General features: G+C 43.1%; 2 protein-coding genes across 5 annotated transcripts in view; one reads left to right on the top strand and one right to left on the bottom strand.

Annotated features, from left to right (window-relative positions):
* slc9a1a (solute carrier family 9 member A1a) overlaps nt 1–28633 on the bottom strand; it is a 30464-nt gene extending 1831 nt beyond the window's left edge. The window contains exons 1-13 of one of the 3 annotated variants that reach the window (XM_068735058.1): nt 27558–28633; nt 16862–17334; nt 15774–16024; nt 14160–14377; nt 12818–13020; nt 10219–10308; nt 8262–8332; nt 7788–7964; nt 6068–6194; nt 5600–5701; nt 4842–4923; nt 4501–4557; nt 1–4019 (exon numbers count right to left, since the gene is read on the bottom strand). The exon at nt 1–4019 is cut by the window's left edge and continues 1831 nt beyond it. In XM_068735058.1, the coding sequence (XP_068591159.1) occupies nt 3733–4019; nt 4501–4557; nt 4842–4923; nt 5600–5701; nt 6068–6194; nt 7788–7964; nt 8262–8332; nt 10219–10308; nt 12818–13020; nt 14160–14377; nt 15774–16024; nt 16862–17334; nt 27558–27828 (2409 nt within the window). In that variant the 5' untranslated portion in view covers nt 27829–28633 and the 3' untranslated portion in view covers nt 1–3732. Of the gene's footprint in view, nt 4558–4841; nt 4924–5599; nt 5702–6067; nt 6195–7787; nt 7965–8261; nt 8333–10218; nt 10309–12817; nt 13021–14159; nt 14378–15773; nt 16025–16861; nt 17335–27557 lie in introns of all 3 variants that reach the window. The other 2 variants (XM_068735059.1, XM_068735060.1) reach the window with 2 other exon arrangements.
* Nucleotides 28634–54203: 25570 nt separating this feature from the next.
* Nucleotides 54204–71327, top strand: fam110d (family with sequence similarity 110 member D). Of its 2 annotated transcripts, none has more exons than XM_068736292.1 (2): nt 54204–54301; nt 67326–71327. In XM_068736292.1, the coding sequence occupies exon 2, from the start codon at nt 68035–68037 to the stop codon at nt 69376–69378; it is 1344 nt and encodes a 447-aa protein (XP_068592393.1). In that variant the 5' UTR covers nt 54204–54301; nt 67326–68034; the 3' UTR covers nt 69379–71327. The 2 variants fall into 2 exon arrangements, with proteins under 2 accessions (XP_068592393.1, XP_068592394.1); XM_068736293.1 differs by lacking the exon at nt 54204–54301 and adding an exon at nt 62383–62465.
* Nucleotides 71328–72089: the final 762 nt, after the last annotated feature.

Raw genomic sequence — 72089 nt, 5'->3', positions numbered from 1 at the left:
GTGATGTAATGCACATGAATCCAAATAAAGCACTTGACTATGAACATAAAGGGACTTTTTGTGACAGAAATCCCCGTAAAGCTCCCAAAGAACATAATTGTACAACAACGCAGTTGCAGAAAATAAAGCACATAAATAAAGCAAACATGGAAATAAAAAGTCGTAAAGCTGAAGCGAATGCTGGTGAGGCAACAGTGTTTTTGTAGTTCAGTCCAACACATTCAATAAAAACATCTGCCATGACTTTAAAGCAACCCAACACCCAGCGTGGAAATCAAGAACAGCGAGCGTTCATTTGAAGATGGGAGCGATTTGAATCTGAAGATTTTCATTTGTTTTAAGCGTCGAGCGAGACAAAGGCAAACATGACGTGTAACAATTAAATCGGTTCTTCTGTAGGCTGTATGGCTTAAGATTAAGGTTTCCTGCACCAAACATTTCCCCCACAGTGGGAGAATGTTTGCCCAAAAAAATATGCATTTGGTTTGAAATGGAAAAGTATGAAAATAGTCGGGGTTTCTTCTTCTTCTTCTTAAGAATGTAGAAGTGTCTGGGATAATGTGACGCTATCGGGGGTTTCATTCCTCTTGATTTGAGGTTTGTCTTAATCTGAATTGGAGGTTTTTTGGTTTCTTACATTTGATCACATCTCCCCAAGCTAACCGAGGACTTTGATATGAAAAACACAACTCGCATATTCTCTATGAGAGACACCCTACTTTGCATTCACACGTTCACAAGTGGGAGTACGTTTAGAAATTCATTACTTGCCGCAACCTTCCTGAAACCCACTTATCAGTCTCTGCAGAGCAGTTACGGGTTAAATGAGCAACAAAACCGCCTTTAAATGGAATCAAAGAGCATCTGGGAGGAGGATTTAGAAATACTCCCAAGAGCAGCGCATTAAGAGGACCTCCACGAGAGAGAGAGAAACACTTCTCAGGCCTCTTGTTGCTGCAGAAGTATAAATAAATGCAGGAATTCAACGCTGCGTGTAAATACCACTGTCCTCTAAGCAGCAGTAAAAGGAGGATTGGAAGGCGGTGTGTGTGTGTGTGTGGGGGGGGGGGGTGTACCGCATGTCATTTGGCTCGTCACTTCAGGGTTTTAAACAACCCTTCTGTCTTCGACCCCGTCCCTGTTGACATTTCCAGCACAGTCCTCCGCTGCGACACTCACGTCACGCGCTGACATTTCCGACAGCAAATTGAATTTGGTCCAGACGGGGAAATGAGATGCTTTAAGGTTCGACCCTCCCATCTCTCAGCTACAATTACCCTTTCAGAAATTGGGAAGCAGGAAAAGTACAAGGGGCAAAGAAAAAAAAAAATGGCTCCGAATGCGCGCTCGACAGCGGCGCACGCACGCTCGCGTTTGCACGTTTAATACACTCAAGATTTACATGAGCGCATTTGTGCGCGGACAAAATATCCTCTTATCCTCGCTGTGGCAAGCCATTCACCGACGCTTAAGAGGAGAGGAGTTAAAGGAAATGAGCAAGGCTGTCAGGTGGTTGTGCTCGTTCCCCTCAGCCTTCTGGATGTAAGAGGATCAGGGAGGATTCAACGGCCACTAACAGCGAGAAAACAGCCAGAACACTGGAGCAGTGACTCAGTCGGCCTACTGCAGAGACGGAAGTGTTTCAGTGTGAAAGGTTGTTTTCCCAGAGTAAAACCTGCAACTTATAATAGACTCGGGTGAAAGAATACTTGTGGGTTTACAATCTAACTGTTGTTTGATGTGGCCCACGAGATTTGTCTAATTCAAATTCACTGAGCGGCTGAGTAAGAAACGACGTGCAATGTATTTCACACACTGTACGACCGGATACGGTACAGTAGAGAAACGAACCTACGTCAGCAACAACCACGCACCACTGTGTTCTTCATGCAGATCACTTCTTAACCGTTTCCTTTAATGCCCGTGTTTGTCTTTAGCAGTGGTTCGCCTCAATGGGTTACATGTTTACAAGATGACATGATTTGAGTTTTAAAGGGTATTCATAAATATAGGATATTATAATCAATTTACATATTTTACACATCTATACTGCATAGAATTACTTTTTTTTTTTTTTTTTTGTGCCATGAGATGCCTACAGTCTTTGGCCGTGGCTACACTCTGTTCAATGACACTGCTGTGTTCGGATGCGCCAGATCACAACTCGTGTGTGTTGTATTATTAGTTTTGTGGTCAAAAGGAGCAGCTATAAAACGGTGGATAAACATATTGAATTTATGTTGTTGAATAACTTCTTCATAATAAAAGTCCCCTCGTTATTTTGTTCTCTAAAAAGCTTTTGTTTTGAAGCAGCGACATCAGGTCGGGTCTTCACCAGCGGTGACGTAACACGACTCCCTTCCCTTTGCTCTCGATCGGGAGAGGAACTCCCGTGCGGAGAGGAAGATGACGGCGATCGGATGACGATAGTGTAACCACGGCCGTGAATCTTTTAAGACGTGAGGATGGATTTGTACTAACTAACCTTCACTCTCTGTGTAATGAGCTGAGTAGTGATGTAGAGAACAAATGCTTCTAGTGGCATGTGAGAGAGAGAGAGAGAGAGAGAGAGAGAGAGAGAGAGAGAGAGAGAGAGAGAGAGAGAGAGAGCTATTCTGTCCTGATATAATAAAATCAGCTCTGAAAGTTAAAAACATGGTGTGAAGGTGACTGTTAGATGGGCACTTATTCGTTACATAAAGAGCATCAACTACTGCTGAAAACTCGACCACTACATGAGTTTAGCTTTAAAGGGTGGTGGTGGTCTAACATTGAGGTAAAACATAAAGCGTCTACACTGAACTGTGACACAACATGTGATTTAACTTCAGAGGACGTGGATGGGGGAATCAGGCATGATCACCGACATCAGAACATCTGTGCTACATCACTGGCCGTCGCAGCTTCCCAAAACGCTGGGCTTCGCTCCATGTTTGTAGGTCCAAACGGCTTCATACGACAGCAAGGGGGTTCTGAGAGTCCGCGTAACTCTCTCTGCAGCAACAGAACCCGGCCGAAGGTCTGTAAGCACGACTACGAACACTGGATCAAACTCAAAACAGATGTTAGTACCCCTGAAAGTAAAAAATACGTTTAAAAAAAAAAAACAGATAGAAATGCACCAGGTGAAAAGGTGTGACGTAAAGTAAGGCCAAATATAAGAACACGAAATGTTTGAATATCCAGCGAACAGTGTCAGTGAGATATTGGATTAAAACAAGCACCTTAAGCACAAGTGCTATGTTCCAAAGAGAAAACTAGATTGCTTTGTCGATTAAATTTAGGACTAGAGGCCCAGCACGTCTCAAAGGTATCTTTAAAAGACAGAAAACAACAACTATGCAGTCATTAAAAAAAAAAGGAAAACAGTCTGACAAGTAACAATGATATTGTCTGACACTGAAACAGTCCAGACCTTTGGTAATGCATAGTTCTTTCCTGAATGTCTGAATGACTATCAACCATAAACTCCACCATCTCTCAGATTGCAGCTGTTTCGATCCCGTCTAAAAAAATACAGAGCGATGATAATTAAAAACTAATGGCTCTTATATTTCTGCTCAGACGATCTCCGTTTGCATTTTTTCGTTTGTGGTTACAGCAATAGCAGTTTTGGCTTGTTTGGCGTTCTGAACCAAAGAGATAAGTTGGAGTGGAGCAGTGGAGCAGCGCTCCCTCTACTAGGCGAGGGCGGGCACGCAGCCCGACCCCTCCCGATCCGGTCTAGCTGTGTCAAGGCAGGAAGGGTTCGTCCTCCTCCTCCTCGTCTGCGCTGGGCCCGGGGTCGCTCAGGCACCTCGTCAGCTTCTGCTGATCTCGACCTCCGTCCGCCTCGCCTGGCTTGTTGGCGCCACTCGGCTTCATCATCAGGCCCCGGTCCTCCTCCTCCTGCTGCTGCTTGCTGGCCGCTTTGAACTCATCCATCAGGTTGACGGAGTCCGGAGACTGAGGAGAGGCCAGGTCTACCTGGATGGTCGGCACGCTGTCCGACTCCGGCTTCACGCTGTAGGCTTGTGGGTCTGCAATATCAGGGAATTAGCTTTACCGAGGCTTTAAAAAAAAAAAAAAAAAAAGGGATTGCATTTCATTCCATCAGCGTGCATGAACGTACGATGTACAAGGGGAGGAGAATTATGGCCAACAAAGCTACAATCACTGCACAAACTCGAGGCTGCAAGACCTTTCCAGATGTTTCACGACACGACAAAAAACAACGAGCCACAATGATTTATGATGCAACACATGCGGGAAATAATTCCACTTTTAGCTAAAACTCATGAAGCTGAAATTCCAACACACATCATGCTCGACTCTAATCAGGTCTTTGTTTCTTGGCTAAAGTAAATCATCGGCGTTTTTGGCCTCATGTCATGAGATCCCCTCGTTAGTGATGAGCGATTAATGAGTGTTAACAAGCAACACAACCGACACATGCATGTTAGGATCGCTACGGGGTTATCACAACTCAGAAAAGGAGTCTCCTCTACACTCACTACATACCTGGACTGCTTTTGTTTCCTTTCTGCTGCTGAGCAGGTTTGAAATCAGTACCTCTGCCTAAAATGAAACCACACACTGGTTTACATGCCGGCTGCCACATGCAAACATATTTCCCTGAGCGGGGAAATATCTGCGGCTGCAGGCTTGAACAGTAGCAGTGCTTTCTTACAGTGTTTATTGTTTCGTGAAAGCTGCCATGAGAGACCTAACAAAAATGTAACGTCTCGTCATCGTGGGTGCCGTCGGTGGCGTAGTGAACCTCCTCCGTTTGTTTTTACGCGGTACCGTTCAGTACGATGGTGCGTTTTGCGCTCGGCTGTGGATGAAACGGAAGAGTTTACCTGAGGCCAGTCTGGCTCGACACATGGTCGGGGAGTCAGGCAGAGCAGCGGGCACCGTCAGGTAGTTCTTCATGTCTTTTATCTGGGAACACACAGGGACGGTGGTTGTTCATGGGATGATTTAGGCTTTCATGTAAACAGGAAGTACACACTCTGCTTCATTGAATTGTTTGTAGTGCAGCAGTTCGGTAAGTCTCTTTTCGTCAATACCTTAGAGAAACTTCATTAAAGTGACGCGTCTGTAGAAATGGTCTACGTTGGCTTCTAGCACATTCAATTTACCCAGAAACAGTCTATTTTCATTATGTAATTAAAGGCTGATGAAACGGAAGTTAGTGGTCGGGCCACTCAACCGTACCAATAAATCAGACACAAATTTGTGTCGAGAGAATGTTTTCAGAAGACTTTAATTAGAACACAAATCATAAACTTGGCAAATCATTTAACTGCTGGTGGTCCGGTATGAGATGAGAAAAGCTGTTGTTCATCTGTTGCTTGTTTTTCGGACTCTTCAGTGTTTTCTGCTTTTTGTTTTCGTGCTTCATAACGTCTACTTTGTTATACACCAGATTACGTAACAGGCACACTGCTACGGTATCACAAAATGTCTTCTTCAGCGTTGACTTATCAGCAGAATGTTGTTTTGTTTAAACGATGCCGTGACGAGGTGTCAATCAAATTCGATAATGCAGACACAGCTGGCTCAGACTGATTCTTGATTTAAGAGGCGTTGCCCCGGCGCAGAGTGATAATCATACCTTCTTCTCCAGCTCAATCATCTTTTGCTGCTTGATAAGGAAGTCACTGAAGCCGTCCTCGTACGGATCCGCCACCAGAGTGTGTCTGTTGTAGGAGCGCAGCTGAGAGACGACACACAAAAAACAACTCTGTTTAAGAGGACAACCTGATGACTGACAAATACGAGTTGTACAGTTTTGTTTATCTCTAAGACCTGCAGACCTTTACTCAGATCATGATGACCACAAGAGAAAATCAATGGGAAGTGCTTTTCTGTGTTCCAAAAAAAAAATGAAAGTATTATGATCGATGTATGAGCGGAGCTACTGATTGAATCCTAACTCTGTCACAATCAATACGCTACACTGTAGTCTAATACCACTTTGTTTATCAGTGCAAATCAATATGAACAGTGATACGCTCCGAACTCCCGGTAATACAATCAACGCATCTCTAGCGGATCTCGCCGTTCACGCAGCGGCGTTTACCCTCTGCCGTGTCCTCTGCAGGTTACTCCTCAGGATCTTCCTGATCTCCTCCTCTCGGCCTTTAGGCAGCTGGGACAGAGCTCTCTCTGCGGGCTTGGCGGGAAGAGGCTTCTTGGGCTGGATGTTCCTGAGAAATACGCAGAAAAAAAAAAAAAAAAGAGAGTCAGGACTATCACAGTCTGTGTGACAGAGACGCGTGTCTGCCGTGAGCGCTTCTGTCGGGGCACACCACAAACTGTCGTGATAAGAATGACATTATTTCCTCCCGGTATCCGATGACTAAGAGAACGTTTGGGTTGTCACTGACAGCTTGTGGAATTAAACAGCCAACGTTAGAGCTGACATTAGCTCTTTCTGTAATGGATACTTCGTATCAATAATGTAAGTGTGCTTGTTAACTGTGAAGTGATGTTACAACTGAATTCTTTTAGCTGACACTCCTGTCCTTGGTTTGGTTGCGGTAGAGTGAAAGTCATTTCTACGGCGATCACACTCATTCTGAACACTGTGCTTCTCTTCCTGTGTATCCGACTTCCTCCAGCATTTACTTACCTTTAGTGAAGTACGACTAATGCACTCACACTGGGTAATAAAACTGCCCAATGCTTAATTTAGCATTTAATCACCGACTACTTGCTACTGCAGATGTGAAATTAATGAGACCTGATGATAACCAAAGACTCCTCGCCCACTTGGGGCATTACAAGATGACAGAGAAGGTGATGATAACAGTGCTGCTTATGTAATACTGGCTACAAAACAACTGGAGCACATCAGTGCTCGTCAAAGAACCAGCAACCTTCCAATCATCAGGCAGCCTCTCCACCCTGAAACCCACCATGACGTCTCTGGATGAAATCAGTAAGGTTGTGCAATCTTCCTTAAAAAGACTTTTTTTAATCGAACTATGAAAAAAAGAATAAAAACTCATGAAGTCATTAAAGCCATCCACTTATTAAACATGAAACGACTGTGATTTTAAAGTAGGTTGTTTCATTTACAGCTTTGACAGAAACTACTGTGGTTCAAGGGCCTGAATATATCACAATGCATCAAAGTATCTTTTGATCTAATCGGTATATGGAAGGTATTTTATTTTTTGTAAAACATTTAAATCTTCTGCAATCAATAACTTTTATAATTACAATGTATTAAATGGCATATTGAAAGGTGACACTCACAGAATTACAACACTAATCTGCAGCTTCCATTGACTTTATGAAGATGTAGCAAGTTTCAGCTCATTGTTTAGCTGTCCGGCCTGCAGTTTTAAGGTTTTGTTCAACTCTTATAGCGTTGTTTAGGTCAAAAATGCTATAATAATAATAATAATAATAATAATAATTCACTGTACACTAGCTGCTCAGCCCCAAACAGTAGACAGACAGTTAGTGACAAGCTGATGAACGTAGTAGAGCATTTAGCAGCTAAAGAGACAGATATTTCCCTCAGGACCAAAATCAAAGCTAAAAGAGGGATTATTGGTGTAATATTCATCAGGTGGACACAAACATGACTGCTGCATGTGTAATTAAGTAACTACTTGTTTACAATTTTGCCAAGTCAATTTAAAAAAGGTGATGACTTGTGAATATTGTGTTGTTTCTGCTCCCCCCAAGTGGCCAAAATAATATTTCAAGTTTAAGGACTTAAATTTGGGACCGGTTGGGTTTTCCGAGTGTGGCAACTGAAGACAGAAGGAGTGTGTACTCATACTTACTGCATGGAAATGGTTGAAGGCATAGAAGCTGGCAGCTTGACTCCCCCTCCGCTCTCCACCAGCTCGATGGCCTGTTTCATCTCCATCTTGTGGTAGAAGGCGATGAGCTGAGGCTCCCTGGAGCGTTCGCCGGCAATCAGGAACTTCTTCACGTACTTCTTGTTGAAGCGGTTCAGTCTGGAAGGAGGAAATGAGTTACGGGTGAAGACGGAGACACGGGACAAAGACAGCCGTGGGAGTAAGAACAGGAGAGGGAGAGATGCGAGAGGTTTGACACATGGTGCACATTACAGGAAAAGGAAATGTTAAATCTATTAGCTGATTATGACAGATAACTAACCAATGACCATTTCAACGATGGATATATAAAAAGGAAAAATACAAAACTCTTCATAGTTACAATTTCTCTCAGTTAAACATTATTTTTAAATGATTCTCAGATGACCACAAAAGCTATGACTGTTAAGTTCATACTTGTCCTTCCAGTGATGGTGTCCATAGTGTCCACAAATGTCCTCGATTCCAGTTAGTAGGTGGTCAAGGAACTGGGGATAAAAAGAAAGAAAACAAAAAAAGACTGAATCGGGCTTTCAATACGACCCTCTGCCTTCTCTGAGGAGTGTTTCAATATGTTGTAAAAGACACTTTATTCACAGGCATATGTACTACATATGTCATTTAGAGCAATTTAATTGGTCAAGGACAGATAGTTTGCCATTTTTTTCCAATGTCTTAAGTACTTGGAGGCAAAATGCAAAATGTTTTTTTTGCTGTATAAACTATAATTTAAGATCAACAGTGTTATTAACTGTGATTACGCAAAAGTCCACCGCAGACGTTACTCAGCTGCATCTCACACCTTTTCGCTTCACCTGCAGTTACCGCTCCTCACAGTGAAAACACGCTGCCAGACAACATCATTATCAACAGCAGCAGGAGAGGACGAGCTTTAAAGTGACGGTGCCGGGAGAAAACCAGCAGCAGCTGGGTGGCTGATTGGACCGTGTCTCTGTCTGTCTGTCTGTCTGTCTGTCTGTCTGTCTGTCTGCCTGTCTGTCTGCCTGTCTGTCTGCCTGCCTGCCTGTCTGCCTGTCTGTCTGTATCTATGTATCTATGTATCTATGTATCTAGTGGCAGCACGCCTGCTCAGAGAACCACAGACATGAACCGGTGCATTTGTCGGCCGCAGGTCGCCCCTGGTGCTCAGGCTCAGCCTGCAGATGACAGGCAGCGTAGCTATGGGAACAAGTCATTAAGCAGAGCCACAGAATGTACTTCTGCTTTGTCAGAACACACTGATTTATGTACAGACTGGCCAGCACTGCGTGGGTGGCGGAGAAAAATGAATTTTTTAAAAAGTGGCAACAGTATGAAAGGTTTCTCTAGATTACCGAGGGTGAGATAACACAGCGATATATTATCATAAATCTCTTCTACTTACACTAATACTGGCTCATAGATGTGTTATTACAAACATCTCAACACTGGGGCTTCTCCTTTTTCACCAGTTCACTGTGTGTCCATTTGTGTACGATTAATGCCGATCTATGAACAATATCTTACAGTTTAAGGGCTATATTGAATAGTTCATCACCTTTATCGTGACACCGTCGCCATTGTGAGCATCAAGTCTTAATAGCACTGTTTAGTTATGTTATTCACAAACCCAATTAGAACTACAGCTAGTGAAAAACACTAAAAGCTGCTGGAAAGGATCTGCTGCACCTGTTTTTCCACAGTGGGGACAGGTGCGTCACCTGGCTGCTTGAGTAACACTTCACTGGTGTTTTACAGCGGAGGAGAAGCCATTTAGACAGCCTCTCTTCTAGCCTCCAGCACTGGTGACTTGCCGCAAAGCCCCAGAGAGGAAGTGTGAGTGTGTGTGTGTGTGTGTGTGTGCATATCTGAGCTGTATTAATAGCTTTAAAAACACTCTTGTGGAGCATGGTGGTCACTCACGGGTGTGTCTGAGTACCAGAAAGTGGATACAAGACTCTGTGTGTGAGAGAGTTATATTTAACTAGACGGTCATTTTTCTAATCTTTTGGATTGAGAGTCACTGCGCTGTACAAGTACACTGAACACTACAATATATGAGATGAAGTACCACCACACAGCCAGTAGGTGGAAGCAGCGATCCAGAAATGGCCTCAGAGCGTCATTAACAGTACAGTAACAGAACATCGATGTGACGACTTTGACAGTCGTGTAGTGTGATTTTTTACTGGAAAAAAGACGTCACATTTTACATAAATACAACTGACAGTAATGTATAATAGTACCACATTCATTTAATGTTGTGAGGTACGAACCTTTCAAACCATTTTACCATTTAATTTATCAACTGCATACCTAAAGGGTTATTAATATGTATGAACCATCAAGGAGTCCTCAGCTTCTGATCATGAGGGCTGAAGGTGAAAGGTCTTACCTGCGTGTGGATTTCCTCATTAATCGTCCGCTTGGCCTCCTGTTTCTTCTTCACTGCCAGAAGCTCCACAAGGGGCTTGATGGTCATGCCCTGCAAGAGGGATGAGAGGAACAAAGCGTTATTCATTATTCACCTCCTGACCTCAGCTAAAGATAGAAGCAGCCGTCTTATCGACAACTCTACGCTGTGCAAGGATGAAATGAGAAGGTTCAAAAACTGGTATCTGTAATGTTTTATCATCTTTCAGTGTGTCAGGCTACTTTGAGCACATACACCTTCATACTCTGATAACTGATATCGGTCACACTTCCCAAACGGATGATTAACAAACACACACACACACACACACACACACACACACACACACACACACACACACACACACACACACACACACAGGTCGTCACACAACCTTTCACAAAACCCTGCTGTTGTTTCCGTATGTCACCACTTCAGAGAGTGACGACGTGTGGAAAGCTACAGATTTCAGCTTTAAAGATCTGAATCTCTAACAGATCTGCTAAATCCACTTCTTATATAGATAAACACAGTGAAATCCTTCTCATTATGACAGTTCAAAACAATATCATTCTGTGTTTCCATTGTTCCCCGGACATTCTTTTAAATACACAAGTGGTTAAAAGTAAGGCAGAGAGTGATGCAATTTCAATCGCAGTAAAACAAAGTGCTTTCTTCATATCAGTGAGTTGTTAGCACAAGGCTGTCACTGTGATTATAATCTCAGGAGAAATTATATCACAAAATATGGACCTAGTTGAATCATTTTTGCTGCCACTGTGTCAAGTGGCCATTTGAGGAACTGCAGGTTTCCTGTTGGCTTCATTTCTCAGCACTGCTGGTCGCCTCTGGGGGGGGGATGTGACTGTAAACACACTCAACTGATAAGTGCATACATCATCAACAACTACTATAACGGAGTGTGTACACAGTGTGTGTTTGTTCCTGTGTGAAATGGTTGGGAAGCAGCAAATGGTGTGTTTCCAACCATGCATCTTGGGTTGATAAGCAAACAACTCAGACAAAAAGATCTCTTTTCCTCTTACGTTCCGGCACCAAAACTTTGTTTTACTTTTACTTTGATTTTAGAAAGCTGACAAACCAAACTCCATTGTCGTTTTACTAGAAAGGGTTCATTTCTGCTCAGTTGTCGGCAGGATTCAGTAAAATGCACTGGCACAACAGAATGGCTCGAGAAATGAAAAATCAAACATCAGTCTAATGTTTGGCTACTACTTGATGATAACCAGTAGTGAGTGTGTGTGTGTGTGTGTGTGTGTGTGTGTGTGTGTGTGTGTGTGTTCGTGCCTGTCTGCACCTAAAAGCTCCAGCGTCTCGTTCTGCTTCTTAAAGAGATTAAGCCGACCATCTGGTTAACTGTAATGACCTAAAGTGAATGACTGAAGCTCTTTAACAATATCCAGTCATGCTATCAGGCATGCATGCAAAGGAACCAACACTTTTCTTAACTGGTTATACCGGAATAAAGTATTCCGCAAAGTAAAGTATTCCAACAAAAGAAAAGGAAATACCATCCATCAGGGTATTCAACGTTTATTATATGACTTGTAAACTGTCATAGAGATGATTATTATGATAAAGATCTTCACTTCAGACCATCGAGGCTTACTCTCCTCCGAATAAAAAGACAACCCCACTCTCACAGAGTCATACTTTTAAAGAACTCCACATGGAAAGGTGAACGGGGCGTCTCTCCTCTCTCCTCTCTCCTCTCACGCTGCCAGTGCCGAATCCAGCAGCATGAATAAAACATGTTTCTGATCTCGCCTCTGAGGAGAGACTCCATGTCTTCAGGGTTCTATTTTAGCTGCCTCCAGAATGTTCCTACAGTTCCACCAGGGGACAGGTTTATCTGACGGGGCAGGGCAGATGCATTCAATGCATGGAGTCACTGCCTGTCTGTCTTCCCCTTGCCTTTGTGTAATGTGTTTGTATGCTATGTGTATGTGGACAGCAGGAATGTGTGTCTACATAAATCACATTTTGTGTTCCTTCTGCATGTGTTTTAGATCTGATGCACTAATGAGCCCACCTCCACCTGGCTGCCTGACGGCGTACTTTAGAGGAGAAGCTGAAATCACATTTTCCCCAAACCAGCTGGAGCTGTTTACTTCAAGACCAAAAAGATCAAGAACGTCTGACCACTTGATGCAAGAACGAATGGATCTTTTTTTTTCTAGGAATGCAAATCCACGAGCCTTTGATGTTCAAACCTCACTATTACCAGTAAAATTGATGAGATTCTTAACGTCTAATTGAATGGTTGCAAATAAAACGCTTGTTCTGCGATGGATTGGTTTTGTCAGTGGAGCCATCAGTGTGAATTCAAAACAGTGATGTCATCTGAAACTGAAAAACTAGACTTACTGGGAAAATATAATACACAAAAAAGGAATTTTGGTGCACCTGAGAGGACCAACAGTACTGTAATGTTTTCAAGTTAAGAGCCACAGCATAGGAATCTCTTTGCATTGTGCATTGACTGTGGTCATGATAACATCCCATTACGAGGCTAACGCATGAGGAAAGTCTGTTTAAAACCTAAACCGAGTGCTCTTACCTGAACAAAGACCGTGAAGAAGATGACGGTGATGATGGCGGTAAGGAACATCTCTCTCATGGGAAATTGCTCCTTCTTAAGCAGGAAGCCAAGAGAGAAGGCGATGGCGCCTCGCAGGCCACCGTAGGCCACGATGAACTGGTCCTTGGTCGTCAGCTTGATGATGCGGAACTTGTTGATCACGTAGGTCAGACCCACCACACCTGAGGAGGACAACGTCATGAGAACGGGAGGTTTGCGACTTTGTGTGCGTGTGATAGACGTTAAGTTAATACAATAAGAAGAAAGTATTTTCATGTCAGATTAAAATACTTTCAGGAACAAGATTTTTCAATGTGCTTTTCATTGATTTCATTATTACAATTATGAAAGCCAGCTTACTAAGACTTGATGTGACCATCGCAGTTATAATCCCATCTGCTTTTGCCCCAAATATCATGCGTGGTAATGCCACCATTTCAAATCTATCTCGAACAAAGTCTGCTATTTTAATTTAATATCAAGATCAAAACTCTAAAGGCATACTTTGGAAAGTAGTACTGCAAAAGATACCACTTTAACTGTTCTCCATCACAAGATCTTGTCTCATGTGATGCATGTAACACGTGCAGGATTACTGATTGCAACAGCCACAGACAGCATATTTGTGTTTGGAATGTTTGGTCAATGCCTCATCAGCTCTTCAGGCTGTAATAATAATAATGTCACACAGAGAACTCAGTACTGCTCGCCTCATCGTTCTTTCACTTTCCATATCTCTCTCTCCAACGACACTAATAACTCTAGTATGACAAACCAGCAACAGAAGGACTTGTGACAGCCTGAAGTCCACCCGGAAATCCTCGGCGGTGCTCCTTCTCACACACTGACAGCTGTGTGATGAAACATGATGGCGACAGTTCCTTGTTCCCTTTTTTTTTTTTTTTTTTTTTTTTTGAGTAAAAGGACTTTTTTGCAGACAAAGACTTCCTTTGTGTAAACTACATCTCACTTCAAAGTGCACTATAATACGCGTCTTTGGAAGATGTATAAATACAAAGCAACTTATTTTTGTTGTGCTTTTTGATTTGCATTTAAGCCCAGTTGATGACAAACCGGTTAAATTTAAAAGCACTTCAAGATGAAATATGAAGTGATTGTTTCATTAAAGATTCATCAATAAAAGCCAACCGCATCATCAAAGAGATCTTGCATGAATTAAACCCAAAAAACTGACAATAGAACAAACAAACAACACTTCCTCTGTTGCAGGTTAACGGTTTCCTCTTCACGCAGTATTGCTACACACACCAGCATGGCACCACTACATTTACTTCAAGTTGTGAGAATCACTGCAGCTGACCTATGACCCGTGACACCAGACACAGAATGACGGTGACGGTGACGAAGGTCCAGTTCCAGAAGTGAGGTCCGTCCACCGTGGCCACACCCAGAAAGATGAAGATCAGTGTCTCGCTGACGCTGCTCCACATTTTCAGGAAGTACTTGATGGTGGTGTGGGACTTGTGGGATATGTTGGCCTCCACATAGGGCCGCATCACCGCTCCGCAAGCTATTAACCTGGAAGGAGAAGAGGCAGATGTTTGTCAAATGAGATATATATATATATATATATATATATATATATATACACACACAGTATATGCACTGTTACGGAACAAATTTTCATAGATTCCATGTCTCCAAATGTGTTGTAAATGCTGGATGTCATCGAAAATGAAACACACATTGAAGCAAAGTACAAATAATAAAAAGGAAACCCTAACTTTAGAAGAAGGGGGGTCAGAGGCTTCCTCTAAAGGAGTGCTGTAGATACCCAGAGTTCCAAACTGATTTTAGAAACACGTGACACCAACAAAGATGTCTCCCTCCCCGTCTGGTCGTCACTTCTCTATTTATTCCATTCTGGTGTGAAGCAATGTTTGTAGGTCAAAGGCCAGAGGCACAGAAATAAACGGCAACCATGTCCCATAAGCCTCAGCGGCTACTCAACATTCACCCTCATTCCACACAGTGAGCCGATTCGCCTTTTCTTCATGAACCGAGGAGCAAGGAGACAGCCACAGGCTTTGGAAGAGACCGTCCTTGAAGCTACATCCCCGAGTCTCAGTACATCATCCCCTCCTGTCTGCAACATCAATAACACCCAGCACCTCAAACAGGAAATAGATTGAAAAAAAAACCTGAGGAGCAGATGAGAAACGGCACCTCAGAGAATGTTGGGGATGCCAATAAATTAAGGCTTGGTTTTGGTGACGTTGGATCGGATGAATTCCTTATACTGCTGGTTATACGGAGTGCAATCTGCCAAGATGTACAGTTGAGATGCTGTCAGGGCAATGACTGAAATAGGTTTACCCCGCAGTGGCAAGGTTGTACATCGACCATGACATCTCGTCACCGAGGGAAGATCCACATAATAAAAACATGTGATGCAAGAGGGACGTCCCTGAGACAGCTGGAGTACACAGATACCAGAGAGCGCACATGACACACGAGATGCTGAATTTGTAAATGCGGAACCTGTATGAAGTAGCTCACACACGCTGGACGAAGGCACAAAGAACTGTCAGTCTTAAGGATTCTGGTCTCACTGTTCTAACAGGCTTTAAAAGACATCTACTGAAAGCATGCGCTACATATGTAAAAGAAAGTAATTAAGATGTGTCCAATTTTATTTTAATCCTTCCAATGGTTGCAGACATACACACCAATAGTGTTGCTAAAAATCAGTAAACTTAAACTTAAAGATGCACAAGGTCAAGGTTATGAGTAAACTCTGTTCCTCATAAAACCAATTTAGGTTGTTTTTGAAGAAAATTGGTAAATTAACTTTAAAATATGAATATGGAATAGATACAGTAAAGTTGGGTTAAAATGACGCTCGGGTTGTACAGAAACAAAACAATTAATTTATACAGTACATTCTGAAAATGTGTAAATACACCCAACTTACGCCATGATGCCAGAGAGGTGGAACATCTCAGCTGACAGGTAGGCCATGTAGCTGTACACAAAGACAAAGAGTGGCTCTATGACACGCGTGTGGGAGGTGAAGCGGGAGGTGAAGGCGGTCAGGAACCCATAGATAACTCCCACTAGAACGCCACCCAGCGCAACCACCAGGAAGGAGACGACTCCCAGGAAACAGTCCAATAGCGTCACTGTGCCGGCACCCGAGTACTCCTCAAACAGGTGGTATAACACCTAGGAGAAGAGGAGCATGAATACATAGTATTAGAAATAAAGTAACGGGATGTTGATAGGATGATAGAAAAAGTTAAGTGTATCTCATACAGCTGTAGTGATTCTAAAATCCCAAAAACAAAAAGGTAAAAGATAATAGATTGGTTATTTATTTTTGTTACATCTTCAGGTTCTGACTCACTGAATATGTAGAAACTGAGCACATCCTAGAACTGTTATGCAAAGGAAAACACAACTGAATTTTTTTCTTATGCCAAATGGATTAAAAAATACTTTATATTGTATATCTCACTATGTAACACAGCATTCACTTACACAAGTGTTGCGATAGCTGATGTCAAAAACACCGGTCGTTGAAGCTAAAGGTGGTGCCTTGGATAGCTATGATACTGAAGTAACTTTATACTGAGGATGGTGCTGTTGCGCTGATAGCTGGGGATTGTTGTGTAGTGACAGGGTAGTCGACAGACCACTATCTGTGTGTTGACAGGTTAAGTCTAACTGTGTGGTTACACAACCTGATCCGGTGAGAACACCCAGGGAATTTTTAGCTGCTTCCCAGACTGCTGAGCTAAACAACACTTCAGTTTTAATTTACAAAAGACTTGATGCTCTTCATAAGGAGACAACGTTAATGTTTCTCTGGTCACCAGAGTTACAACTACCACCCAAGTATGGCTGTGAGGATATATGAGCTTCTGAAGGCTACAGCAAGCGGGTTACATCTTGGCACATGTATTCCTACTCTACAGGTCTACTTCATTGGAGAAACAATAAAGCAAATAGAAGCATGAAAGCCTCCTAGCAGCCACACGTTTCCTTTTTTTGGTCACTCACCACAGTGACGGCGTCGTTGAGCAATGATTCGCCGAACACCAGGATGTGCAACAGTTCATTGATGTGGATCTCCTCGAACACGGCTAGCACAGCGACGGGATCCACAGCGGAGATGATGGAGGCGAACAGCAGACAGGGCAGGAGCTCTAGCTGGTTGAGGATGGACGGACTGCCAGGCTGGATCTGGCACACGGCGTACAGCAGACCTCCGACGAAGAAGGCGTTCCACAAGGTCCCCACGACGGCGAACATCAGGATGGTGCCCAGGTTCTCCATGAAGGGACGGATGGGCAGGAAGTAGCCGGCATCCAGGATGATGGGCGGCAGCAGGCAGAGGAAGAACGAGTTGGAGTCCAGCACTGGGGGGACCTTTTCTCCGGCTAGTTTGATGAGCCCCCCCACGAGCAGACCGACCACGATCAACAGGCAGCTCTCTGGCACAATACCGGACAGACGAGGAATCAGGTGGAACCCTGGGGACATGGATGGACAAAAAAAAAAAAGATAAGATGCAGCGGCATGGAGGAAGACAAAGAACGAGGGAGTGATTTACCTGGAAATAGGAATGGTTCCCAAGAGGTTCCCAAGAACTGAATACTTGCTACACAACTTTACTAGAGCAATCAGTTGTGACATATCACACTTCTTTGAGTACTAGCACCATGCTGGCAACAGATTCTACCTTCCATAGAACTCTCAGATAAGAAAAAGTTCTTCTTAGGAACTAAGTGGGAACACACTTCGGCTTCTAGTGTAGGCTGTGTTGAACCGTCAAGGCTTTCCTGCACACCGTTGCTTATTTAGACTATTACCTTGTCTGTAACAGAAAACCTTTAAAGAACTTATGTTCTCACCATGTGATTAACATAATAATACATGTCTCCAGTCTTGAAGGTGTATAGTTTATGAAAAGAACATGAGAAGTGTACTGTATGCTGTGGAGGTACTGGTGCCAACACAAAGGCCTTGGGGAATTCTTAAGGAAAACATGGAAATAATATGCAAAACATTAATTGCCAAAAGATATCACATGACAAGTCAGCAAGTCATTGGCTGCCAAGTGACCACATTCAGGGGATGAGGAGACTAGTGAAAACGTGCTGCCAGTGAAACGAAATGAGAATCTTTCAACTTCTATTTGTCTTCTTGTTTACGTACTAATCCAGTTTTGGAGGAGTCCCACGTAAATGAAATAACCTTTTGCAATTATGTGCTGTTGCTCGAGGCCGCGTGGCTCACATGTCACAGCACAGCACAAGCAGCTCTGTGGGGAAACCCGAGAGATTGTTAATGTCTTTACAAACAGTAAGACTTCCGGGAACACATACACCGTCACCCCTGAGCTGCTGTGACGTCTCACTTGAAACTATAAAACACAGACATGGCTACATACACAGTGAGGTGACGGGACAACTGCAGCCTGCGCATCAATAGTAAACAAACGAAGATGAAGACTTCAAAGAGACACCAGCCTGCATCGCATAGTGAGAAGTTATTCTCCGGCTATATTTACTACACACTACAGCAGGACACGGACATGTGATTTTCCAGCTGGCACTGTATCAGTGAACTGCATGCTGCAATAACACAGACACACAAACAGAGAAATATGAACCAGGTATGGCTATATGCTCACACACAGGCTGAACAATCTTATGCAAAGAAATAAATAGATATGAAACATATGCCCGAAGCTACAGCTGTTCGTCCACCCTGCCCCTAAAATTTTACATTCAAATGGATGAACAGAATTTGAACCCATTGTGTGTTGGGATCAAAGCACACACGTTAAAACTATCAATAAGCACCACAGCTACAGAGTTGAAGCTCTTTAGTACAACAGTGGAGGGGGCAGTGACAGCAGCACCATCTGGCACAGCAGCCACAGACGGAAAAAAAAAAAAAGATAAGATGCAGCGGCATGGAGGAAGACAAAGAACAAGAACGAGGGAGTGATTTACCTGGAAATTGGAATGGTTCCCAAAAGGTTCCCAAGAACTGAATACTTGCTACACAACTTTACTAGAGCAATCAGTTGTGACATATCACACTTCTTTGAGTACTAGCACCATGCTGGCATGCAGATTCTACCTTGCATAGAACTCTCAGATAAGAAAAAGTTCTTCTTAGGAACTAAGTGGGAACACACTTCGGCTTCTAGTGTAGGCTGTGTTGAACCGTCAAGGCTTTCCTGCACACCGTTGCTTATTTAGACTATTACCTTGTCTGTAACAGAAAACCTTTAAAGAACTTATGTTCTCACCATGTGATTAACATAATAATACATGTCTCCAGTCTTGAAGGTGTATAGTTTATGAAAAGAACATGAGAAGTGTACTGTATGCTGTGGAGGTACTGGTGCCAACACAAAGTCCTTGGGGAATTCTTAAGGAAAACATGGAAATAATATGCAAAACATTAATTGTCAAAATATGATATCACATGACAAGTCAGCAAGTCATTGGCTGCCAAGTGACCACATTCAGGGGATGAGGAGACTACAGAGTTGAAGCTCTTTGGTACAACAGTGGAGGGAGCAGTGACAGCAGCACCATCTGGCACAGCAGCCACAGGGCGTGTTCCCTCCCGTTTGCTTACATATGTAAAATGAGGACGGTGGAGCAGCTAATGCACGTACTATCATATTGCATTGTTATGTAATAGGCAGGCGGCAACCTCCGTGTCTGAGAAGTGAAGCGGACGTGCCTTGAACTTGCATTCTTTCTAATAGCCAGCAGGGGGCGACTCCTCTGGTTACAAAAAGATGTCCAGTCTTGATTTGTTACCTCAGTAAACATTGTGAGCATGAGTTTATGGTCTCAATCGCTAGTATCAAATCCTCTTCAATACAGCATGATGCTCATTTAGCAAATTATGGTCCCGTTAGTAAAATAGATAGAGCAGGGTATGCTTTAGGGGGCGGCTACCTTGTGATTGACAGGTCGCTACGACGGCGTTGTTCAATCTGGGAGATTTCCGTGTTTTTCGTCTTACAACTTTAGCCCTTTCACATGTGTTTTCAGTTCATGAAAGTAACTTTTTTTCGGTTGCTTAAAAAGGTCTTATTCAGCGTTCGGTTGTACTTAGCTCCACCCTCTCGTGTCACTCCTGGTAGCATCAGAAATTCTCTGTAATAATTCAAGACATCTGAGGTAAGGGGAGGGGCGTTCATACTTGAAGACAGCACTATTACTATTTCGGCACGCAAGCTCAACAAGTGCATGCCTGTGGATTGTGCAGCTGCATGCAGCTGTAACTCTGGAGCTTTGAGGAACGATAGTGAGGGAGTCTTTGTCTTAAATGGTCTAAGGAGACCTCATTTCCCCCACAGCGAAAGAGTGTTCATCTCTTTTCGATGCACTCAAATAGAAAACAGAAAACCACCCACAAGTCCACAGAGGCTTCGCAGCCAGGTGGGTTAACAAAGATGTTCTGTGATAACTGAAGCACAGTAAACAGAACCCTTACGTGAATCCCCCCTGAAGGCTTGTGTAGCGAGCAGGATGTAAATTCCACAGCTAGCTCAGAGACCATCCATCCACGGCACAATGTCTCTTCAGAAGAAAGCATCAATCTGCTTCAAAACAAAAGCTAAACTGACGCCATTAAATTAGCACAATATAGTTCACAACATCTCAACTCCCTATGGACACCGCTACATGATTAATAAGCTGCGTCTAAGTGTCTGAGACTTCAACACCGCAGAGATCAGTGCGGGGGACACCAGATCTCATAAGTGGGCCTGCACAACTCCAGTGAGCTAATTGGTTCCCGGTTGACCAGAACAGATTACAGTGACAGGCCTTCCACACAATGTATGGTCATGTTTTACATAATGCTGCCGGTATTTGCTTTATTACATATGGATGTAAAGAATTGCAAGGAATCCAGAGTTCCCCCTCTTAACAATTTAAATGTAGCAACACTTCATGTATGTGCATGAGGTATGCTGAAGAGCTTATGCATTTAGCATTATCTTTAATGGGAGACATGCACGTTCACCTGTTGCAACCCGATGATGCAGCAGAAGTCAACGCTTACAACAAGGCGTTATGAGATCGCAAACAAATAGCATTTACTTCTACCAGCCAGACCTCGAGGGGCCTTCTGCTCCACATTTCTCAGAAAACATATTGCATATGTTTGCAAATGGTTGCACTGCTGTTCACAGGAAAAAATAAACATCCTCTGTAAACAGCTGGATAAAAGTAAGAGCCACTGCTGAAAGGAACTGAAGTCCAGGAAGACAGCAACTTACCAATATGATCTAAGAAATGATAAGGCGGCAAAGTCCGGGTCCAATGCAGAAGTACCTTAAACTCACATTCTTTCTAATAGTCAGCAGTGTGCAACTCCTATAGTTGCAAAGAGAAGTCAGATTGTATAGAAGTCTGTGAGAAAATGTCCCCACTTCTAACTTGATTCATTACCTACGCTAGTCTATGAAACCTCATGGTGTATTTTAATCCTAATAATTGAGTTCTAATATCGTACAACATGTGCTTTACAACTTCTGACACTTGACTATAAACACAGGCTGTTTTTCAGCAAAGTCCACAGGGACTACTTTCAGTAACAGACAGGGTTTCCTGAATCCTCCATGCACCCAATCAGGTACACTTGTGAGCGGCCTAGTTATACACTTCTGTTGTCCAATAAGCAGCCAAATGGAGACCTTCTGGTAAAGCAGAGCGTTTTGATACTCATGATAGAACTATCGTACTAAACAAAGTATAACTGAACGAGGAAACCAAAGTGTGGGTATTATTAAGAGGACAAGGAGTCCCATGATTCCTTGTGTGAAGTGTCCTTCTCAATGACATTAGGTAATGAACCTGAGCCAGAGTACTTTAAGCTGCCACTCCCTGAGTCATGAGCCATAAATAGGCCACACCAAACTAGAATTTTAAGTTGAATCAGGCAATTAAAGATAAGCAGTATATAAAGACTGTGATCATCTTTTGAAAATGGTACCAACACACCATCTGAAGTTCTGTTGGGGTGTTTCTATCAAGATACCAAATTCAATTGAATTACGTATCATCATCCGTATCGAAGCAATGCCTCACAAGTCTCATATTTCAAAAAAAGATTAATCCTAAATCAGTCACAGCGTGAGATCTTACATTCTTGAGTCAATGTGTTATTTTAGTCTCAGGCTCATCTCAGCAAAAAGCTGTGGAATAAAACCCAGCAGCTCACAGAGGAACATCTTTTCAATTCTCAAGGGTAGAAAATACCCGAACTGATTGAATGGCCGCGCCCTGCAGTGAAATCCATTTACACCAATCCTTTAATAAAAAAAGAAGGGCAGTGGTGTCCTCAAGGGAAGAGCAAACAGGTCGTGACTGGATGGACCTAAACGTATTACTGCAGTAGCACAGTCAACACTGGACACATTCTAAATGACCCATTATCATTCAAGGGTGACCAGGAGGGACAAGTGAAGACAACCAGGAAGGGAATGAGACAAAAAGCCCGTTCGGCTTCAATGCTGATCCTTCTAAAAAAACATCAACACATACAGGACCCGGGACAAAAGGCTCAGCGGAGGAGGACCGAAATTTCCAAGTGGTGACAGTTCACACATTCTTAAATTTCCCCAGCGTGAGTCCGATTATGGCCTTTCGGTGCTCGTCAGTGAAGAGCCATGCCGCAGGAGATAAGATAAGTGAAAACGAGGGCTTATGAACTTCAAAGAACAACTCGTGGTGCACAACTGCAGCGCTGTCAAGACGTATGTATGAAGGAGATAGGCGCTAAGTGGACTCAAAAGGAAGAAAGAAAAACATTATGTGGAAGTCTTAAGATCTTAAGAGAACTACAAGATCAGACGGTTCATTGTGGCTTCTTGTCAATAACGGCAGCCGTTGTGTCCTTGCCCCACTGCCCCCCCTGAGGGTGCCTTTATGTAGCAAGGTTATTGAAAACCAGTAAAGGGTAACAGCCCTCTCACTTCTGCATGTGTACCCAGTGTCAGCAGAGCCAGGTACTCGCTGCACAAGACCATTCCCAAAGCCAGGAACTGTGTCCTGTTGCCAGGTGACTAATTGTACACTGCAGGCAAACCAAATCTACCGGACTAAAGCAAGCACAAAAGAGAGAAAACATTTAGACGGTTGGCTTTGTTGAAGGAGGTGATTGATGATTACGTTTGACTCTTTTTTTCCCTACTAATCGAGATGTTGGACCGGCTGGCCGGCGTTCCAACACCATGACACTCAGATCACAGGAAGGTCAAGATACACATTTATTTTTTGGAGTACAAACTAAGCTTTTGTGAGTCATCGTTTGATTGTTTAATGCAGATCATTGCGCTCCTCGAGTTGCTCGTGCAAGACCAGTGTTGGTTTAAATTATTAATAAGGGCTTGCTGCTGCTGGTGTATGTCAGTATGACCCCTGACGCCATATCTGCACAACAATACCGGCTCACATGGGTGAGTCCTCACGTGGTCATGATTCTGAGCAACAGAAAGGTTTGATCCTCACTATAAGTCTCTACAACTACTGAATGGGGTAGAATTCAGTGACGGTGTCAAATGTCTGTTACAGGCAATACTGTACAAAGGTCTTCTCGTGATGATGTTCAGTTAGTGTGGTGTAGAAACATTTAAAGATGTAGCATTAGAGGGAAACTAAAGTAAAAACACTGTACTACCAGTAGATTCTGAAAAGAAATAGTCTCGTTTCATGGGAACGACAGTATTTCAGATAAGAGAAGTTATTTCTATGATGGTAAAGAGACCGAGCCACCGGTCTACTAATGAAACAGATAACAGTGTGTCAACTGAAACCACTAATTGCTCCAACGTCCTTCGCCTATGACACCTGAAAATGATGATTACTGTTTGCAAACCTGTGATGCATGCACAGAATAGAGAAGCATTAAACCAAATCAATATTCATTATTGCTTTAGAAGCTATTTACCTAAATTAGATTAAGTATATTTTGAATCATGTTATCAAATGTGAGGCAAAAGGCATTTATTTCTAAGATTAAGGGCATGTACGTCTGTGCTAAGCCACAACCTAAATAACACATTGAAGGTAAGATGTGTTTACTCCAGCTTTACCAAGGGTGTGGTTCCTAATGGTGTACCTGGAATCTGTCCCATGCCGGCTTTATTGATAAGGACCATATTATGGCCCTTATCTCTAAATGGGTAACTCCACCACAACAAATGGATTATAGAGATCATAGAGAGTCTTCATTAATATTAAGTATGTTGGTTGATTCTAGTGCACTGCTTCAAATTCATCGACAAAATGTGATTGCTTGAAAGAGTATCCATAGTAACTGTGGCAGGAGGGACTAGGAGGGACACATGGAGTCATTACACAAGGGGGTTTATTGGTCAACCCAGTGGTTCTGATAATGTCTCCCACCTTCGTTATCATCAACTGTTTACGATAGATAACACAATCCTTTAAGGAACGGGCAGGTCTCTTAGTGAACCATTTACTCTACACATACAAGCTAAACAATGGCAGCATTCATGAAACAGAGTTAATCAAGAGAGTATGGGGCTTACAAAATTAAACCTCTGCGCAGTTTTACAAATTCAACAACACACTGTGAAAAAAACGGATTGATGATCACAGAGTCGTGTCTGGTAATTACAAGACAAAAAACAACCTGCAGGTTTGCAGTTCCTCAGCGATTATTAAAACAACTGACAACATCTGGCAGTGGGTTTTTTTTCCTCCAAGACAAATCCAGATATAGAAAAAAATAAGAAATGTCACAGGGAGGAGAAATACAAACAACAAAAATGGAAAAAAAAAAAAAGAAAAAAACTAAGCTGACATATTTCAGAAAAATACAACAAAAAACTAATCAGTGTAGCATCCAATAAAAACAAATAAATATATGATTTGTTGATGATATCTGGGTAAAACAGCAGTATTCAACACTGATGGATAATCGCTCTATGTCTTCTGAATGTGCCATATCTTACTAAATAACATTGACGACGGACACTCAGTTCATGCTTTCAAAATCTGCACTTGTATGCATAGTTTCACTCCCAAACCTCGAGTGAGTGTATTCTTTTGCATTTCTCCTTATGTCACATATCAGTGTCTAAATAAATGTAATATATTATGACTTCTTAGGTACTTCTACTTACTTTATGTGCTCGAATAGATTTCACCTTTGGACAAAAGTAGTGAGTCATTTTGTGCTTCGCCTATAATTACAACTGATAATCACAAACAAAGCTTGCATTGATAACAAGCATTTCAATCCTTTATTTGCTCCGCTAAAACATTCTCGACAACCACGGTGATAAAACTGCAGCACTGCTGAGAATGTGCTCACGACTATTAAACCACCGCAGCCATAGAATTGTCTGGCTGGTATTGTATCGTGTATCTGATGCAACACTCTCCATAAAGTTACAAGCGATTCAATTTGTGTTGAACAGTTTCATAACAGAACTTCACACATGAAATACTTTTTGTGTCACTTTAGACTATTTAGTCGATGCTCACTGTCTTTTTTCTCCACTCCTACTCATAGGAATGAAGGTTCAGGTAGCCGCAAGAAAAAGAACACCCTCAGATAACAGAAACTGTGTGTGTGTGTGTGTGTGTGTGTGTGTGTGTGTGTGTGTGTGTGTGTGTGTGTGTGAGAAGCTGTGTGGCTTTCCTGGCCTTCCACACTGAAGTAACACACTTCCTCTCTTTAAAGTGTTTCACCAGTTTTGAATTGTAAATGGAAGGCGAGACTAACGGGACTTGTAAGACATGTTGTGCGGAGCTTCGCTTGAAGGACGGGAAACACTGGACAAAAGGTAATTACCATAAAGGTGTGTCCAACGGCCCATTCATGTTTTACTTGTGTGAATACTATCAGATCTCACCAAACCGAAAGGTCAATATGAAAGTCTGGAACCCGGTGGATGTTTGATGAGGCTATAAACTATGAAAGCACTACATCCTGCTACACTGTAACCTGTTTATGAGTTTCTTGTTACATATTACTTTCACAAAATCAAATTGGAACAAAGCCACTGAGATAATGGCTGAGCTTGTTAGCATTAATTCTTCCTGATTATACCCGAGCAGACCTTTCAAAACACAACCTAAACACAGAGGATCACTTTATGCGGACTGTGTCGCAGGTTTTCCAGCGCCAATTACAGCCTTTTATTCAAAGGCTAATAAAGCATTGTTATTTATGAGTGGTACTGGTCTGTAGACTAATTATACAGAAAAAACAGAAGATGCCTCATAAATATAAGGACCTTGCCACTGTTAGGGCATTCCCCTCTAAATAGCATCCCCTGGGTTTTGATTTATATGAAAATCTTCTGCACCGGGTTTAATCAAATTCAGAAAAGTATTCAGAAATAAGGACAGAAAGGCACCACGAACAGTGACAGGGCTGTTAAAGAGATAAATGGACTGTGTGGATGTGCTTTAAGGCTCGGAAGGTTTGAACCAGACGGCTGAGCAATGTTTAGTAGCCACTCTAAATTACCAACTGCCCATTTTCAGTCATCCTGGGATAATCAGAGGCTTAAGGTCACTGCTATCACACTCGTCCCGTCTCATTTCTTTTAACTCCCTCTCTCTCTCTCAGCATCCCAATCTCTCGTTTTCCCTCCATGCCCTTGAGCTGCGGCCGAAAACAGAGAGGGTCCCGAGCCAGGACGGTCCCTCTCTGCCTGTCCCCCCCCCCCCCTCCCGGGAGACACCGGGCTCCTCGCCCAGACAGCGAGGCGGTATACCCTCCCCTGGCTACCGGCTGGTGCTCAGTAAGGCCCCCTGATGTCACCGGCAACGGACAAGCTGCTGGCTCTCGGAAAAAGATAGCAGGGGGGACAATGCAGTGTTTTGTGGAACGCACAATGCGAGGAGGCATTGATGACAGTATAGAAAGACAGAGGAAAGAAATAAGAGCACCAAGGAGGGACAACAGTGAGGAAACACTAAAGCAAGCAGAGGAAAGTGAAGAGCTGGACAGAAGTCTCTCAGTGTGTATCCGAGTTGGGAAGCGGTTCAACTCAAAATGCTTTTGAGACATCCTTCATGACAATGCCTCGAGGCTTTTGGCTCACAATGGCGTAGCAGGAAGTTCCACTGTCTGCTAAATAGCTGTTGTCCAACGTCCAGACCGCTGCACCAAGGTGCTTAGTCATCACTGCATCAAGGAGAAAGGACAGCACAAGCACAGAGACTCCGACCACACGAGGCTGATGGATCTGATGAGCAATCTGCGTCACCAGCAGTATAGATTCAGCCCAACTAAATTGAGCTATTCTGGTCCGACTTGCTGTGTCAGCATACCAGTGGAATCTCCCATTGGTGTGCAGAATACAAGGCAACATGGTGGACTGGTGTTCAGATATTATCTTACAACTGTAAAGTGACGGGTTTGACCTTCCTCTCAAACATTGTGTTGTGACATGTAATGTTAACCTGTGTGATTTATAGATCTCTGCTGGATTTATCTGAATCTTTTGATTTTTGATTAAATACCTTCCTGATAAAAAAAACAAACAGACTCTACCTTTGTTTGTTTTGATATGCAGGCATATTGTGCACGTGGACAACTAGCTGCAAATGTGCCAACTTACCTGCAATGACAACTACACCTGTGGCCAACCCGATAACCTAACCCTTAGTTAGCATTTCCTGGTTAAGATGAACTCAAAACGCACCACAGGCAACATTCACACGACACTCACCTAGTTTCATCAACGAAGCCAGCAGCACCCATAACGCGATCTCGAAGGGAGTGTGTACGTGATGGTAGTCGAGGCTGAGCACAGGGAAAGCCTTTTTAGTATAGTTATAGCTTTCCACGTTATGGTTGTCCACATTTCCCGGTTGGTTGGTATTCGGAGAGCTGGCCGCTCCGAGGGGAAATAACACCAAAACAACCAGCACGAGCAGCCCCCGCACCGGTAGACTCTTACCGTTACCGGTAAGACTTTGTGAACCTGTCCTCGAAGGCATGGTGTCGAAGAAACGAAAAAAAAAAGAAATAAATAAATGAGACACTAAAAGTCAGCTTGTAAGCCAGGCAAGTTCGAGGGAGTTGAATACAACTTTGTAATGTTACGTTTACGTAAGTTTCAACCGTAGAACATTCTAACTGACTTCAACGGTCGGTTCGACTAGATTAAACCGAACCAAACGTCCATTCTGTCAGGTGACGTTGGCTCGCTTGACTGACAGCCAGGTAAACAGTCCCAGCGACGCAGGCCGTTGAGAGAAAGCAGGAAACGCCAAGATGTTTGGAAGAGTTTCTTCTTTCTTTTTTTTTTCTGTGGTTTTCACAACGTTACTTAACAAGTTCCAGTGTCAGTGACTTATCAATGTCCTCCTTGGTGAAAGATGTCGTTGATGCTGGAGGCAAGCGAGACACAGCGGCATCCCATCCCATCCACGCCTCTTCTTCTTCTTCTTCTTCCTTCCGACTGCCCGAGAAACGCGTCCGTGAGGCGGCGGCGGTGCTCAGATACTGACCTTGAAGAGAAGAAGCCACACTGCTGCCACATTGCATTTTGCCCGTGCGCACCTATGTATCGTTTAACTTTTTGATATCAATGTCCGCGTACGCGTCCGGGCTATTCCACCCGTGTTTCCCCAGGAGGACAAGGACCTTGGTCGGGGGCTCGGTCCAGAGGGAGGATAGAGGGGAGGGAGGGGTGTGCTCCGCCTCTGCTTTCAGAGGCTCGTCCCAGGTTGATGTGGAGGCAAGAGGCGACTGCTCCTGTCAGCGGTGGTGTTTAGCTTCATACAACCTTCAAAACGCACACCCTTTTCGCGGAGGTTTGGTGGATGGTCGGAGGATTTGGAGTGGAAGGGGGAGGAGGGATAGCCGACTATAGTGACACCTATAGGAATGGAGGTTTAAGGTATCTGGTGAGGAAGGAAAAATAATAGCATCTCCATAACTGCTGAAACTAGTTCCTCCGTTTTACGCTGCACATCTGTTCCTTTGTCAATGTCAGTAATCTGATACTGTGTTAATCTCTTGTGGATTCTGCTTGTTATCTTTCACAGGGAGGTCGAAAGGTCAGGGTCAATTATAGCCCGAGGCCCAGAGCGCATAGTCGTTTAATTGAACCACACTGAAAGCCTGAATACATACTGTCGATGCTCGCTTTAACCTCTCCTTACAACCATTAGTGTGACTGCTCTGCTGAAAACGTTAACTCAGATGATAGAAATTATGCCTGCGGACACCAAGATCGCTCCATGATCCGAATACTTATTAAGCATGAAGTGACCGAGCATTACAAGCAGTGATATTCAAAAATGTCATGCCAGAGGAGTGGGGGTGAATACATTTGCAGGAATCGACTTAGCTGGAATGGAAAACTGGCCATAAATGTCCTTTAATGACATTATGTTTGCCTAAGAGGGGTCAGGGGTCACATGGAGGCTACATTGAACCAACATATATATAAGGATAGTCATACTAACCTGATTACTGTTGTCTGTTCCTGGTGTGTAGCTGTGGGTGTGGCCTTGGAAACTATATGACTCAACTAGTGAATACTAGTAGACCTCCAACCACACCTTTCAGACTTAGTAACACATGATTAAACTTATTACAAAAGCATTGAAGTGACACCAGGCTTATCAAACCAGCACACATTCTTTATTCGGACATTTTATATAAAGAAAATATATCGCAGATTAATTGATAATGAAAATAAAGACAGGTAGTTCTGATTTTTAATAATCCAAACAACCCATTTATCTCTAGTGTGATCTAACATGAAATTACAGTAATAACTGTTGAGAAGTGTTTCCACTTATGTATTCTGCTCCAACAATTAGCACCACGAAGAGACACATGGGTTGATTACCGTATTTTTCGGACTATAAGGCGCACTTAAAATCCTTAAATTTTCTCAAAAATTGACAGTGCGCCTTATAATCCAGCGCGCCTTATGTATGGTTACTTGTTGTGCTTATTGATCGATTTTATGTGGTACAATGCGCTCAAAAATCTGTCGAAATGTGCGAGTACGACTTTGGTAAGCAACGAAGCCGCTCCGCTCAATGGATATTCGGAGCATTACGGTACGCTGTGTCACTACCTGATCGGCCCCGTAACAGAAATGTAATGTCTAAACTAAAAGTCAAAATCGATCAATAAGCACAACAAGTAACCATCGGTCGCAACTGTCGTCCGAGCTTTCACGAAAGCTGGAATCATCACTGAACAGCCAAGTACCGATAACAGCAACAAGACTGACTCGGAAAATGACGAGAGGGATTCGGGCATTCTTGATGCCGAAATCGCACAGCTGTTTCACTCAGACACTGAAGATGAAGAATTCGATGGATTTGTGGAAGAGGAATGAATCGATAAGTGAGTGTATTTTTCTGTACCGGTATTTGTTGTTACAACTGAGTTGAATAAAGTTTGATTTACCGGACTGTGTTGTTTTGCTTAATGCGCCTTATAATCCGGTGCGGTTTATGTGTGAACATAGACACGTTAATTCACAGTGCGCCTTATAATCCGGTGCGCTTTATAGTCCGAAAAATACGGTATAGTTTTGTGCTCAAATAGCTGCTTTCTGGACTTTTAGAGACGAGACCAGCCAGTGAAGGCAAAACTATAAAGTCACTAATTGCTCTGAGGCAAAACTTCTAAACACATATGAATGAGATCATGTCTAGTCTCTCAGAAGGATCTTGAGGGGGGAAACATTAATAAGGTATGGTCAGTGTTGATAACAGTGTCCTGCACAACACACATGCATTTAAAACACCGTCATAGAGTTCAGGCGACAAACTGTCTGTGCCGTTTTTCTGTCTCTGTCTATGTCTTTATCACTCTTTATGACTGAAAGATTGTTTTGTGTTTTACAGCCTCAGATAATCTGTTGGGCCGAATAGTTACCGCCACAGTGAGATAAGGCATCGTCATCAGAGGAAACACCGAAAGACCGCTGATCTACTGTCAAGCTGCAACTTCACGAAAAATGAAATATTAAAAGAAAGAAAGTATTCCCCTTAATGGTTGAATACCTGTGATTTTCTCAGGTCTGTTTAGATTCAGATTCAGGCTCCTGGTATGGTGGACTCTGGCTCACTGTCACACTGTCATGGCTTACTGGGATACTTGAATAGAACCATTGTTAATATTATTATTAACACCCGTGCTTTTCCTATGATGCAAAGTCAAAATGTTCCATTTCATTCAGCTGTGAGTAGTGCATCCATTTCCTTTGTGCACTGCCTTGTTGCACAATCATCCAGATCAATGTGCACACTTGTTCAAGGGTTTTAAGTATGCATACTGTTTTCATTCAAGTATACGCAATACAAACACACACTCAAAACCTGTTTGACGTTATACAGTATGTAGTATGGAATTGTCTGGCTGCCACCAGCCGCTTCTTTTTATGTGACTTCATTTTTTAATTTCACTTTTATCTGACCGCTGTGTTAAAGTGTCTTTGAACTTTGGTTCTCGATTCCTGTGTACTCAGCAAATGAAATACACTTCAACACTTTCTGTTCAGGCGGGCTAGGTTATAGCCATTTTGCTGACCCACAGGAAGAAGGTGAGGGGAGCTGAGCCTGCTGAACCGGTGGCTGTATTCATGGTTATAGTTAGAGCATGCCTCCTCAGGGTTCAGTGCATGTCCTTCTATCTGAGATTCAGCACGCCTCTACATCTGCAGGATCAGCAGCACTGTTTATTTGTACTTGTAGATGTCATTTGTAAGGCGGGGGGGAATGTTAGTTCATCTGATCCTTATCAGGATATCTTGCCGGTTAATTATACTGTTGTGTTTGTTTTGCATGTGTGTCTTTCACTTTTTCCTAAAAATTAAAAAGTCTCTCACTCTCACACGAGCATGCAGAACATCTATTTCTGCTTCCTCTTCAGTCGATTTATAAGCCGGTTTACTGCTGATCTTATCGCTACCACACCAGTAACTTTGCAACAGAACATGTAAACCATACCAAGCATGACTTTACTAAACAGTTTGTCGATGAACCCCACAGGTAACCTCAGGAGAGTCCATGTTGGAACACAGACATGCATATCTTACACACCCTCCTTCAGCTCTGTTGTGGTACAGTTGTGATGCCAAGAGCTTCGCTGCAAGAACCCAGATTTCTACAACATGAATCCAAACATCCCCAAAACCTTTGGAGAAAATAATAGGAGGCATGGTGCTGTGGAAACCACTCCGGAGAACAGAGCCAAACACACGCCTGGCCAAGACTATTTATAGCAAAATAGAATATGTGCTTCAAGGCCAACTCTGCACCCTAAAGCTGAAGCCAGAAATTCAGATTTGATCAAAGATTAATTGTACTCTACTAAAAATAAATCCTCGGCCTCGAAGAAAATGGAGTTGCATGTTGAAAGCCTTCTATCCATCCAAGATCACACAAAAAACATTTTTATTGAACCCTAGTGACCAAGCCTGCAGTCCAAGGCTTATTTGTTTTTGCTCTTGGGAGGCTTTCTTTCGTATTCCTGAAGCTAAAGAAAGTCCATTCTCAGTGATAGAAGTCTGAACTGTGCAATTACACAATTTCAGATCATAAAACTCCACCAGCTCACCCTGACCCCAAAACGGGTTGTATATCCACTTTGAAGTTTCTATTTTCTGCCTTTATCTGCATGGAGTTAGTCACCGTGTCTTCTCCCACAAACCACGCACTGTGGAACAAAACAAGGCAATTATTGCCAGGCAGCATTAAAAAGTGAAGAAAAAAAAGCTGGCTGTAATTTTTACTATTTCCACTGGATTTTAAAACAAGGCAAATAACGAACTTTGTGTTTTTATTTTTTGTCTTCATGTTTGTTTCATTTGGAAAACGTGACACTAATATGAACCCCCTGTAGAGTGTACAGAATCCCATTTATTCGGATAAAGACAACATGAACATGGTAATATCAGGCTACATGGAACCTTAAATCCTGCATTACATACACATGCTGATTACCAAAGGTCAGATTAAATGAATAAATCATGCACCAAATTTACAGTTTATGTGCAAACTGCTCTTTTTCATTCCCCTGCTCACAATGACTTGTCCCTGGCAGCGTGTATCAGCTTAACATTAGAGGCTGGCTGCAGGATCCCGTGCTGTCAGCTCCTGGCGGATGATGACCCAGCAGGAATCTGGGATGAAACTTGTGAAAAAAAAAAAAAATCAGATGGTGACATGAGGCCACCTAAGCTCTGTAAATGATGACGAGCTCTGACAGCATGTCTGTCAGCAGGAGCCGATGCAAAATATTTTGACGGTTTTAAACGCACTCTGAGCTCCCTCTGGCACAGGTGGTTATTTAAGGATTCGCTGGGCATCTGAATAATGTCCACTCTTAGAAATAAGAGTTCCAAAGAGCCCTTTGCTTCTGAACAAAAATTAAGATGAGCTGTGATTATTGAGGGTTGTGCTTCGCCACATCAGCCCTGGCCTTTAAAGGATTTAGATGAAGATCTCAGAAAACTAAAGTATCCTCAGTTGAACCACCTGGGTGCGTTCTAGATGAAACCCATGGAGTATAAAAGGGTTTTTCACTAGAATCCCCGGGTGGGTTTACATTAGCACTCTTAGAAAGTGTATACGTTCTGGATAGAACCTCCACAGAAGATTCTGAGGGGAACTTTTCTCAGGTGGTTTTAGTTGTAACCCTTCATGTTAGGTTATAGGTAGAACCCTTTGAAAGGATTCCAGGTGGAACCTTTAAAAAAACAAACTGATGAACTCGGTTCTAGTTAGCACCTTTTGTAGCGGTCATTTGACCGGAAAAAAAATCATAAACAGTCTGTGTTTCTCATGATTTATTTAATAAACCAAAACAAGCAAACAAAGACCAAATGACTATCAAAAGAAAAAGCTATCTTAATAAATCAAAAAATCTAACCTAAATAAGCAAATAATAATTAAAGAATACTACTTATGAATTAAATAACTACATATTAACATCAAATAAATAGCTCCAACACCTTTATTTCTAAGAGTGCATCTCTCTCTCATCATATCGCTGCAAAACCTCTTCAACCCCCATTTTCTCTCAGCCTTTGCAAATATCATTGCTCTAACTAATGTCAGATCACATCATGCTTAGTACGTATGCAATAGCTCCTGCAGACCACTGGTGTCTCTAGGGTGTAATTTCCATCATCTTGGGCAAAGGGATATTTCCATAATTATGGCCATGTGGCCGTGGCACGCTAAGGGTCAGACAGGGATCCACATGATGTCTCTGGTGTAATCTGGTGGCTGCTCAGAATCGACACGACCCGGGAAACGCACTCAGTGTAGCTGACAGCATGCTGTAGGCAATCATTATCAAATTACCAAGAGTTGTCATTAATTAGAACATGGAGAAATGAGAGGACAGGAGGAGGGCTTTTCTTCACCTGACATGTGTGTGTGCAGAACAGTGCAGTCCAATCTCTTACTTGCAAGAGTAACACTATGTTAAATTATTTGGAAAAATAAATATTCTTTTGTGCAGAATGTCATATGAGTTATAAAGGGGAACTTTACCGATTTCACACATTATTACATCAGCAGAAAAAGGGAGCGGCGCACAATCTGATAAGCTGCCTCAAGTGATGTCACTTGAGTCAGCGTCGGTTGGAGCTGAGGACTACAAGTTTGAAAATGAAAACAATCTGGGTTTGTGGAGTTAGGATGAGGTGAGTTAACCAGACCTCTGAAGCCAGCTCCTCACCTGTGCTTGAGGTTTGCGGTTTGAGGCTACATTACAACAAGCTGCATTGTGGGTAAAGTAAGTGCCAGGTTTTGACAAGGAAGAAGGATGTGTGTAATTAGAGATATCGCTGGTTTTGGCCGCATTGATTCTGATCACTCTCTTTCTAAACCGTCTCATTGTGAGTCCGACAATGAGCGCAACGCTAAATTGGTGGAGAATGCTGCTCTTTGTGTCACTATGAAATGTGGGCTGGGCTGTTTTTGCCCTGATTCTTCTCTTTAATCAAAGTTTCTTCCTGTGCTCGGCTCAAACTGCGAGACGAAGATGGAGAAATGCATTTTGAAATTGCCGGATGAGGAAAACAGTTGATGAGAAATAAAGAAATTTAGCAATCAGATAAGGAAGTTACAACACCAACCAAATTAATGTGGTTGACGTGATGACATTACTCGGCTTCATTTGTGACACCCACGGTCTCTCCACTGCAGCGTGAAATTCATTTATTAGATATAACCCCCCCCCCCCTCCCCTCCCGCTTTCTCCTACTAGTGCCACCTACCTGAATGCTGAAGACATTTTTTACCTGAAGAAAAACCCTGACTCACTCAAGCTGTCTTCACGATGATGCAGCACCACCTCCCAAAGTCAACCACATGTCATTGCTTGCAATTGTGAAACATTTGCACGTACAACTATCTGCCTGAAGGTGGTGCCATCTGTCTGGAAACATAAAATGACACAACAAGCGGGTCAAACATATTCATATACATATTCACTAAGGAAACATGTAGGTTGAAAAGTAAGGGGAAAAAAAACACTGGGGGAAATTGTCATAATGATGTTTTGGATTCAGAAGATTATGTTGCAACTGAGTTTGAACTCACAAGTATTCCTGTCAAGAGGGTCCAGAGACAGCCTTTGGGCAGGACCAGAAGCAAGATACGCCACCGCATGAAAAGGCCTTTATTGTCTATTGTTGTGGTTTAAAGAAATGACTTCAGCTCCTTGAGCGACGACACGCTTAAATCCCTGAGCAAAGACGCACATAATATCTGAGCGATGTAAATCAAATTCAGATGGGAGCCGTGAGGCCTTATCCCAAAATGAAACGTCACATGTTGTTTTCCCTCACACGCTGCTTTAATAAAAGTGAGTTTAGTGCGGCTGAGCCAGACTCTGCTCTGTGCTGTCGAGGTCGACGTTGCCAAGGTGTTCTTCTCTTTGTGTTCCAGGCAGACCTTTTGGCTCCGGGGCGAACCATAACTCTTACCTCATTACCATGAAAGGTGCGCTCGCTCAGCGATTCTGCCCAGGTCACATCTGGCACCACCCAGAATAGAAGAGACGGGGGTGAAGGGAGGGGACACTTTGAACTTCAAAGCAGGCGTTACAATTTGCTCGGAGGTATTCCACTGTATACACACATATTGTATTCAGCAGAGTTTGAGCACTTGAGAGGTATCTCATATGTTGCCAATACATATTTTAACTATCTGCAAAAATGTAGAGCACACCAGAACACTGGATGTCTTGGAAGGCACTGATCACTTCACTCAGCAAAGTTGTTTTACGCCACAATTTGTCAGTTTATTACTTAACCTGTAGAGGGCCCTATTAATCCCCAAGTGACGCTTGTTGGAGAACATCTGCTAGAGTTATGACTTCAACCACAAGGCCGAGGATGAGAGGGAGACAGTGATTGGCTTACCTCAGGCTTCACCAGCCAAGGCCAGCTGTGATATGAGCCGTATATCAGTACCTCTACAGGCTGAGAAATATGAACGCGCAGCGTAAAAGGAGCATAAATGATCTGTCTCTTATCCAAATACATGCACATACCGGGCGTTATCTGTTCTCACACTTCACGGATCCACACTCCACCTACACACACACACACACACACACACACACACACACACACACACACACACACACACACACACACACACACACACACACACACTCGCAAAAGCTGTTGGTGTTTTAACAGTGTTCTGACTCAACCTCTCACAATGCACCAGCGTGAACACAAATCATCCTCTCGGCGAGGTGCAGCCAGCCAGGAGGAGATGTTCCAGCATGTACCTTGACATGGCGGCTCTGTACTTCACCACCACCGTTTTCATGTATAATTTACCACCGCGAGAAATCCCTCTTCCGTGTATTATTAAACGGAATAACCCGTCATTTGGACTCTGCACTTGTTTTCACTGTACAATTATATCCACACACAGAGCGGACTGTTTGAGGGAGTTTGTGAGGAGCGAAACTGAATAAAGATACTAATAGTCGGATGTTATAATGTGGTAGGTCTCAATTCAGAAACTAAATATAGGGAATTTAGCTTATGGATGCATGAAGGCTGTACTCTATTGGATTATATGGCTATATTTTTACTTTATCTAATTACGGTATGTTTGTTTATTAGCTATAATTGGTTATTTGGAAAAAGAATGCACTATGAAACTTTCTTAGGAGTATTGAATGATTAAATTTGCATTTATAGACATCATCTGTATCATCTACATCTGTAGACAGTTTACAGCACAACCAGTTATTGGGTATCAAATGAACACAATTATAGATGTGGAGCACAGGTTGAGGATTCTGCTGAGAAAGCGAATTCCTCATTAATAAACATATTTATCTTATTTGTTACTGTGTGGAGCCAGGCTTCACAGTCAAACGTCTACCTTTTATAAATAACCACAAAAAATAATGTATTCAAAAAAAGAAGACATGGCATCACTGTACAATTCTGACAAAGTAGAAGTCGCTCAGTTATGCTAGTTTCATCAAGTTTCCTTTTGTCAAACTGATTTTTTTAGGTGTGTAAACAATCACCGCCCCAGCTGTACTTTGTCCACAAAAAAAATAAATACCAATATAGAATAACCACTAGGGGATCATAGAGGGGGAGCTGCAGAGTGGCACAGCGCAAAACTACTTTCGGTCAGTTGTGTTTTTACAGTAAACGGAGATTTAAGATTTTTAGAATGCTGTACCAAGACTATGTGTGTTGCATCCACACAGACACACACCCATAACATTATGCACAGTCTCATGTACTGCAATGAACTGGGGGAAATACCCACATGCACACATATGCAAAATATGTTAAAGGATTGCAATGTGCGATGTTGTGTTATTATTTTCATTTTTATTCCTTTAATGACTAATCAGGAACAAGCTCTGTAAGGTTGACAAAACAGGCTTAAACAGGCTAACACAGGCTACTTGTCCATGCGAGTCAGAACAAGTTGTGCACCTGCGTAAGCGCTAATCTGTTTATATGGAAGTGTTTTAAGGTTTAAGCGAAAATTGATGTGTGAGAGTTTGTAAACAGATGTTTTGACATAGTTTTGCTTTCGTTAAACGCGTCAGTCCCCCGTTAACTTCAATTCATCGAGACTTTTCTCGGTTTTCAGATTCTCTGTTCACCGCGGAGGCATGCAAGAAAAACAAAGCTTTCTTCTAGAATTCAAAGTAACAAGAGGTGGGTAACTGATATACAAATAGTCACTTTGGGGCTGAGGTATTCCTTTAAACAGTAGCGTCATGACTGTGCTTCAGTCTGTTCCCAGCCATATTTTGTTTTCGTCCTTTCCAACACAAGATGCTTTCTGATTGAGCAGGGAAGCTGTTATTTCCATAGTGATGAGAATTGTGTGTCTTACCCACGCAAAAACTGTCACATGTGTCACAATGCCGTGCGTTTCTCTCTAAACACTGCTCTTCTTAAGTAAACTGTCATTTTCTTTGCTAAATATGTCACCATGCTCTGTCAACCTCTTTAATCAGTCCAGCACTTCTCAGTTTTAGTCACATAACCGCTGCCACTGCATCAGCTCAGGGTGACGAGTCAATTCCAGAGTTCACTTCCAGTGTGCCTCGTAGTGAAACCACATGAGAGAGACACGCTGACCATCGAGTCTATATAAAGGGAGCAGCCCGTCGCAGAGAAAGAACCACAGAACTCTGTCTTCACCCCATTTTCAGCTCAGGAAAGACAAAAATAAAAGTCCTCATAAAATATGCAGGGCACTATTTCTGGGAGACAGCACGTTTGTACTGAAGGGAGCTATGGGACCTATTGGAGCATGCCAGGGACTGGTTTATAGACTCACTGTTACAACGCGATGACTTGTTTTATGAGTGAGAGAGAATGTGAAGCGTAACCTTGCCTGTGAACGTACAGTATAGAGTAAAGTGGCAGGAAGAGCGAGCCAGCACAGCGCAGGAGAGGCCACATCCTTCCTGGCTCTCGCCGTATCTCCGTCCACCATACTGTACATCTGAATTATGCTTCCTGAGTAGTAATTTTGTGGGAGTAGCCCCAGAGCATTAACGAATATACTCATTTCAGATGAGAAGGCTGCAAGGAGGAGGGCTCTGAAAAGCTGATGCACTATAACTCAGTAAACAGCAGTCATGGTGATTTCATTTCACAAAAACCGACACTGATAATTAAATCAACACTAGCAGGAGGATGTTGTTTTTATTATGTTAATGTGATTTGAGTGAAGACCTGAATGGATAGTGTAAGTCGTCACATTTTTATCTGAACTGGATCAAATGAAAAATAATAATTCAGATATTTAAATTGAGTGGAAATACACGTAGTGGAAGTCCAACATTAAAAAATTGTATTTAAATAAAAGAGTAGATGTATTATCAGCACAAAGTTATTACAAGTAAAAGTAATCATTGAGCCCTTTGAGAGACCTATATTATTTCACATGTGATAATTCTGCTAATTATGTCTGATGCATTAAAATGTCAGCAATATTTTAATCATATAAAACACTTTTAAAAGTTCCATAACCATATGAGGGCAGATAATACTTAAACACCAACGTAAACCTGTTACAGTTGTGGAAAAATAACCTTCATCGTCAGCGCGCTGTAATGGACAAACTTATAGCTCCACTTTTAACACTGTTTAAACTACCATTATAGCTTGATTTATAGACAATGTGTCATATTTATTGTTTTAAAAATCTTGATAAACAAGTATATGGCTACAGCTATAGCTGTCAGATAAATATAGGGGTGTAATAAGTACATTATTTGTCTTTGAATCGTGTGAAGATTCAGTATAAAATAAATAAAATGGAAGTAAAATACAAGGAGAAGCTCAAAACTGTACTTAAGTACAGCGCTTGAGTAAATACTTAGTTACTGTTCACCACTAGCAAAAAGACTCTACATGTGGGAGTTGTTTCTCTATTAAAGTCAGTGCAATTATGAAAAAATGTCATGCATTGTAACTCCACTGCAATGGGGACCATATACAATGTTTATTAACCCATAATTGCACTTCAAAGTGGTTCATACAGGCTATGTGTGTTTACACTAATTTATGTTGTTATAATTAAATAGTTCAGCTTGAAGCACACGGTATGTGTTCATGCATCTGCACGCATGTGTGCAGGTGCATGACGGGCGTGCTTGCTCGCTTACGTTCGTCTTAAAGCACATGCGTCCATGCATGTGTGTTTGCCCGTGTTCCTGCATGCGTGTTCACCCCCGCGGCCCTCGAGCGCCACAGAGAATGTCAAGAGTCTGTGGGGGCAGCGGGGGCGTGGGGAGCGTGACTCAGCGTGGACGGTGATGAGACAGGACAGCTTTACAGCAGCGGGGCACGCTGCTGCATCAGACACAGGCTGGATTTGAATATTGCATTAGAGCGCTGGAGCTGTACCCCCCCCCCCGAGGCTCTGTGGGGCTCTAGCCCACCTCTGAACCCTCATTCTGGGGGAAGGCCCCACAGAGCCTCTTCCTCGGTTGACCTGATAACTCTGGACCAGACTCTTGCTCAGTGTATTTTACAAAGAGTTTCCCATGGTTGAGTGTCAGCCACAGTTTGCTGACGTGTGTCTGTCTGTCTGTGTAAATGTGATGACAAGTTATAGGTGCTACTGTGAGGAAAGGGAAACTGAGCTCCCATTTCATTCAGCCTTCCTAAGTAGCGGCTGGCCACAGAGTTGCATTCTGGACCAAAACCAAAACCACAAAGCCCTGTGTGTTTAGAGTGAAGAAGGGTGGGAGCGTGCAGTCATGGGCTGGGCTGGACATTACAGAGTAGGGATAAAGATCTGCATATTAAAGATCAGGAAGATGTTAAGCATTCCTGAAGGAAAAACCAATGTCAGTGCAGGATATTCAGACTCAGAAACAAGTGAATGTGGAGGGAATAAAGACTCAAAGCTGTAGCTTCTGCATAATGAATATGTCAGCGTTAAATACCTACATTATAGGCTACATTATATCTCATAGTAGGGTGCAGGAAAAAAGAGTTCACCAACTCTGAAATAAAAAAAGAGAGATGCTGCACATCTGGCAGCTCGGCTCCACATGACCTCACTAAGCAAGACAAAAAAAAGCCCCAAAACACGAGTACAAAGCCCAAGCTCTGTTAGATTTAACCATTAACCACAACAGGCATTGTAAAGTGCGACGCTCACATACGGTAATGCTTTTCAAAACAACGCTGTGTTGAGCGTTCATTTGAGTCACTGCCACTAACAATGCCCGCTGGAAAGCCAGACGTGTTGGCAACCAAGGGAACAATACAGTAGACAAACACTGCTCTGTAATCAGCCCTGCCCACTGATGGATTCCAAATGAAGATGTCATCTACTACACAAGTCTGTTTGGAAAACAGCAATGTTGACAAGAATGTTCAGTCTGGTGGAAAATGGAGGACAAGTTAGCCTAAAGGTAGGAGAAACAGGTTTGTGACTGGAGTACTGTAAAGCTGACTCAATCTGGACTGGGAAAGTACGTGATTAACACGGATGATTAAGATACTATATTTGATCCTCAAACTGTGTGAGAAGGCGTGCTCTGAGAAGATCCACCAAAAAACGGTTGGAGTTTAGAAGAGAGCCTTTGAAAGAGGTCATCCAGATGTATTCAATCGCCGCTGCAGCAACAGAGGAACCCTTCTTTTGTCTTGACCACATCGTCTACGTCTGTTACAAGATGATACACTCACACAGGGGCTTCTTCTGAATGAGCCATTGTCTGGAGTCTCTGGTCCAAAACAGCCGCAGCAACAACAGCAAAGGAAGACGACAGAAACAAATAGCAATTGTACTGTTTTTGGCAGAGGAGAAAAAAGTGAGCGATTGTTGAGTTTGTGCATGTCAGCGATCACGAGGAAAAGGTGGTGGTGGTGGTGGTGGGGGGGGGGGGGGGGGGGGGGGGGGGGCAGAGAAAACAAAGAAACAAAGAAACATGTCATAGTGTTGGTTTGGGGAAGAACTTGAACCGCAGTCCCTAAATATTAAAGAGAACGAGGGGGACTGTGTGATGTGGCGTGTGTTCTTGGGTGGAGTGGGGCCCGTGTGTGATAATTTCATTGTATTTTTGCATGCGTCAACACATACATATAATCCAAGCCATTACATTTTAATGGGCCTATGTTTGTGTTACGTAAAAGAGAGACAGACAGAAAATATACGCGTCTGTACCTCATGTCCCTGTAAAGCTCAGCTAGTCTCCAATTTAAGAACACTGCATACTGAAAATAGCATGCTGAGGCTCTGGCCAACATTGAAGCTCTCTACCCTATTATTTATTTATAGGGACTAATTTAGGGTCAGGCCCTTTGGCTAATATAGTAGCATATAATACATGCATATTAAAATGCCAACTAAAAATGCTATACAGTAGATATTACATGCAGGGCCCTGTGGAAGATCAACAAGTTGCATCATGGGAAATGTAAAGATACACAGACTAAACAGAAACAAACTACAACCACCAAGTAAGTTGTGTTGCACCACTATTGGTCACTGGATGAATCAAAATTGTTCCAGTAAAAGTTAATAAAATAACAGAATATAATATATTCATGAATATTTATGCATCCAATTCCACCCAACTCGAATGTCCTGTTACTAAAAGCAGGTTGACCTTCTGTATTCAATGATACGTTTTCAATTATGCCCTCCAGAGTTTATTCGAGGACACTTGTTGTTCTGGAGTCAATGTAACTCAGTCTGTGTAATAAGATCCTCATTCTATCACAGCCTCCATCAGATGCACAATTATTGATGAGCTTCACCTCTCAAGTGAAAATAAGGGAGTCCATGTAGAAGCATTTTTGCCAATTTCACCCTCCCACCATGTGACTCTAACCTACAGCACACCACAGTGCCCTTTATATTTACATTTTGTGATCTGACACTTGATTATTGGGAGCCTCAGAAAGACAAAAGCACAAGCTTGCTAAGACTTTTTTAACTAATGTGGGGCACAATCATGTGAGTAAGTGAGACAATCATAGTTTCATAAATCTTAGTTTCCCTACAAGCTACCTCAACTTTATTCTTAGTACTAAAGGCAGCATAGGTGGCTTCTTTAGTGCATCCTTTCCTGTCTCCTAAAGGGTATAGAGTTTTATGCAGAGTCAATTTTGTACGATTATTCCCATTTTGTAAACAGAATTGTCTGCTGGTCGGCTGCTGTTTGAGCTGTTCCTACATGGCAGCTGCAAAAAGAATCCTTGATGTGAGAATGTTTTAATATTATTGGAGTAGTATTTTACATATTGTGGCTAAAAATGTAGTTGTGACTGGGTCGAGGACTGTGCTGCAGACCATATTGTCTGCATCACCCAGCCATCTGCAGCCCCATGTTTTTATTGTTTGTTCTTGCTTCCTGTTAAAAGTAGAATCGCACAAAGTAACTCTGCCTGTCTTTTATTTTGGGAGGAAGTGTCCATCTTGTTTGAATAAACTTGTAGAAATTGTGAATGAACAAGATGGATGGTTCTGTGTTTATGCATAGCGTGACCTTACACTATTAGAATATGTTTTGGCTGCGTATAAAGGCTGATTCAAATTATAACCTATAATTAGGTTCATAAAAACATACTGTTTTCAAGCTTTAGAGACTTTAGAGATGTCCGTCCAGACAACCATGAACTCATCAAGCTCTAGAGAGAAAGAGACTTTGTATAGCAGCTTGAATATCCCTGGAATCCATCTAAAACTACAGTTATTTTATGTTGGCCTGGCTGTCGCTCATTCCCCATAAAAATGTAGAAAAAGGGAGTAATAGAAAGAGCAAACGCAGTGCCATAGTCAGACTCAATCAGAAGAGTTATGAGTCATCATTACGCAGTTTACGGATGGCTGACAGTCCTGCTCGCATCAGCCCACAGCGGTCTGTCAGTGAGAGCCACTTCATCATTCAGCATTACCAGGGCCATTAGCACCAACCTGCGAACAGTGACTCGATCACTCCAAAGCACGATGCAGGTACATTCAGTCATGTACCGACACACAGACAAAGTAAATCTCCAAAGTCTGAAGGAAGAGGCGGGCCAACATAAACACTTGCATTTCCTCCTCTTATCTCCTTTCATCCCTCTCCCTCCGTTGCTCTCTTTTGTGTTTTTTGTTTTTTTCTCCTGGATTTTTCCAACTCCTGCTGACACAGCTGCAAGTCAGTCAGGTCGGACTCCCACTCTGATGATCCTCATCTGTATGTGGGTGTGTGTTTGTCCAAGTGATAGAAGCTGAAGAGGCAAGGTTTGTTAGAGAGAGACAAATTCCTACCGATAGCAAAAAGGCATTCAATCTGCAAAGTAAATTATTCATACAAAGTGTGTTATCGGCATATGAGAGGCAAATTTCCATGGGGATTCCCAACATTTTGGACTTAAAATAACCTCAACTCAAGACAATTGTTTCCCACTGATTCATAGGTATTGTTAATTGTCCTTCTAGCATAATATCAGATCCAGAGAATCAAAAGAAAACATGACTCCTACAACCTAAAGTTAACAAGGAAGTGAAGTAATAACAAACTGCATTATTTTCCACATTCATGAATCACCAGTATCCACTAAAGATTCCTCTCCTTTACGCGATGTCTCTGAATTCTAATCACTGCAAAGCGTCATGACCTACAGTAAGTATGTCTCACATCCATGTCCGTCTCCTTCAAATAGGATTATGAAGTCCTGGACTTTTTCAGACAGGATCAATTTTCTCGGGGCAGCCGCTGTAAAACTGGAGGTAAATTTCCACTCACTGCGTCGACAAGTGGAGGATTAAGGTGTCAAGTAGGTAAATAAAGCCTGATACTTGATAGATGCTGAGGACTTTGTATTTGTGTGTGTGTGTGTGTGTGTGTGTGTGTTCTGGTTTGTGTCGCTCACTGAAGCGGGGCTGTCTCTTCCTGGGAGCAATGAGCAACAAAACCAGAGAGGGCCTCTGTTTCCTGTTTATAGCATTTTTGCTGTTACTGCCTTGTCCCCTGAGACAACACAGAAACCTCCAGCTGATAAAAGGTGCAGAAGACGGTTTAAGAATAACAAGAGGACAAAGAGATTTGTTACGATGCCGTTGTTTTTACCGTCGCTAATCTCTTATTAGTGATATCAGAACGGTAATCTCGTAGCACTATCTGTAAACATGGTGATACTTACCTACTAGAAACTTTTACAGCCGTGTCTGTTTCTTTTAAAGTGCGTGGGCTTGAGTGCCTTTTTCCGCTTTACAGCACAACAAATCAAAGTTAAGATGGTAATGAGGCTCAAAGGGAAAACCAGTGAGACATGACTCTGTCAAACAAAACGTGCAACCTGTTGTCTGAAATACATATTCACGTCTCATGTTGTACACAGTGCAATAGCTTCAGCAGGAAGAGGTACAACACAAGAAAAAGAGGATCCTCTGTGAGCCAATTATATAGGGCAAAGCTCCTGCACAAAATGACAGAAGATACTGACCAAAGCGGACTTGTGACCCCTGAAAACAAGCAGTGAGTGGGAGGTCTGAGGCTAAAGGCAGAGATTGAGGTCAGGGTCCATTTGACACTGTTTTGAGAGCATAAAGGTCTCAGGTCTCCAACCAAGGCCTAACCCGAACTGTTTGACCCCTGGGAACGCCTGAAGGATGCTTTACAGATGAACAGTGCAGACTGCTGGGTATCTGCAAAAATACTGATATTTTTAGAACCCCAACAATTTAACGAATGCATGAATTTTTACTCTCTCAAACTCTTAACTTTGTGTTGGTCCCAGAATCACCTGGCAGCACCGTGGTTGCTTCCTAGCCTAGAATCACTGCATAGTTTACACGATACGCTACACAATTAAGCCTCTGGTCAAGCTGAGTGTTTTGCAGATTTACCACTGCCCTCGAGCATTGTCAAACTTCCCCTTTATGTCAACAACTGCACACTGGGCAGTGATCCCTGTAATGGTCACATAAAGGGTGTCAGTGTGTCAGACACTGGCGTCAAAAGCAGTTGTGTCCATTTTAATGGAGGCTCCTTGATTTAATGACCATGTGACATTAGGCATGAGAGTACCCTGAGGTTATCCATGGCTGGAGCCAGACTGTGTGTCTGCCAATCTGGTGCTCACATTGTGGGTCAGTCTTCTGCAGGAACCCCTCAGGGAAGCTTGGACTGGTCCACCAACTGCTCGTTAGGGGGTAGTGAAGCTTCCTGCAAGAGCTCTAGCAGATCAAAGAGCAGAGGACGGTGGGCAACTCGATCCCAGGACGCAGGCTAATCAAAGTTAAATTCTGGATAAGCCTCCAAGTTTCACCATGGGTCAATAGCTGCAGCCAATGTGATTTTGATTAAGGCTGATGGCACTGGGAAAATCCATTCTCTTTGAACCTCCACGGGGTTAAAAGCAAAGACCACCTCCGTAACTGACAGCCATGAAACATGGGAGCGCACAAACTGCCAGTGACATTTGCCAAACAGCAGAATCAAAGATCCGCGAGCGCGGTGAGCTCTTGCAAGGTTGTGCACAGAGCTGGCAGATGCCCTACTGGGACACATTATGAAAAGTACCCACGTGTTTGAGCCGAAACAAGTTCACATGAAACATTTGCCGTCGTTTCAAGCGACTGTAAATTAGTTTCCCCCGGGGTCCGCAATCTCATTAGAGACGAACAGACTTTCTCCCAATAGAAATAACATCATGAAAAGTTGTAAATTCAGATGATGTGTTTGAGAAATGTCTGTCGTTTCAAATCAAGCCCTACCGAGTAGAAGAGTGGGAAATGAAAGAGCTTCACATCCGCTTTGATCCATGACTTGTGGTTTCATGGGCATTTGGACACTGGTTGAGTTACAGCTCACATCTTGGCACAGATGCTGGTTGCTTGTCACTGTCCTCGTCAAAAAAGGGCAACAAACACTTTTGGCACATGGGTGTGAAGCCTGTATGGCCTGGCAGCAAGCTGCTGCACTCCAACCCTCATTAACCAGAGCACCGTTTGGGGAACACATGGCCGATCCAAACAGTTGCAAGCCCCCGTTGATTAAAATTTGAACCGGGTTTAACTACACCACACGGTTCAAATTATATCATAGTGCTTGCTTGCTATCTTTGAAACCAAAAAAAACATTTGAGTATGCAGACTTCTGCTCCAAACGATCTGTTAAAGATTAAATCAACTTCATGAAAGACGCGCTCGTGTGAAGCTAATTAGGAACAAACGAGAGGCGAGCAATGTGCGCCACGTCACCACGCCTCGCGCCGCTACAACATATGTCCACTTCGTCTCATGTTTTGGGCGACATAGGTGTTGACAAGCATCAGTTTGTCCACATCCGACCACCCGGCTGTTTAAAAAGCAGAGCCGCTAAATTAGGGAAACGTGAATCCATGCATGTCCCCACATGCTGGGACCCCTGCACGGTAAAAAGAGTGTGTCTCCCGTTGATGGACAAGCACAAAGGAAGGCCGAACTTCCATCCCTGAGGGGACAATAAGGCCTGTCACAGGGACACTTACCCTGCTCAACACCTCTGCCACAGCACAGGTGATGAGGCTCCTGTCTTCCTGCAGGGGACGAGGATACATCAGAGAGAACTATCGGTAGGACAACATCCTCTTTCAGTCGTCGTCATCCAAGGGTGAATTACAACAGGAGAAAAGCTGTTGGAGCATGACTCTCCTTAGATGAGGCTTTGTTTAGCTTGTTCGCTAACGGTGGGATTGAGGCCCAATCTGCTAACCATCTCTATAATGGTTGGTGTAGCTCATTAGCCAGCCTCCAGGAGCCATACATCACCAGGCATGTGGAAACCATTTTGAATTCACCTGGTCCCTCTGCTGTAGGGGTACAGTTGAGGCGGAAGTGGCCTGTTTAAGACGTGGAGCGCTCCTTAATGATACTAATAGGCCCAGGTTTATAGGCTTGAGCTGCTGTGTCTTGAGAGGAAGGTTGTACTGAGGCGATTAGCCCGGATGGAGATCCACATCTGCTCTGTGCCAGCTGTTTGACAGATTCTCTTGGAGTGCATGGCCAGGTTTTCCTTCTGTTGTAAAAGACCTTTGAAGTCTGTCTTGCTTCCAGTAAAGCGCTGACTGTCCACATTCATCCTCCATTACGGAGCATAACAGTATGTCAAAAGTAAAAAAAAAAAAAAAACTCAGATGACTTGGAGTTCATTCCAAAAGCGTTCCAAAAAAGCCTGTGAAATATGAATTGCAAGGTAACACTTCACAAAGGAAAAATGTGGTTTCACACTTCCATAGACGGTGAGATCATCAGAAGAGGAACTACTGCATGATGATTTACATGCATTCAAAAGCCACAAAAAGCCCTATAAATATATGGGCAAGAGGAAGGAATACCTGTGTTTAGCTTGAATTAGTATGTTGGTTACAATTAATTCAGTTAATGACATATATAAACATCCATGGAAACATCCATCTGAAATTAACATTGTCCACCTGTAAGCTCTCGATATCACTCAATTTAAGTAAATATACTGCTTCTATGTCACACTATCATCACACTGTGTAGTCAGTTGGGAAATTGGGTGCTGTATAAATTAAACTCACTTGACTTAACTTTTCAAAACTATGGATTCCTTGACCAGGAATGAACTATGTTATTATATGTTACATGTATTTGTTATGTTTTATGTTCAAGTCGGTGCTCTGAGTTTTACTTGGCTGCGAGTTGAAAGTTCAAGCTGACCACAGCTGCTGTTGTTTGTGATGGATCAAGCTCTGCAGCCACCTTTCAAACCAACATGAGGTGAGTATTTGATCGTCAAATGTTGACTTTTGGGTGAAGTATCACTTTAATATCAGGACTTTAATGAGACCATATATAAGGGCTTTTTGTCCTAAATCACGTCCTCAGTTTCGTATTATTCCAACTAACTTTTACAGTGTTCAATATTATTGCAGGTGGCAGAGCTGCCATCTAGACATGACAACCTCTCCGGCCATCCAGCTGACAGACACCGACCCACATACTAAATCTAATCCCCTACTTTCCAGTGTTTGTTTTCACAGAAAGCCTGAATGTGTTGGCTTGGGCTGTTTACGTGAAGACCTTTTGGCTGACGGACCTCTAAGTCTGACTGTAGAGCGCTTTTCATAAGGTCAGCTCCTTCTCTGCTGAGGCCCTTCACCGTCTGGTATTGTTTCACCACAGCAAAGATGTTCTGCCCACGGCTGTCAGTCCCTGAGACAAGTGGAAATCCCCAGAGAGTGTCTCCCTACCTGACGAGATAGCTGCTTACATAAATATTGATCTTTAATATTAGGAAATATTACACACACTGCATTCCTGACATTGTTCTTGTGCCCTTCTCCAGTAGACAATAAGTGCTGAGAGCTGCCCAGACACATGTCAGATGGAGCCGATCCAAAACGCAACACATCGGCTGCAACCCAGACGTCAATCAAGAGCCGCTGCATGTTGGAGCTATACAATTCTTCATGTCCAAACGACTGTGGCACCGGGTCAACAATTCTGACATATTGAGGACTTTTTCTTTTTTTGCGAACTTCTTCCTCCCTTTCTTTCTGTGAGATTGTGAGCACTAAAACTAAACAATGCAGGAGCATGCTGTTCCTCCACCAGATGCAAACACCATACAAAAGGCGTCGTAACTGGCAGGAGTGTGGTGGGGAGAAGCCTAAAGGTCAGCACAGAGGCCAGGATAAACAAAAGAGGGCACACCGGTGCGAGCATGTTGAGGTCAAACACCGGGTCTGGGCCTGAAGTCACTACACTCATGTAGGGATGAGAGGAGGGGGAAAGGAAACAGTCACTGCTCAAGATATTTTGGTAGATAAAAGCAGCACTGAAGATGAAATGACTGCAGAAAAGGCAAAGCTGTCTCCTAGAAATGATGTTCTTATACTTCTATTTGCAAAAAAGTTTTGTAGGACACTTAATGCAACTCAAAGCACTCTATTTAGGTTGGAGAAAGCTTGGTAAACATATTGTTTAGATATAAATAAAGGTTTAACGTTGACTTTATCAATATCTATCGAAAACCATATTCCTTCCCTACCATTAACACTGTGTTTATGGTTTTCTTTTGGCCACAGGAAAGAGGAACAAGCTTTAGATATTAACATATTATGATTGTCTTATAAAGTTGACCTCCAGCATCACTAGTATAATTGGGAGTCATGTTTCTGGCCACCTGATGAATTAACAGTCACTCTTCATTTAGCTCTGTTTTTGGTGTCCATCTCCTGGAGGAAATATCTGTCTCTTTATCTGCTAAATGCGCCACTATGTCCAGCAGCTAGCTGTTAAGTGTTTCTGCCTGCTGGTGCTGGGAATGCGTCGTAGTGTGGGTTTTTACATTTTTTTGTGCTGAGTTAGCTGTCAAACCAAAACAATGTGCTGAATGACGGTAAAACACTTCAGAGTTGGGTGATATGATCCATTGTTAATTTGAACATAGCGATTAGTGCATCTTTAGGAGTCCTTGTAAGGTCAAATATCTACCTAACCTCCTTTCTGGGATGTCATAAATTGGTCAACAGAAAAAAAGAAAGAAAATAATGACGCCACAACCCTCCTCTTTTCACTGCGTTCACAATCAAACCCGAGAAACATCTTTCATTCCAGACAAATGGGCACCATCTAGTTTGAGCAAGACCACAACTGGTCCAGGTGCCCCAGGCCGCTTGTTGTAGAACTTAACCTATACGGAAGACAAAGCGCTGCAACAGACGATTACCTCTGCGGCTCCAAATAGCCACCACATGGCTCACGAGGCTACAACGTCAGCTACAGAGATGCCAGCAAATGGTCCAAGATGGGCCGGGGCAGGAAGCTGGCCACGGTGCGGCTTCCTTCCTTTGAAGTGTCATTACTCCTCAAGCTTGTGTGTGTATGTTTGTGTGTGTGTGTGTGAGAGTGTGTGTGTGTGTGTGTGTGTGTGTGTGTGTGTGTATGTGTGCTCTTGTTCTTCCATTTCTGTGAGAACCACATTGAGTCTGAGAGTCAGGACATTTCAGCAATTTTCCAAGGCCTGTTTGTGATTCAAACAATCACAAATCTCATTAAAAAAAGACCAAAACCAACAATGCAGCATTTCATCAGTCAATACTTTCTGACTTCCCCGTCCTGTCCTGTTCTGACCCTACAAAAGATAAATCTTAAAAATCAGTTTACAGATATATTGCTCAGTTTAAAAACAAAAGGTGTGATAATCCCTTAAAACAGTTCGGCACTGTATTTATTTTTTTTTGAGCAAAAGTTAAATAATAGGAGTAAAAAGTGAATTTGTTGGGGACTATTTTCAGCTGTGCATCAACATACATTTGGTGCCCTGACTGTTTACAGCAGCAGGACGATGTACGTGGGTTCAACTCAAAATAATTCAAAATATTTCAGTTCAACGGTGAGGCTCAGTTTCTTGTTTTGAAATAGTTTTTAGACAACAATGATGGCGCTCTATGGCACAGAAGAATATCAGGTTTTGGCCACACAGACAATACAGAACTCGTCACATATTATTCAAAGGGTCAGACACAAATGTACAGAAAGAAAACCCCTCAACAAAACAAACTAGAATATCTGTGTCGATGATTCTTCCTCCCACCCAAATATGATGGAAGCCAATGAAGTTTTTGATGCAAACGGAATTTAAATAATTTTTTCAGGAACAGTTTCCTGAAAAGTTTTCACTGGAACTATTTTTCTATGAAATAGTGACCCTTTCTCTCAAACCGCCCGTTCATTAAGTACGGACAACTCATAATGTCTTCACTCTCAAGATCTAAAACCCAAATTGGTCCTCACAAACCTTGTGTAAGAGCACACAAGCAACTACTACCAATCTGATCTCTCACAGTTGAAACATTACAGATCCTTTTGGACCCTGGTTGTCTCCCTCGCCCTCTCTGTGTGTGATCTTTCACAGCTTTTACAGGATTATCGCCCCTGAGTTAACAGGATCTTAAACAGCTGACTGGCACCAGGAATCATGCTAGGAATTAGCCACCTGCTACGTCGGCCATCCGCAACGGCATAGCAGCAGGAAGTGCCCTCCTGGGGGGCCAAAAAGATGGCGTCAAACAAGGTTGAGGTCGCTCGCCACCTCGCGCACAGCGCTCAGCAGGAAGTGTGGCTTCCTTGAGTCGTGGCTGCGAGGGCAGAGATCGGGGAACGGGATCAGCAGATCGCGTTACTGTGCCCAGATGTGGCAGAGCACAGCCACGGCTCCAGTCTGGAGGTGCCCCAAATGTAGCGTGACTGCAGAAAGAGGAACTTCTATTTTAAGAAATGCCATACCTCTAATAATACTGAGAGTGTATTGATCTCTTTTTTTAAACCTCTATTCTCTCAAGGCTTTTGCTGAGCGTGCTTGCTATTTTTAAACTGCACATTTTCGCACTTTCCCAACACTTTAACACTTTTTTCATGAGCAACAGAGAGAGAGACGCCTGAGTTTTGCCAGTTTAGCCTGTCGACCCTGTCAAGTGAGGGGCTTGAGAATGAGAAACAGGTGTGTGTGAAATGTGTGGATCACTCCTTTATCTCTCCTTCACCCCCCCCCCCCCCCCCCTCTCTCTCTCCTGACCTCTTTGAGCTGGTGAGCTGAGCTTTATGACAAAGGGGTGAGCAGAGAAAACACAGAAGAAGAGAGGATGGTCGCTGAGAACGAGCAGCACGTAGCTGCAAGGTTTGTTTATTCTTAGATTTCATTCAAGTATTGAGGACAACAGCACATTGTAACTTCATCGGCCCACAACTAATTGACAAATAATTAGCAGAGGATCATAAATTAAAGAATTACATTAAAATAAGTCATGTGAATGTAAAACTTTCCCAGCTTCATGGTTCAGACATAAGGAACATTTTATGGTATTATTTTATTTTAACTTCATCACATGTGACTATTAACACCATAAAAGGGGAGAAATCTGCTCAGATCATGTGCTAATTGTGAGGCCAAATAAAAGCTAAAAGTCCGCTAAGATAATGTGTGAAGTGCACTGTTAAGGTTCCTGACTCAACAACTGGAGAACAATCCTGATAAAAGCACAATCAATCAATCAATCAATCAATCAATCAATCATCAACTAAATGCTGGATTGACATGAGTGAACAATTAGTATAACCAATCAATGAGGGAAGCTATTTTCAAACTGCTTAGTGGGTAACTAACGCTCTAATAACTATTTCTAAGATAAAATAAATGTTGGTCATACTTTGGTTTCTGACCAAACATCTGTAAAAGTTGCACTTTGTTTTTGGTGGTGATTAACAATTACGTTCCCATGCTAATACACCAAGCTAACACGTGGTGAACAATATAAACATATTACCTGATAACCATTAGCATGTTAGCATTGCTATTTAGCATGCTCACGTTAGCATTTAGCTCAGTTCAGCCTCACAAAGCAGCTAGAACATGGTCGTAGACTCTCAGTCATGAACAGGTTTCAGTGGTAGTCAACTTTTTGGTCGGCTACCAACACCCCATACTTTATAAAGACTTTCTAAGTTAACAAGTTGTTAATAAACAACTTTGCTGCAGTTTTCTCCAGTTATTTCCAGAAAATATGTGGTAAAACCTTGATAACAACGGTATAGGCTACAAGATTCGGGCTATGTAGGGCTACTAATCCATAAGAAGACACAAAATGTCCTTCCTGCCCATATGATCTACAGAACATTAATAACTTATTAAAGGCAGGGTTGGTAATGTTGAGAAATTAAACACAAGAATGCTAGATTATTAAAATGATCCAACTGCAAAAAAACAGCCCAGTGTTGCCATCTCTGTTCCAATGAAAAGCAGCACCAGCTCCAAAACTTGCTAAATGTAGCAAGAAATTCGTCAAGACGGCAAAATGACAACCCGTCCCTTTAGGCCGAACTTTAAAGCCCCTCCCCCAAAATGACTATTATGACCGTAAACATATCATAATGAACGTGAACAACCAACATGGCTGTTAGCTTGTGGAAGATTCGGGCCAAATGAAAGTATGTGAGAATTCTAACAAGAATATCCAAAAAAAATGTTTTTGAAAGAGAAGATTACCAACCCCAGCTTTAAGTGGGACTCTAAAAAGTATGCTGTTACAGCTATTTCCATCACACATTTCAAGATAATGCATATATATATATATATATTCAACTTGACTTCTACCAATAATACCACTGACACTATAATAATGTTTATGAAGCCAAATGACTTATTGTGATGGCACATTTGACACTGGAGTCTCCAGTCCTGCCCCCCCCCCCACCGCTCCACTCAGCTCCCTGCATGCTCCCTGCACAGGAGTCAGTTTACACGCAACAGCCTCATACCTGCCCCCCCCCCCCCCCCCCCGCTGTAGGGACTCCCTCTTTATCGGCTGCTGCCGTGCAGCGGTCCGTCAGTGTGCCAACAGTCCCCACAGAGCGCAGAGCTGAGCGCGCTGAAGCTCCGTCTGTCACAGAAGAGCGAGGATCTCCGCCACCTTTACGGGATCTGAAGGAGTGGATAAACTGAGCAGACAAGGTGAGCGAGGAGCTGGCTCTCGTGTTTAACGGTTCCGTTATAAGTGGACGTCTTAGTCGAGACATGCATTTTGGGAAGTTTTCCGGGTACGGATCAGGGTGGATTCGGGTAGGAATTGATTCATCGGATCTGTGGTCGCTGTGATTCTGCTCTCATAATGTGGCAGCACTGTTTTACACTTTTGCACGAGCGAAAGATTGGCACGGATTGCTCGCGCATTGAATGATCCATATGCGAACTGAACAGCTGAAAGGCTAAATAAAATTACTTTTAAATGCTGTGGCGTTGGATGTGGCACTCACTGGTGATAACTAGACTTTGTCATAGTCTGCTTGGCTTTACATATATTACTATAATTAATACAAGTTAAATCGTAAATTGGATACAGTTCCCCCCCTAAAACGTAGTACACGTGTCTGCCTTTTTAAAGTTTACTACAGGTTTACTTACGTGTGTCATGTCTGAGATCTTTATGGTGTGTTTATGGCTCGATGCCCTAAAAAGCAAATTCTGCTTGGCAGCATGTCTGTGATGGATGTCAGACTTTTTTTTGTAGCTGGATAATCCATAAACAATACACCAGGTTTATGGATGGATTTTTTTTTTTTTTTTGAGAAGTTGACAAATGCAGCAATTTATCATCTGGGGCTCCCTGGTTTAACTCAGCCTTGAAGTCCAGCAGCAGCAGTAATAGCTGCGTGGTATGGAGAGGCTGATTAAAGCAGATAACCTGGGGCAGCAGGTTTATCCCATCTTAAGCCCGCTCCACACAAAATATTTACATCTGGATGAAATCAGGGGAACGGCACAAGTGAGGCTCTGGCTTCCAGTCGACTAATCAGGGAAGAGAGGTTTCGTAGTGCTGAGATTAAATTAAGCATTTTCCTACTAATCAGTTTGTGACATATGCATGTCTCGTTCTGCAGCCGGTCGTACGAATGAAAACATTGTAAAGTCTAAGACAGTGTTACCTGAGAGCTTACAAAAGAACAGAAGTAAGTCGGGGACCTGAGGGGGCCATTATGCAAAGCACCCACTCTGAAAACCTAAAAAAGACTGTGAAGACTTTCTCCTCCAAGGAGACAATCGCGTGCCCTCGGGGTCAACTCCACCTTGACCCGCCTCTACCCCCTCCCACCCCCTCCCACCCCCACCCCCCTCACTCTCCGCTGATGTGCTTCATGCAGTGGTTTGATCGGTGTGGGGGTCAGGAGCGTAAACAACTTGGAGCTAGACTAAACAGACCACACATGTCCTGTAAACACATTCACCCTGAGATTCGTAGGTGAGCACGCGTTGGTTTGGCTCGTGCGCAGGTTTAATTCATGCTTTTTGATGCAGATCATGGACATGATGGTGCGGTTATGAAGCCTTGCTGTTACTTTCCAGAGGCGGGGAGGTGATCCTACAATTCTACTGACAAAACAGCTCAGATTTCCATCTTTTGAGCACTTTAAGGCGTCCATGTTGGCTGAAGAGATAAATTTATATAAGATTGCTGTCCTCATCATTTCGGGTGTGATCACCCTCAAGGCACTTGTTACGCATGACGTATAATGAATTTACTAGAAGGTAGATTCAGGCCCATTATCTCTCCCTACCTTTCCATGATTCAACTTTTGTTTTTCTTGAAAGTTTAAACCCACCAGTCTAACTCGGTTTGCATCCCTGCCCGAGAGCTACAATGAGTCACAGATCATAAACACCTACATCCAACACGTTGCACGTGTTTAAACGCAGAAAACAAACATCACTCCGACTGAATTCCTATACCTGCAAAATTACTGTGTGGGGCCTATCGTAAACAGTCCCTTCTATTTTCCTCCCGCGATTCATGTGACAGTGCACTAATTTTCCAGCTGTAATACGGCCGCGTCTGCGTTTGATGCTGATCCCGGCGGAGCGGACGAGAATACTTCCTGCCGTTCCAGAGCAGAGGGCCCGGGGGGCGCAGAGCTGATCGCTGCAGTCTCCGTCTGCGCCGTTGACAGGAGGCCTGACATCATTAACGTGACTAAATGAAATGTAATGTAGGTCTTTCGCCGTCCCGCTCGGCTCACAGCACCAGCGGTGATATGGATGAGGATGGTGTTTTTGGTGGTGCAATACTTTAGAAAGCCTTGAGAATCATGTAGACTTTATGACTTTTGAGACACTAAACATACTCGTGAACGTTCACACGCTCGCCACACCGTCTATAGGCGTCAGAACAGAAGCCGAGGAGACACCACGACGCTGACGTCCGCATGATCTAGCTCAGGTCAAAGACGGGAATATCTTATGGGACGTAATAGCAGACAAGGATTCCACTTAGTCTTTCATTTTCCAATTTTCTCCCCTGAAAACAACAATGTTTTTTTGAGGCTCTACGAGTGTATAATCTGATCGGTTGGAGCCACATCAGTGCTGGCTGCGGAGGGCGAGCGGAAGCCGCGAGATATTTCATGGTTTTTAGCTCACAATGGGCCACTCATGTGTTTCTTATCACTCACAGTTCAGCTGTACCACAGTCACATTCAAGGCACGGTTTAGTGTTCCTGCGGAGCGCAGCCCTGAAAACGTCACATTTTAAGAATGATGTCAAACATTTTGTTCCGTTTTAATCCCCGTTTTGTTGCATGGTTAGATGAAAAGTCCCCCAAGTTATGGCGGGAGGCTCGAGTTTCTAATTAGAGAAGAAAACGTACCCTGTTAATGACATCATCTTCCCCCTGGCACTGCATTAGTGTGTGTGTATGTGTGTGTGTGTGTGTTGCTGAACAGCAGCTGGTTTTAGAAATTTGAGGTTCACAACAGTGTGAGACTTCAAACACTCTCTCACACACACACACACACACACACACACACACACACAAGCTCCAGGCTTATAATTTAGCTTTATTGCTCCTTGTTTGGGCCATCGCGGAGTCTGTCTCTGGGAACTTCCTTGCTGACAGTTTTGAGGAGGAACTGTTTAAAAAAGAGGAAGAACTTGTCAAAAACAGTCACAGTTCTCAGTTACATCCAGCAGCAAAACAACGTATTCAGGCAGGTACCCCATGATAACGTGATACCCACTTATAAAGGACTGCTGCCTGAGAAGGAGAAGTAAAAGCCACCATCTGCTCTATGTACCAAGCTAGTATTTCTCCTGTTTTGTAAACAACCGAGTGTGGAATCATGTTCATTGAAGTGATAATTTGATGAGCAGGGACATATTTATCAAAATAGATGTAGCTTTTTTGGAGTGAAGCCTCTACTTGTTGGCTTATCTCTTGAAAGATTTATGATGCTGCTCTCTCGAGAAAGGTCTTTGAATACGCTTTAGCGTGCCGGCAGAAATTAAGATTTGCACCAAATGTTTGCATCCAACTCTGGAGCTGATTTGATCATTACCATAATAAGTTTTGTCATTCTCTGCAGGCCTGAAGTCTGCTCTTACATCACTCGCATCTCCATGGGGCTCATAACTCAATCCATAATTCATTGTGGGCAACGAAATCATGAGACATGATCTGACAGATCTCCATCTCCTGACAGTCCCCTGTGTGTGGGTGACAGCTGTGAGAGCAGCCCTTCTCTCCGCCGCTCTCACATCCCCGTAATTGTTCACAGTCGGACCGGGGCGCCTCTGTCGCTCTGCCACATCGCATCACACTCAACCGCGCCGCGCTGCATGTCCGCTCAACCGCGAGGAAGATGACACAGGCCCGGACAGTCGCTCCGACACGGGAGAGCGGGACCGTTCGACGCGGCCCCGCAAAACTCTTCCGGCTCCTCCAGATGTTTTCTGATTCTGACAGGAGGAGAGGAGGAGGAGGAGGAGAAGGCACGAACGGCGGGGGTCTCTCTTCCGTGGCACTCGGGGGGCTGTTTGCCGAGAAGCAGGTCGCTCGATCGGTAATGAGAGAGGACAGCTGGCAGGTTCAGGGGAGGTTAACAGCTAAGCGTAGATGGCAGCGAGGAAAAAGCTCGGTCGAGGGTCTTTGTGTGGGAGATTTTCTGTTATTCTTTTCTCGTAGTCGGAAAGTTGTTATGCTTGTTTGAGGTTTTGTATTGGAAAGGTTGCAAGAGATTAATGTTGGATGTAAGGCCCTGAAAACCTTAACTGAATCAGCTTTTTAAGAGTGATGGGGCATGACCATAAACTATTTTGGCCAATGTTTTTGTTATTTTACACAAGAGATTTCTGCACATGTGTTTTTGTCCTTGCTTTTCTCACTGGCAGAAAGAAGACAGACATTTACGTTTCTCCACCAATCAGGTTTCAGGAACAGTTGAATCAGAGTGAGAGTTGTGGGGTTGTTTGCTATGATTTTAGCACTGTCAAATCAAACCTACACATTCCTGATGAAGCAGAGTTTTTTTGAATGTTCAATTTTGAGAGTTAATTATTAGTTCAGTAATATTTGCTGTTCTAGAGAAATACTGAAGCTTTGGAACCAAGTTTTCAGGGCCTTTTTAATTAACTTTAAAGCGAGCTAGCAAAAAAACAACAACAACGCACTTATAATTAAATGTTGTGCCTCAAAAAACAGGATTGGATGATGTTTATCCAATAAGCAGTATATGAATAAGAAGTGTCAGTGGATCATTATTTTGTACTAAACTAAATGAACCTGATCAAACTGTTCAGCTGTGCAGAAAGCAAATCGATACTGGCACATTTTAAGTGGTGGAGAGTGGTGGTGGTGTGTGTGTGTGTGGGGGGGGTGGTTGACACTACAGTCACAGACGACCCAGTATTTGGGGACACGGCACAGCTGGAGCAGCTTTAAGCTCTAACCAACCCCAAACAAGCGCTGGCGCGAGTCCTCACGAGTCGGCGCTAACCTTTTACTGCTAACATCAGCAACATGTGTTTTGGAGTGATTCTACAAATGTTGTGTGAATGTCCTTTTGACAACCTGGTGTGTCTGTGTGAAAAGAGGGTGGGGTTACACAGATGTTACGCTCATTTTCCTTCTTTTCGGTCGCTGTGGGAGTTCTTCATTGAGTACTGAGCATCACCAAAGTCACCTCTCTGGTGTTTCGTTCAACGTCCTCAACCTTAAAACAAAACCTAGAAGTAGTGGTTCCCACCCTCTCCACGTAGATATGTTCATCCATCACAGTGTTGTGACAAGGTTTCATTGCAGATACACAGGTGTATGATTTAACACCACTTACCATGTTTTGACATTTTAGTTGCTCTTTGCGGGTTTTAACGGCCACCGTCCACTGAAGCGTCTTTTATCACTTTGTGGAGGCAGACGTATGCCTGGCAGAGTGAAAAATGTACCGACTTGGTGAAATAAAACATCTGGCAGCTGGCCAGACAGTGCTGTCTTTCAGAGCATTCTCCCCAGCTGAGAGCTTAATGAGGGTGCACAGTGTGGGAGCAGGCCTTCATAATTTAAGACTCTGGGAGATTGAGGGATGTGCCCAGAATTCAGTCCATGCACTGCGCTGTAAAAACAGCCTCAGGACAGGCTTTTTTAGGGGAGATCTGTGTTACCCTGAGTTGCAAAGTGCATTCCCAGTCCAGGGCTGTGCTGCACACACACACACACACACACACACACACACACACACACACACACACACACACACACACACACACACACAGTAGGCTGCTGCTGGTCACATAAGCCAGGCTGGCATGTGAAGGGAGCAACAGCGGTGGTCATAATTTACAAAACAACGCTGTCCAGAGCTGTGGGACGTCTCCTTGATGTAGCCCAGATCTGGACACTTGGTATTCAAACTCTCTCTTACTGTCTTCTCCCACACAAACATCCATATGACACACTGCACACTCTGGCCGGCCTCGACCCAAGATTAGGGTCTAGTATTATCTTCTTTTATATCTCTATTATATTATTATAGTAGTAACATAGTAAGCTGTATCATTTTGTGCATCATTTATGTGTGTGGGTAGTCAGGCATGCTCAACCAGAAGAGACACTAATGTGCATTTAATATGAGCACCTGAGTGGTAGAAACCTTTTGGACGTATTCTCTGATTGAGTGGCTTTCTTTGAAATGAATGAGCTGCTATTTTAGGTAATAGATCCATGCGCCACAGATGAGCGTAGAGAGTGTTGTCCTTATTAAAGACAGATACAAGCGATCCAATGTCTTTCTGGATCCTTGGCTTTAATAGTAATACATTTGCTGTACAGTTCTTATACGAGGATCCAGGTTTACGTCATCTCCTTCTAAGTGCACGAGTTCAACCGACAATAGTTCACTCATCAGCAGTGAGGTATTGCAGCTGGGTTTAACATTCCTGGACTGGGAGGCAGGTTCAGGTGTCTCTGTGTGGATTATGAGGTTTCCTAGCACAGTGCACCTGGTGTCGAGATCATCTGAGAGACTTTTGGGTCACTTATGTCAAAATTTGGGCTTGAATTGGAATTGCATTCTAATGATGATGATAGTTTTGTCTCTCATTATTCTCGTCATTTGAAACTGAACTTAAGGTACATTCAGTCAAATGTTGGCCAGACTTTCAAAAGCAAAGCTTGAGTACAGTGATATTTGCTTGAAAAACTGTAGCTGGAAAAGTAAACACTTAGTGACTCATAAAACTTTGTAGGTCAGAGCTGTTTAATTATCAACAGCACCAGCACTCTTAGCAGAGAAGAAAAAGGAACTTACACAGTCTGTTGATAAAAGTAAGAATACATGTGAACACGTTATCTCAGCAGACGTTATCTGTGTTAGCACTGCATGGGTGTAACAGTTCCTGTAAAGGCCAGACTTACAGTATAACGGCTCTTACAGGTCGTCACACGTTAAGTCATTAAAACCTCATTGTTTAAATCATTACCTCAGATAAGTGGAATACAGCCACTAACAAGTGTTTTTGCTATCGATTAAGACGGTGATTGTTTTGGCAAATTATAATGTCGTCTATAATATAAAAAAAAATGCACATCACAGGTTATCAGTTTTTTTTTTTAGCTGATTATTAGCCAGCTGACATGCCAGCTGGCTAATAATTATCTGATTTACGAGCTAATTATCTGTTTAAAATGATGTTTTCTAGGTTATTTGAGTAGAATGTGAATTGTGCCTCCTTTTGTAGACTTCTTTTTAATTTGTTTCAACATCCAGGCCAAAATGATAATTTCCTTAACGAGTTTCGGCTAATTTTACAAACAAGCTAATAAGCTTATTAGCTAATTAGCCAGCTTAGCCGTGACTTACTTAGTTTACTGGCTAAATAGCTGTTAGATTTAAAGGTTTTTGGTTATCGTGAGCGACTTTCTTTCGCAGACTTCTGTGTTTTCACTCTGGACCGTCATCTTTAATATTGACATGGACTTGTGTATGCACCCAGCATGGCACATGTCTTATCACTGTCATCTTAAAGTCTGCCCTGGCCTCTTTGGTTTGCTCCTCCAGAGCTCAGCTGTCTCTGCGATGATTTGCTTTGAATGACAAAAGAGCTGCAGCAGTGAGTTAAGAGCCCATCTTGTCCATTTTACTGTTTGGGAGGAGGGCTATTCAGGTCGGGGGTCCCTTAAGACGTCCCAGGTGGCCTAGCCATCCCCAAGGTAGCCTCTAACCGTAGATCAAGCGGTTAACGGCGCTCACGGCCTCACAATGGTGACAGGATTTACAAGTGGCTACCAGGCTTTGTCTTTGAGGGGACGGTGTCTGTCCCGTGGCTCCATCTCTTACATTTTACTGCCACCATGTTGTTATTTGTCCCTTTCCCTCCCTGACTAATGAGGCAGAGCAACCAGGTCAAGACTTATCTGTAGACCTGGAGGAGGACTATTGTTGTTGGCCCATTAATAATGCAAAGAAAGACCGGTACGGATAATAGAAGAAGACACCTCCTTTTCTTTGTCCTGCTCCATCACAGACTTCTTGAGGTCTGTAGTGTTGGTTAATGACCCAACCCGACAGACTCATGAGTCGAGGCTCATTAGTGGCCCATGCAGGCGCTTTATATTCACACTGCAGAGAATCGATGTGCACAGATGCTTCGTCATGACATGAAGAGCTCTGGTTAACGTTTGAACATTTTAGTCCCTTAGTGATGATCGTTAGTCTGTGTCATGCTGAAGAGTGGTGCCAGATGTTGGTACAAAGAAAGGGACAGAGAAGGAAAGGAAAGGCGTTAGAGAGGGCCAGTTGGTTCCTTGGCGGCAGCAGATGCCTCTTATCTGTCCCAGGATTTATTTGACAGGTAAGTGTGCTGCATTTATTCCAAGGAGCTTCAAAGGTGGTCCATGTGAATTTATTAACCTCGTATCTCGTGTTTACCTCACTGAATGCATAATTCACACGGAAACTTCCTTTAACCTTCTGATCCGAGGCCAGATGGTTGTCTTTGCATACGCCCAGCGAGCCCGGGTGAAGCTATTCTCCTCTGTGGGGTAAACAACCACTTCCTGGATTTTGTGGGGTGTTTAGGTCTTTCTTTTTCTTTTTTTTTCACCGTCAAATATGTGTACGTGACAGTAAAATCAATAGCAAAACGTAAACATAACCTGCTTTGTGTTCTTAAGGGGTTAAGTGAAAGTAGTCTAAACAATGCTGTTGATTAAAAGGAAAATTGACATGACAGGTCTCTGTCAGGGCTGCGGAGCATCTTGATGTAGCACGACACAAAACATCTGGTTCCTCTTTAGCTGCATGGGGGCGCCTGGCTAAGCCTCCCCTGCAGGCCGGACCATCCGCTTCACAGGGAGGACACGGGGGAGGCGGGAAAGGAAGATAGAGGGCAGAGAGACAGACAGAGAGGAGGTTTATCAAAGAACAGAGAGGTGGAAGGTGGAAGACAGCGGTTGCACATTTAACGTGCTGAGTTGATAATCCCCGAGTTGGTTCATGTTTGGATTCCGTTATTATCCGTTTGCACTGACCGCACGTCCAATAAATCACTTTTAGAATGAGATTTCACTTGTTTCCTCGTATGTTCGTCCACTTAGACTAGCATTAGCTATCCTCTTGGTCACGTTGTAAAACTTGTGTATTGTGGAGCCAGAGACTGACCTAGAGCGACCTATAGTAAGGCTCACATAGAGCTGTGTAATACATATTTAGTTGCAGTGGACCAGAGTGCTTATTGAATAGTTGAACAGCATCTGCAGCATTTGTAACTAGTGATTGTTTTGTGTATGACAGAGGATGTTTCCATTGGACTCTGGACGACTGGTTCCCAAACTATTTGGTCTATGACCCTTCAGAGGCATGCAATGTCTTCTCCTGGCCCCCCGTCACGGGTTGCTTTAATAAAATGGGAATTTCACTTATTTCAGAGTCCAGAAGAGGTAAAACTCTCCAGCATTTCTCAAGAAATACCTTCAGAAAATAAATGTTTTTCCTTCTTCTGAGCTATTTTGTTTCGAAAATCAGATTTATCTTGCAACCCCTCGGATTACTGTTCCACATGAACATTTTACTTAACTAACAGTGTCAATAGATGAGAAAAAAAAAATCAATTCTCATCAATAAAACATCTTGTTTTGGCAAAAGCTTTTGAAGCTTGCACTCAGATGCAGGGAGCACGCAGTAAATAGAGCAGGAGAGAGGCAGGAAGAGGGTGATGGAGTAGGGAGGAAAATAAGAGGGTAAGGAGGCCCTTTGGCATACAGGAGATGTAGAGAGACGGAGAGTGGGAAGGAGAGCAGGAGAGTTCAGCGGGAATGAAAGACACACGGCTAGATTGCATTATGAACGAGAAGGGGAGGGGGGGGGTTGTTCACTATAGAGATGAAAAGGTTTTAGAGGTTAATGACAACCTACAGTGAGAGGCAAAGGAGGTCACGCACCAAGAGAAAGATTTTCACAAACCTTGAGATCACAGCAGAAGGTGCTGGGTACTAATCTGGCTCATTATGGTCAATGGAGCTAATGGTGGCTATTGTTCTCCAGCAAATCCCAGATGAGTCACCGTGTGTGTGTGTGTGTGTGTGTGTGTGTGTGTGTGTGTGTGTGTGTGTGCGTGTGTGTGTGTGCGTGTGTGTGCTGTCAAACGTAACCTTTTCACTACGCACATTTCTTCTCCCTGATGTTCCATTTTTGTTTGAACATTTTATTGATTTATTGTTGAAAAGACTGCTTAGTCGTCGTCTCTATTCAGGACCATTTCTGGTTGAGACATTGTGTCCCAAACAGCAGACTCAGATTTTAGTCATATGATGTCCGCGATAGCACTCGGAGCAAGAGATAACCTCTGAAAGCGGCTGGTTTCCTTCAAGCTGGTAGTGTCAGATTCTATGAATGCACGCTATCGTTAAGAGTAAAAAAAAACAATGGAAGCTGGAAAATATTGTTCTCTTTGTTGTGGATTTCAAGGTTATGAGCGTTTGGTCAGGAGGGATTAGTTGCTGTATTCATATCATTTTGCATGCTTTACCCCCATCCCCCTTATATGGAAAGCCACCATCAGGATTAATGACTTTGTCTAGGCTCCTATTGCGATAATCCCCCCTTTAATGCTTCAATAGCATTAACCTGCACCTTATCCATTTTAAACACAGATGGGGAACAGATTGTTTCCGGAAGAAAGGTGTCTAATAAATACCCAAACCCCAGCAACAAACCGTAACCTCTCTTCCCACTTCCTCCTCATTTTCTACCCTTTTTACTTCGGTCATGCTCTTTCTTTTCCTTCCACACCTGTTGACATTTTTCCCGGAACTCTACCTAAACAATGGCTGACTTTCCCGAGCTCTGACAGCCCGACATCTGGAAAAAACAACAACTAGTTGGCCGTTGCCCCCTTCCCCCGTCTTCCTCAGCGAATTTATAGTGGCGTGCCATTTGACAGGCTCGAGCTTCTGTGTGAGGGGTGAGCAGACTGAACCAGGTAGAGTTACGTGAGCGTGAAATGTCACCTTCTAATGTATCAATAGTAGTTAAGCATTCTGTAGTAACAGACTATAGAGTACTAAAAGCCAAACTGAACCCTGTAAAAAATGTTGTAAATATTAGGAATTGCCTAGTGAAATAAATGTTTATTTTAACTTTCTTTAACCATTCATTTTTAATTGTAGCTATTTTGTAAGCCAAATAAAAGAAATGAAAGAGCACTCTTCTCATGTGAAACATTATTTTGATCAATATATTTCATAAATGAATGTTCATAAACAAACTGCTGGTAATTTGCTGATCTGCAGGTTTGATTTTGGTTACTTTGGTTTCTAACTTTGTCCTCAGCTTCATATGTCACACTATTATTTTTACTATCTTACAAATCACAAATGCTTCATGAACACATGAAGTGTTTGCCACTATCAGCTGGGTCATATGGTTTGCCTTAAATGATGAGACATATATCCTTTTTCCTGCCAAAGAAGGTTGTTCATTGTTTTCCCCCATTTGAAGGAAAAGTTAAAATAGCATTTGATAACACTTGAGGCAGACCTGACCGAACAATAAGCATAACACCCCCTTGTCGTCTAGCACAGAAAACACAGAGCATTTATCTCTCCAGATGGACTCTTAATACATTTTGAAAGGAAGTGAATGAAAAACAGGCTCCACTTGTGCCTCTGGGTGTATCTATACATAACAGCTTCACGTTAAGAGGCAAGTTCTTTATCTTCCTGTTTCACAAGCAGCAAGCTTTTCTTTTTTTGTCAACATGAAAAAGGTAGAGGATGGAAGAATGCGTATGGCCCTCATTTTTCAGGGAAGCCTCTTATTGCTTCGTGCTGACACACACACACACACACACACACACACACACACACACACACACACACACAGCTTATAGGCTCAGGTGCAAAACTAGAGCAGATACGCATATATACCCATGACCACATGCACGTACATGCACACATACTGTACATAGACACATGATGAGTGGGCTTGGTTGTTTTCATGCTATAAATACTCCTCGGGTCGAGCCTTTCCCATAATAGACACGTGTAGCGCCCCCCCCCCCCCCCCCCCCCGAATACTCACATAGCACGAAAACTTAAAAGATATGAAACGTCTCTCTTCACAGAACACATCATCAATGCAAAATAGGGCAGCCCGTTTCACCGAGTCATGCCTTATCTATGTTCGGTTTAAAGCATTGTGTAACTTTTTTTAGTAGCTTGTTAATCTGAAGAACAAGCTGTTTAACTGTGACTATGAAAGAGTTATTGCTTCAGAAGTGTATTGGTTTAATTAAAGCTGTTTCAATGAGGACAACCTCAGTCTTGATTTCAGTTGAGATGTTTGTTTAAAATTTTAAAGCTATCATTGTTATTTTCCTTAAGTCACATGTCCTGGTATGTTACTGTAGTGGCAGTGACAGACAGCAGAACTGGTGCTTGTAGCAGTGCTTTGATATGGGGAAAAAAACAAGTTAAATATATAACATTGATTTTGATGTCAAAATAAAATCAGACTGTCTCTGCCTGCCAGTTTTTCTCAGTGATCCGAATTACAGGATGTTCTACTTGCTGCCATTTGTCTTGGCCCAATCTGTCCAGAAAGAAAATAACAATGCAGTACTTCCTGAGCAGAAAACAGGCACATCACGCGCATGGACAGCAGACATTGTGGCATCCATTCATCTTTCATCCAACACTTACAGGATGTTGCAAGAACGTCTGGACAACAGACATCTGTCATTTAAAAAAAAAAAAAAAAGGTTACTGCAGGAGGACAGACACAAACCAGAAAAAAGTTAAAGAAATACATGCATAGGAAACATTACCCACATGTGCTTGTTAATTCATACATGGGATATCTATGTTCACATTTAAGGAATTGCTTATTTTACATTCGGTGACGGTTTCTGGTTCAGCTGTAACATGTTAATGTATCCTGTAGTTGCACCCTTAAATATGTATGTACTCATTGACTAAGATAGTGTTAAATTATGCTTATAGTATTTAATATGTTAGGTCATCAAATGCTTACACATGTCAGCTCTGCATTGCAGTCTGCTCCAGACAAGTAACTCCCTCCAGCTTTAAATGAGCAGAATCTGAGCTGAGCTTTAGGGACCACTGTCCTTCCTGCCATCTGCTTTTTGTGGCTTTTGCCCTGGAGAATAACACTTCCAACTAAAACCCACTCTTTCTCTATCTGTGTCTCCCAGGAGTCCCCGCAGGTGAGGTGAGGACAAGGACGAGATCTGCATCTGCCCCATCTGTCCATCAGCGAACCAAGTGCCTCGGTGCCGGCCACCCTCAGGTCACCTCAACCACGACGGGCGACAAACAATAAAAGTCTTGACCCAGCGTCCCTCAGACAACCTGCACAAGCAAATATTTGAGGCCATTATATCTAATTTCTCCAGGCAGCCGTCACTGAAAAGATCAACAGTGAAGGGTGTTGTTGGGAGAGAGAAAGAGAGAAGAAGAAAAAGTGGGGGAGGAAAAAGTAACTCTTTCAAAGTGCACCCTGCCTGCTATTTCTGCTGCGGTGTGGGCAGGGAGCGTCTCATTTGGCAGGGCTCTTGGCTGACAAAAAAAGGACTTCCCTGTGCCCTGCCTGCGTATCCAAATGCCTGTGTAAATACTGGATAGAGATATCAAATTGTCTGGGCTCTGAAATTGCCCAAAAAAGAGACTGCAAGCTATCTATAGAAAAAGTTACAACAAACTTGGACTTTGTGGTCTCCTGAATTGCTACGTATCTAATACTCCTCAAAGAAGATTCAAGAGCTGTTTGAACAGGAAAGAGAGAGCAGGTTTCCTCTCTCAAAATTTTGCAAACCTCCAACAACTGCTTTCTGGGGGACACCAGAGGCTGTCGGTCATTTGAGGACTGCAGTTTTGATGTCTTACCCAGCTCAGTAAATCAACATGAAGCCCCTAACGCCAGCTGGATCCCCCTCTCCTCTGAGGCTCCTCAACAAGGGTCCAGACTACCTGCGCAGGCAAATAGACGGTGGAGGCCACGGCCGCTCCATCAGCGCTGTGGAGAGGCTTGAGGCGGACAAAGCCAAATATGTTAAGAGCCAGCAGGTGATCAACACCAAACAGGAGCCTGCGCTGGTGCCATGTGCTACCCCTCCACCGCAGCCACGGCGAGCTATATCCATCCCCGGGAGCCTGACGCCTCGTCTTCCCCCGCGGCGTTCATCCAACACCCCCTTCTCTACACTCTCTGGCTCGTTCACCTCAAGAGATGAGAATGAAAATGATGACTCCAAGAAGGAGAACAGACGGACCTCTGTGGACGTCGAGGCGCATAACAGGAGCAATGCGAACAATGTACTGCCTCCCAACCCCAGGACTCCTGGCAACAACTACTTGGTAGCGCCGCACAGTGCCCCTGTACTCAGGAGAAGCACAGGCAAACGCATGTTGAGGCCGGACTCCCTCGTCATCTACAGACAGAAGAAAGAGTGCAAGAGTCCCAACGGTGCAGCAGTGGGGGACAACAATAACACGGAAGTGAGGGGCTACAGTTTTGTCCGCCGTCTCTTCCAGGGCTCCATGAGGGAGAAGGGAAGTGGAAGTGAAGGCAGAATCCAAAAGATGGTGATCGGTGAAGAGAGAGCACCTTCACGGGATGGAGACTCCCGCATGTCTTGGACCAATGAGAAAGACACTACGAATGGAGGACCAGGAAGCAGGAGGTCCAGTAAAACTGATCCAGAACGCAGCCCAGGGTCTATCCCCAGCCCTGGGTTTAGCTCTACGCTTGAACGGACTAAGAACGGATTTACAAATAGTACCGGTGATGGTATCACCAATGGCAGCCACTCAAGTAACCATGATGATGAGAATGATCCGTGGAAGCGGGCGTCACCCCCACCGGCACCCAGAAGACAGTTTGGGGAGTTGCGGCGCTCAAAGTCAGACCTGCATCTGCGCTGCTCAGTAGCGCTGTCGGAGCAAGAGCATTTCTTTGACTTCTGCGGTCTGGACGTGGACATGGTAGAGCGTCTGGGTCGAACAAATTTCCTCTCTGGTGCCAGCTCCATAGACACACTCTCATTGGCCCTCCGCAGTGTCGCCGGGGACGGCTGCTCCGAGCCCAGCGAGTTCTCCCAGCACTCAGGAGACGGGCTGTTTCAGGAGGAGCTGGCCGAGCAGCCTCCCACTGGTGTGTCGATCATTGAGAGGAACGCTCGCGTCATCAAGTGGCTTTACGGGTGTAAGAACGCTGCTAAAGAGGGACCCAAAGAGTCTACTGTTTAATCAAGGGAGAAAGAAAGCATGTGCCGTGGAGAGAGTCTGAAACAAAACAAGAGTTTGCCGTTTTCTTTTTCGGATATTACCTGGTGCAGACATTTACCCTTTGTGCAGAAATATGCTGTTGGGATGCACAATGAACCAAAAGTCAAAGCATTGAATCATCACTGAATATCACTTGAATTTCAAAAGCAACAGTATGGGCTGTGATTAGCTAGCAGCATTGCCGCAATGCATTGCATTTTATTTTTTGAGCAGCAATGCAAGTCAAAGCAGCAAATTATGATTTTTCTTTAAATTTCAAACAAATTTCTCCGACAACGTAGGGTTTGTTTCAGACGCTTACCATGGCACACAATTTACTTTTTGTCTCTTGCTCTCCCCAACTCCAAAGAGACTGTTTCTTCAAATGAGAGGACAACAACTGCTTCTAGTTATCTCCTGTTCAAATTGATATACTGTATTTATAGATCTATTGTGTGGGTATATAGACGGACCTTACTGATGAATGGAACCATTTCCCCCAGCATAATGTTTTATTATGTGTGTGTGTGTGTGTGTGTGTGTGTGACTGTGTGTTGAGTAGACGTTGTCCTCTCCATTTCTGAAATCAGTCGCTGTGACTCTCTACAAGGCACATAAGTGTATGTTCGTCATGACACAGTGGGCACAGTTAGTGTGCTTGACACCAACACTTTCCCTTAATGACTAAATTAAAATGGAAAACCACTAAGCTATGTTATTTTTTTCTAAACTGGAAAACTGTTGTGTGAGTGTGAAGTGAACCATGAGTACCTCATCCGGATCTGTCCCAGTTTAGTTTGTGTGTTGCCTTTTTTTTTTTTTTTTTTTTTTTTTTTACTCCTAAAACGCAGGCGTTGGAACAAACATGCGAGGCACCCCCTGTGGGGTTGTTAATGCACTGAACTGGACAGAGAGAGAGGAAATGAAAGATAGACATATGGCTTGAACTCTTGACGGGAGATCCATCTCATATAACGTTAAACACTGAGCTGGATTCAAAGGAGCATCTGCTTCGTGGAAAGACAAGGAGCCATGTCTGGCCAGTCATTTTTTTATCATTTTCATTTAATTTTCTAAACCCCAAGGAGGGTTCGATTCTCACACACATATAAACACTGTCCAATAATCACTAGTGACACAGTCATTGATTACCACAGCTAATGCTTCATGCCTGTTCAGTGCCCATAGCTGTGTAAGCTCAGCAACAGAGAACGAGTCCTGTCAGAGAAAAAACTGACATTTACAAGCAAATACGAGCAGTAAATCTCAAAAGAAGTTTCATAAATAAATACAATTTCTTGAAAACGACATATTCACCTCCAAAAATAAGAGCTCAAGTTGTCAAACCCTTTACAGCTAAATGTTTTTAGGATGTCACTTTTACCATCTGTCAGTTTGCAGATGTTGAACCTTCCCAGCTGACTCAGTCAGCCGTTTCCTATCATAACAAGCAAGGGGAGGCTGAAGCCTCCTTTCTCTGATAACCACGGATCCTACCTCACTTCATCCATCCTTCAGTGATTCTCACTTTATCTCCATGAAAGGATGCCACTGAAATATGAACTGGGGGTCTGCTGAGGTATGCGGAGGTTAGACTGAGAGGCGTTCTGGGGTGAGAATTACTGAACTCAAGGGCACGATTTATTTCTACATGTGATAAATTAACACAATTACAGTACTTGCAGCTTTGAAATGATATATTTTCTGTATTTGTCATCAGCATGGCACACTCCTGAATTCCCTTCAACTTGGACTTTTTTTTTGTTTTTATAGCTTCCTGTTGAAAACCATTTGGTTGCATGTTTACAAAGTGGCTCCGTGAAATTCTGAATCTCTTTTTTTATTTGATATATATATGAGAGATTTAGTTTTTATTCCAAAGAGGTTTGTGTATGATGTACACAGCAAATAAACACAAAGAATGAAATAAATGTGTGAAGGTAATTCATTTCTTTGTGGTCTTTCTTGTGTTTTGGGGTGATTAAAAAAAAGGAAAAACCTGTATACCAATTAGCAAAAATAAGTGTCCCTGCATAAAAGATACTTAAAAAATCCTGTGAATATTTAAGAAATAATTTATTTATATTACATGAAATTACAGCAGTCAATATAAAAAAGCATAAAGAAAAGCTGTGGCTGTTGTTCTTTAATCTTTTTAGAGAGTAATGGTTGACTGAGTCAGTGTTGTGTCGCTGTCTCGTCCTTGACTCTCTGTGGCCTCCCTCCACCACATCACGTCTCATTTTTCACATTATCTCAAGTGGCTAAGCGCTAATCCTTTTAGCATTCCCTGCATGGTATGCTCTTGAGTGAGTTGCAACAGGTTGTGTTTATAGACAAGAAGGCCTCTGTGTGGCCCGGTGCTATGTCTACGCCGTCCGAGAGCCGACCTCCACCCTGTCTGTAGACTCTTCCTGACACTCTGTCTTTGTCTCTTCTCTCCTTCTTAGACCTGCTGACTCAGCTTTTGACATGCACCAGTTCACAATGTATTCAAGTCTCAAGGGGAAATAAATCTAGAAGGTTTTTTTGTTTTTTTTAATGCCCACAGGTCTCCCCTGTCACAGAGCTTTCATGCTCAAGTGAAAATATCAGATGACATTTTTTGGAGTTGGTGCATTTATTGTCATTTTGGGAATTATGCGTGATCACTCTCATGCCGATGGTTAAATTAGAAGGTCGATGCCATTCTC

The sequence above is a fragment of the Cebidichthys violaceus genome, unplaced genomic scaffold, assembly GCF_023349555.1.
Source record: "Cebidichthys violaceus isolate CVI_PGR_0920_01 unplaced genomic scaffold, fCebVio1.0.p SCAF_7, whole genome shotgun sequence".
Taxonomy (NCBI): domain Eukaryota; kingdom Metazoa; phylum Chordata; class Actinopteri; order Perciformes; family Stichaeidae; genus Cebidichthys; species Cebidichthys violaceus.
The sequence above is the reverse complement of the archived record's forward strand: the minus strand, read 5'-3'. Positions and strand labels throughout refer to the sequence as shown.

Excerpts from the sequence above, each read along its gene's own strand:
- fam110d (XM_068736292.1), top strand. The coding sequence starts at position 68,035 with ATGAAGCCCCTAACGCCAGCTGGATCCCCCTCTCCTCTGAGGCTCCTC.